The sequence below is a fragment of the Mus caroli genome, unplaced genomic scaffold (genome assembly GCF_978045245.1).
Source record: "Mus caroli unplaced genomic scaffold, Mus_caroli_1 scaffold_12, whole genome shotgun sequence".
Taxonomy (NCBI): domain Eukaryota; kingdom Metazoa; phylum Chordata; class Mammalia; order Rodentia; family Muridae; genus Mus; species Mus caroli.
In genome coordinates this window covers 33,976,141-34,047,715 of record NW_028227267.1, presented here as the reverse complement: position 1 = coordinate 34,047,715, position 71,575 = coordinate 33,976,141, and the positions used below count along the sequence as shown (strand labels likewise).

Sequence of the window (71,575 nt, the reverse complement as noted above, 5' to 3'; positions counted from 1 at the left end):
TTAACATATGAGGCATACCACAAAAAGGGAAGAAAATCGAAGTAGCTAGATATACATAGCCATCAACTGAGCTTCTAGCCAGCCTCAAGCATTTCAGCTCTTCACTTTCTCAGAAGAATTCATCTAAGAATTTAGTCCACCGACTCCCAGTGAAACCTTTGCTAAGGAGGCCATGTTTCCCCCTAGCCCTCTGCTAGTTCTGGTGACATCTAACATCAACTTCTAGGTGAAGAATCTGTTTCATCATTAGAAATGTTTTCCGCCCTGATACAACATAAGAAAGTCACTTTAAGAAGACCTCTCCTGTAGACAGGAGGACATTGACTTTGGACTTGAATATGACTCTATGATCTATGTCCACCATGAACTTCTTTGTCCAGCATACTCAGGTCTCCAGCAAAAAAAAAGGGACCTTTTCTCTTACCACAGGCCACCTTGGCATTGGGGTCTTGCTTGAGGTGAGCATCCAGCACCGCATCACTAATCTGGTCACAGATCTTATCTGGATAAGAACAAACACTGGATGTAACAAGTAACATAATTGCTAAGCATGGCAAACTTAAATGCTAAAATAGACACCGTATGAGACAGCCTATCAAACTTATCTATCAAAAATAAAAAGGATATTCTCTTACATATCAAAAATAAGAATTGTTTTGTCTAATAAATCCTTTTATAGATTTTTAATTTTTCCCTATTCTTTGACAGTTTCATATATATACATATATGCATATACGTATGTATATATGTACAATATATGTTGCTCATAACCAATCCCCATTACCCTCTCTTATTCCCCTCCATTCCTTTTGAGTTTTTTCTTTAGGTCCCCCCTCTATTTTGCTGCTTTGCTTAAGTGACCCACTGAGTTTGACTGGGGTTGCCTGCATGAGTGTCGGTGTGTTGTTATTTACTAAAGCATGAAAGACTTGCCACCAGTGGCTATACCACAGAGATAAAATGACCTTCTCTTCCTTAGCAGCCGTTAAGGGCCAATACAATAACTCCTTGGCTAGGTCTGAGGCCTCATGAGTCCCCAGAAATGAAAAGTATTTGAATTCTTAATTTCTTCTAATTCTTCCCTCATTTTGGATGGCAGGTATTACATGAACTCACAGAATCCCTTAAAAGGAAAATACATTTCAAAGCCAGCTCTTCTAAGAGTCCAAGCAACTCACAATCACATTATACTAAAGAAGTCTTTCATTTCCCAATCCTATACCCTAGTGCTAACATCCAGAAAAATTATGGCTATAGTCTAACATCCTTCATAAAATCAGTAAAATTTGGTCACTAAGTGACCAGACAAATGCCATATTGAAGGCTCTATAGATGCAAGCTAAAAGATACAAAACACAAACCCAGGTAGATGGCATCAACCATGGTTCCCTCCACAAGAGAACCCATAGGCACCATTGTTGTTCATGAGAACACTACCATAAGAAGCTCTCAGATCCTCCCTCTGTTCACTCAGCCTCCTGCAAGTCAGATGTGTGTCCTGAAAGCTGGGCTAAGATGAGACTGACAACGATTCAGCAAGAGCTGGGAAGTAATGTTCTTCTGCTGTTTACCTTAAAGGACTCACATAATCTAACATGTATATCACCAAGGTACAGTGTGCACAAATTCACTCAGCATTGCAGTTAAACACTACTAATAAATTAAGAGATAAAAGAGCCTCCTATTTAAGAAATATTGTCTTTCACTTAATGTTTAAAATGTCCAAAGAGTCTCCTTTTTAAGAGTGTTTTTTTTATGATTTCTTTTTACTTGTGTATATGTGCATGTGTAATCTGTATGGGAGAATGTAGACATGTGGGAACAGATAATCATGGGATCTAGAAGCAGATGTTGGTCCTCTGGAGCTGGAGTGGATGCTCAAACCAAACCCCAGTCTTCTGCAAAAGCAGTGAGTGCCCTTAACACTGAGCATCTGTAGATCCGTAGGCCCCTGGAGATCATCTCTGAGCATTCAGATCCTGAGTCAAGGATTAGCTATCAAACATAGATATTAAGATATTGATTAACTTGCCATTAAATGTCAACTCTCTAATTTGAAATAAATGATGGAGTTTTTCTATCTATCCTTCTGCCAGTGGTAGATGCTCATTTTAAATCTGGGAAGGTGTGAGTCCACAGCCTCTGCCAGTCATATCAGTAAAGGCCACCTGACATTCTAAAATAAGTTACATGGTGGTCAATATTGACCTGTCAGAGTGCCTATAAGCTATTCATAGGTTAACTACTGACAGACATCCAGAAATCCCATTCATGTAAAGGAATTATTATTATTATTATTATTATTATTATTATTATTATTACTATTACTATGTCCAGCTCACATAAGGTACCACTATGTTGGGAAATACAGGTAGAAGGAAAACTTAGCAAGGTCACGAAGATATATGCTTGATAATTCCTCAATCCCTAAGAGACCTTCCTCTCTCTCCTCCCTCACCCTCCCATCTGGGATTTTTGAGATTCACACAATGAAGTTTGCCTCGAGCTTGCTCTACAGTCAAGGGTAATCTTGATGTCTTAACTCCCCTGTCTCCAGCTTCCAAGTGCTGTGATTACAATTCAAATCTTTTTTTTTCCCATCTAGGGGTGAAGCCACTAAATACAAGGACTTGTACATGCTAGCAGGCAAGCTCTATCTGTACTGCTGAGCTACATCAATCCCTGGAAGAATTTCTTTCTGAGAAGTCTGCTCAGGATTTCAAAGTTTCTATCACTTCATAGGCTTAAGACAGTCATTTTATCTTTCTAGTACAGGAGAATTTTGCCATGGAATGTAAACAGGTCACCAAGCCTCCAAGGAAACCAACCAACTGGACACTTAATTTACAGTAGAAAGTGAATGGTGAATGAGACAAATTGATAGGCTATCATTAACGAAGCAAAACAGTCAGTGGGTTAGCAGATGTCTACCTGCTCTGTCCACCAAACACATTGCTGTTAGGTACAACAGGCTACATTTGAGACAACTAACCATTGAGAAGACCTCACTTCCTCTGGGCATAGTATGTTCTTCTAACATATGGGTGACTATCAGAAACAATGGAGCTGCCCAGACAAATACCAGAGATGTACCTATGATGAACAGCTGCACTATTGACATTTGGGGCCAAATAATTCTTGGTTATGGGACTCACTCATGTATTGTGGAATGTTTAGCTGCATGTCTGGTTCCTAGCCAACAGACTCCAGGAAAATCTTGCCTCCAAGCCCTATGATGTAACAATAAAAAAAATGGTCCTAGACATAACAAAATGCTTCTGAAAGAAGAGAGCCTGGATTGCCTTCAGTTGGGGACCATGCGATAAGGCACACAGGTGTAGTGAATTGAAAAACCCAAAGTCAAATTTCAAGGCATAAAGTTAATCTCTTGGAGAAAGAAGGAAGGTAGGAAAATTAGACTTGGTGACAAGTCACTTGGTGACACAACATATCACCCAGAAGGATGTGAATACGTTCTCAAATCCTCAAATCAGTGTGCCTAAATCCAGGGTTCTCCTAGAACAACGGTTATCAAACCCAGAGCTCTCCTAGATCAGTTGTTCTCAATGTGGTATTCCCATACCAGCACAAGCAGCACCTCCTAAAAGCTGTATTAAATTAGAATCCTTAAGTATCTACCTATCAAGACCTACCAAATTGGACACGATGGGAGTAAGTCCCAGCCCTTTGCTTCATCAAACCTTGTGATGTGATGCCTCTGTATTACACAGCTTGACAACCTCTGTCCTACAGTCAGAACTTGTGACTACCTACTCATGGTCCTGTCACTGACAATTGTCTCTAGCTTTCCATCACAATCCATCCCCCTTTCAAGAACCAAAACAATGTTCGAATGTTCCTCTATAGCAGTGGTTCTCAAGCTTCCTAATACTGTGACCTTTTAATACAGTTCCTCATGTTGTGGTAACCCCCAACCAAAACGTTATTTTTGATGTTACTTCATAACTGTCATTTTGCTACTGTTATGAACAATTCAAAACAGTATTTTCTGATGGTCTTAGGTGACCCCTGTGAAGGGGTTATTTGACTCCCAAGGAGTCAAGACCCACAGATTGAAAAGCACTGCTCTTTAGGAAGTTTATACAGTGTCAGAAAGCATCTCTGAGATGCTTGCCATCTGCAGCTCCGACTCAGCAGCCATTAGCGTGCAGTGCTATTCCTTTCTAACCTGTGCATGGCTCACATGCAAAACTTTTTCCTATTTGAGAACCATCCTTCTAGTCTTCAAGATGGGTGACACCTTTACAACCAGCAAAGAAAGCACACTTGTCTCTACAGCAACTGATGAACCTTGTTTTTAAGGTACCTAGTAAAAGTAACTCCTGGCACAGGCTGGGGATGGCAGGATTACCTGAGTTCAAGGCAACCTACTTACCTGGATGCCCCTCTCCTACAGATTCTGATGTGAACATGAAGGCTCCCTCTTCACTTAGAGAATGGTCACACAAGCCATCCACAGGCCCATTCATTGTGCCACAGTTTTCGACTTCACTTCTCCAAACTGAAAACTTCAACGCTGAAACTTTGCCTGTAGTTTCTTTTTCTTTTCTTTCTTTTCTTATCCTCCCCCTACAAACCCAACAGGCAGATCTTTGGCAGAATCCCGAGGAGATGACTTCTGCCTAAGTACCTATGAGCATATGAGGACAGGGTAAGGATGGGCAAAGAGGGAGATAGTGGATGGAATACAGATGTGTCACTCCCGGCTGGTCACAGCTTGCTCCCAGGTGACTCCTATATATGGAAAAGTGAAAGTGCCTGAGTAATCAAGTAAGGACAGCGGAGGAGTCCATTTCCTGGGAGGGGGGTCTTTTTACCTTGAGGAATTTCAGCCTTCAGCTCTGATGTCTTAAGTGGCAAGTCTGTGGTCTAAGAGATTAGGAAGGCTGTTTAGCCTCTTGGACCGGAAGTGCCTTTCAGACTTCCTTCAGCTCCTTAGCTGATCTCTGAGTGGATCCCAGGATACCATCCCACTCTGGAGACCTGGAGGCCTGGAGTTACTCACGGGCAGCCAGAAAGTCTCCCAGAGATTTGGTATGGGCTAAGGTTGCAACACAGTGAGGCTCTGCTGTGAAGGCTTCTCTCCACCCCCACACCTGATCTGGATTGGGCTCGCCCCCTCTACCTCCTCAGGGCAGAACAGGAGCCAAGAGAGTGCACCTGTACCCTGAACCAGCTGTACCATTACACAACAGATTCGCTTTAGTTCGAGGGAAATCTTTGCCGCCCGCATTTTTTTTTCCCCTGACACAAGAAATCTCCTAAGCTGTCAATATCTCTAAAAGACCTGCAAACACATTAACAAGCTAGATGTTTGGTAGTGGCGCGGGTGGGTGATCCAGGACACAAAGACTATTAATTTTTTAAAATGGAATTTTGAGAAACAGATTCATTATGTGCAAATTAGTATTCGGGTTTAGTATCCCCCCAACATGTGATAAACTTCCGTGAATTCAGTTTTGTCCCTCTCATAAACACCCAGTTCCTATAACTTCATCCTTTTTGCTTTGCTCAAGAAAAGGAATATGCATGATTGATAGTATCCTTAATTAGCTTGTGTCAAAAATGATAGCGTCTGTCTGCAGGTTTCCTCCTACTCTCAGATCTGCAATCTTTGAGTAATGGGAAGTTGAGATCAGACAGGAGATTAGTAAGAAACCAGTTCCTTCTAGAATACAATAAAAAGGAACCAACCAAAGCCTTGTGCCTACAGAGTGGTCTGGAGGAAGCTCGAAATAGGAGGAGGTAATGTCCAAAACAACTAACCTTAGTGGCTAAAACCTCCCCTGCAACTTATACAGGCACGTAATACACTTTTGGTTTTTTTCTGGCACAAATTCTAGTGCTCCAAACCTTGAGGTTAGTTAATCAAAACAGTCACTCTAGGAAATTAAAACTACAATAAATCGATATGGGATGCTACGAGGCTGCTTGTAACTACACAGCTATCAAAGCACTTAACAAGAAGTGAGCTAACTTGCTTAGGTACATGACTGCTAAAACATGGGATTGAAAGGGACACTGGGCTCACAGTCAGCTATTGGATGGAACACAGGGCCCCCAATGGAGGAGCTAGAGAAAGGACCCAAGGAGCTAAAGGGGTCTGCAACCCTATAGGTGGAACAACAATATGAACTAACCAGTACCCCCTCCCCCCCAGAGCTCGTGTCTCTAGCTGCATATGCATCAGAAGATGGCCTAGTCGGCCATCATTGGGAAGAGAGGCCCCCTTGGTCTTGCAAACTTTTTATGCCTCAGTGTTTGTGCTGAAAATATTTCAACATCATTGTCTCTTTGTAAATAACTTTTGGGTACATTAGTTTCAAACCTAGAGACAATACAAAATAATGTGTAATTTGAAGCATAGGCCTAGGTTACCCTAGATATTAGAACTGTAGCAACTATATTATAAATATGCTTCAAGAGCAACTTAAAGTCTAATTATCAATAATTCTTCAAGATTCCTAGATCCAGCAAGGAGACAGAAAACAAGGCACCTCTCTTTTGAATTTCAAAATGAGTAATAACATCATGGGGCAGAGGGTACCTATTAGATGTTCTTTATACAGAAATAGGGCTTTCAGAAATTGGTGCCATCAATTCAAAGTGAGGGAAAAATCCTGAGGGCAACTGATTCAGTCTAGCTCCTGCCTGAGCTCTGGACAATACGGCTTCTATATACAAGGATGCCTCATGTTTTTTTCTTAAAATAAATGATAAGAAATCACAGACTACTCTTCCGGTCAGAAAAGCACCAGGGCAGCTAGGGCGCAGGGTCGGCTGACACTCGCCACCTACCCACAACACCTGCCACAGGATCTTAAGACTTCTGGTGAGTGGAACACAGCTTCTGCTCCAATCCAATTGCGCGCGGGACCTGAGACTGCATTAGTTAGGGAAGCAGAAACCAGCCTGAGTAGGGCCACAGGCCTCATCCAGCCGGATCAGCACAGGGGTAGCTTGAGCGCAGGGTCGCCTGACACCCGCCAGCTACCCACGACCCCCGCCACAGGATTTTGAGACTGCTGGTGAGTGGAACACAGCTTCTGCTCCAATCTTTAAACAGTGACAACGATAACAACTAACCCCAGAGATTACCAGATGGCGAAAGGTAAACGTAATAATCTTACTAACAGAAACCAAGACCACTCACCATCATCAGAACCCAGCACCCCCACTTCACCCAGTCCAGGGCACCCCAACACACCGGAAAGGCTAGACACGGATCTAAAAGCATATCTCATGATGATGGTAGAGGACATCAAGAAGGACTTTAATAACTCACTTAAAGAATTACAGGAGAATATGGCTAAAGAATTACAAGTCCTTAAAGAAAAACAGGATAACACAATCAAACAGGTAGAAGTCCTTAAAGAAAAACAGGATAACACAATCAAACAGGTAGAAGTCCTTAAAGAAAAACAGGAAAACACATCCAAACAGATGATGGAAATGAACAAAACCATACTAGACCTAAAAAGGGAAGTAGACACAATAAAGAAAACCCAAAATGAGGCAACACTGGAGATAGAAACCCTAGGAAAGAAATCTGGAACCATAGATACCAGCATAGGCAACAGAATACAAGAGATGGAAGAGAGAATCTCAGGTGCAGAAGATTCCATAGAGAACATCGGCACAACAATCAAGGAAAATGTAAAATGCAAAAAGATCCTAACTCAAAACATCCAAGAAATACAGGACACAATGAGAAGACCAAACCTACGGATAATAGGAGTGGATGAGAATGAAGATTTTCAACTCAAAGGACCAGCAAACATCTTCAACAAAATTATAGAAGAAAACTTCCCAAATCTAAAGAAAGAGATGCCCATGAACATACAAGAAGCCTACAGAACTCCAAATAGACTGGACCAGAAAAGAAATACCTCCCGACACATTATAATCAGAACAACAAATGCTCTAAATAAAGATAGAATACTAAAAGCAGTAAGAGAAAAAGGCCAAGTAACATATAAAGGCAAGCCTATCAGAATTACACCAGATTTTTCACCAGAGACTATGAAAGCCAGAAGATCCTGGACGGGTGTTATACAGACACTAAAAGAACACAAATTCCAGCCCAGCCTACTATACCCAGCCAAACTCTCAATTAACATAGATGGAGAAACCAAAGTATTCCACGACAAAACCAAATTCACACATTATCTCTCCACGAATCCAGCCCTTCAAAGGATAATAACAGAAAAAAACCAATACAAGGACAGGAACCACGCCCTAGAAACAACAAGAAGGTAATCCCTCAACAAACCTAAAAGAAGACAGCCACAAGAACAGAATGCCAACTTTAACAACAAAAATAACAGGAAACAACAATTACTTTTCCTTAATATCTCTTAATATCAATGGACTCAACTCCCCGATAAAAAGACATAGACTAACAAACTGGCTACACAAACAAGACCCAACATTTTGCTGCTTACAGGAAACTCATCTCAGAGAAAAAGATAGACACTACCTCAGAATGAAAGGCTGGAAAACAATTTTCCAAGCAAATGGTATGAAGAAACAAGCTGGAGTAGCCATTCTAATATCTGATAAGATTGACTTCCAACCCAAAGTCATTAAAAAAGACAGGGAGGGACACTTTATACTCATCAAAGGTAAAATCCTCCAAGAGGAACTATCAATCCTGAATATCTATGCTCCAAATACAAAGGCAGCCACATTCATTAAAGAAACTTTAGTAAATCTCAAAGCACACATTGCACCTCATACAATAATAGTGGGAGACTTCAACACACCACTTTCACCAATGGACAGATCATGGAAACAGAAACTAAACAGGGACACAGAGAAACTAAGAGAAATTATGAATCAAATGGATCTGGCAGATATCTACAGAACATTCTATCCTAAAACAAAAGGATATACCTTCTTCTCAGCACCTCATGGCACCTTCTCCAAAATTGACCACATAATTAGTCACAAAACAGGCCTCAACAGATACAAAAATATTGAAATTGTCCCATGCATCCTATCAGATCACCATGGACTAAAGCTGATCTTCAATAACAAAATAAATAATAGAAAGCCAACCTTCACGTGGAAACTGAACAACACTCTTCTCAATGATACCTTGGTCAAGGAAGGAATAAAGAAAGAAATTAAGGACTTTTTAGAGTTCAATAAAAATGAAGCCACAACATACCCAAACTTATGGGACGCAATGAAAGCATTTCTAAGAGGAAAACTCATAGCTCTGAGTGCCTCCAAAAGGAAACTAGAGAGAGCACACATTAGCAGCTTGACAACATACCTAAAAGCACTAGAACAAAAGGAAGCAAATTCACCCAAGAGGAGTAGACGGCAGGAAATAATCAAACTCAGGGGTGAAATCAACCAAGTGGAAACAAGAAAAACTATTCAAAGAATCAACCAATCAAGGAGCTGGTTCTTTGAGAAAATCAACAAGATAGATAAACCCTTAGCCAGACTCACTAGAGGGCACAGGGAAAGCATCCTAATTAACAAAATCAGAAATGAAAAAGGAGACATAACAACAGATCCTGAAGACATCCAAAACACCATCAGATCCTTCTACCAAAGGCTATACTCAACAAAACTGGAGAACCTGGATGAAATGGAGAAGTTCCTAGACAGATACCAGGTACCAAAGTTGAATCAAGATCAGGTTAATGATCTAAACAGCCCTATATCCCCCAAAGAAATAGAAGCAGTCATTAATAGTCTCCCAACTAAAAAAAGCCCAGGACCAGATGGGTTTAGTGCAGAGTTCTATCAGAACTTCAAAGAAGATCTAATCCCAGTTCTTCACAAACTATTCCACAAAATAGAAACAGAAGGTACTCTACCCAACTCATTCTATGAAGCCACAATTACTCTGATACCTAAACCACAAAAAGACCCAACAAAGATAGAAAACTTCAGACCAATATCCCTTATGAATATTGATGCAAAAATCCTCAATAAAGTTCTTGCTAACCGAATCCAAGAACACATCAAAACAATCATCCATCCTGACCAAGTAGATTTCATCCCAGGGATGCAGGGATGGTTCAATATACGGAAATCCATCAACGTAATCCAGTATATAAACAAACTCAAAGACAAAAACCACATGGTCATCTCCTTAGATGCGGAAAAAGCATTTGACAAGATCCAACACCCATTCATGATAAAAGTCTTGGAAAGATCAGGAATTCAAGGCCCATACCTAAACATGATAAAAGCAATCTACAGCAAACCAGTAGCCAACATCAAAGTAAATGGTCAGAAGCTTGAAGTAATCCCTCTAAAATCAGGGAATAGACAAGGCTGTCCACTTTCTCCATACCTATTCAACATTGTACTTGAAGTCCTAGCCAGAGCAATTCGACAACAAAAGGAGATCAAAGGGATACAAATTGGAAAAGATGAAGTCAAAATATCACTTTTTGCAGATGATATGATAGTATATATAAGTGACCCTAAAAATTCCACCAGAGAACTCCTAAGCCTAATAAACAGCTTCGGTGAAGTAGCTGGATATAAAATTAACTCAAACAAATCAATGGCCTTTCTCTACACAAAGAATAAACAGGCTGAGAAAGAAATTAGGGAAACAACACCCTTCTCAATAGTCACAAATAATATAAAATATCTTGGCGTGACTCTAACTAAGGAAGTGAAAGATCTGTATAATAAAAACTTCAAGTCTCTGAAGAAAGAAATTATAGAAGATCTCAGAAGATGGAAAGATCTCCCATGCTCATGGATTGGCAGGATCAACATTGTAAAAATGGCTATCTTGCCAAAAGCAATCTACAGATTCAATGCAATCCCCATCAAAATTCCAAATCAATTCTTCAACGAATTAGAAAGTGCAATCTGCAAATTCATCTGGAATAACAAAAAACCTAGGATAGCAAAAACTCTTCTCAAGGATAAAAGAACCTCTGGTGGAATCACCATGCCGGACCTAAAGCTCTACTACAGAGCAATTGTGATAAAAACTGCATGATACTGGTATAGTGACAGACAAATAGACCAATGGAATAGAATTGAAGACCCAGAAATGAACCCACACACCTACGGTCACTTGATCTTCGACAAGGGAGCTAAAAACATCCAGTGGAAGAAAGACAGCATTTTCAACAAATGGTGCTGGCACAACTGGTTGTTAACATGTAGAAGAATGCGAATCGATCCATTCCTATCTCCTTGTACTAAGGTCAAGTCTAAGTGGATCAAGGAAGTTCACATAAAACCAGAGACACTGAAACTTATAGAGGAGAAAGTGGGGAAAAGCCTTGAAGATATGGGCACAGGGGAAAAATTCCTGAATAGAACAGTAATGGCTTGTGCTGTAAGATCGAGAATTGACAAGTGGGACCTCATGAAACTACAAAGCTTCTGCAAGGCTAAAGACACCATCAATAAGACAAAAAAACCACCAACAGATTGGGAAAGGATCTTCACCTATCCTAAATCAGATAAGGGACTAATATCCAATATATATAAAGAACTCAAGAAGGTGGACTCCAGAAAGTCAAATAACCCCATTAAAAAATGGGGCTCAGAACTGAACAAAGAATTCTCACCTGAGGAATACCGAATGGCAGAGAAACACCTGAAAAAAATGTTCAACATCCTTAATCATCAGGGAAATGCAAATCAAAACAACCCTGAGATTCCACCTCACACCAGTCAGAATGGCTAAGATCAAAAATTCAGGTAACAGCAGATGCTGGCGAGGACGTGGAGAAAGAGGAACACTCCTCCATTGTTGGTGGGATTGCAAGCTTGTACAACCACTCTGGAAATCAGTCTGGCGGTTCCTCAGAAAATTGGACATAGTACTACCGGAGGATCCAGCAATACCTCTCCTGGGCATATATCCAGAAGATGTCCCAACCGGTAAAAAGGACACATGCTCCACTATGTTCATAGCAGCCCTATTTATAATAGCCAGAAGCTGGAAAGAACCCAGATGTCCCTCAACAGAGGAATGGATACAGAAATTATGGTACATTTACACAATGGAGTACTACTCAGCTATTAAAAAGAATGAATTTATGAAATTCCTAGCCAAATGGATGGACCTGGAGGGCATCATCTTGAGTGAAGTAACACAATCACAAAAGAACACACACAATATGTATTCACTGATAAGTGGATATTAGCCCAAAACTTAGGATACCCAAGATATAAGATACAATTTGCTAAACGCATGAAACTCAAGAAGAATGAAGACCAAAGTGTGGACACTGTGCCCCTTCTTAGAATTGGGAACAAAACACCCAGGGAAGGAGTTACAGAAACAAAGTTCGTAGCTGTGATGAAAGGATGGACCATTTAGAGACTGCCGTATCCAGGGATCCATCCCATAATCAGCTTCTAAACGCTGACACCATTGCATACACTAGCAAGATTTTGCTGAAAGGACCCAAATATAGCTGTCTCTTGTGAGACGATGCCGGGGCCTAGCAAACACAGGAGTGGATGTTCACAGTCAGCTATTGGATGTATCACAGGGCTCCCAATGGAGAAGCTAGAGAAAGTACCCAAGGAGCTAAAGGGATCTGCAACCCTATTGTTGGAACAACATGATGTACTAACCAGAACCCCGGAGCTCTTGTCTCTAGCTGCATATGTATCGAAAGATGGCCTAGTCGGCCATCAATGGAAAGAGAGGCCTATTGGACTTGCAAACTTTATATGCCCCAATATAGGGGAATGCCAGGGCCAAAAGAATGGGAATGGGTGGGTAGGGAAGTGGGGGGCGCTATGGGGGACTTTTGGGATAGCATTGGAAATGTAATTGAGGAAAATATGTAATAAAAATATTAAAAATCAAAAAAAAATCACAGACTATTGCAGGTAGCAGTTCAGGCTTCAGGACTGGAGCCTCAGTTGTTTCTCTAAACTACTACACAGCCCAAAGCAAACCTCCATAGCTCATCAACAGGAAAAGTTATTACCTGCCTTAGAGAATTACTGTAAAAATGAGATTAGACTATTTAGGTATAATGAGTGTTTAACATACTTCTAGAAAGCAATACGAAGTTATGAACATTAGCAAATATAATTAAACAAGCTATGCATGTATGCATGGTATTCTTCTGAACAAAAAATAGCATGGTATATGTGCATATGTTTATTCACATACACATATTTGCAGTTTGCTCCTTTCCCATATCTATATGTAGCTCACTTTTCATATTTAACATACAGATAGATATTTCTTTTAGCACCTAGACAGTATCCCACAGAAGAAATGTACTGTATATTATTCAGCTGCTCATTCCCTGGTGCTTGAATATTTTTACTTTTCCATTTATTTTAATGTCACAAATATACTTCTCATAAGCATGTTTTGGTGAAATTTAAAATGGAAATAGATTTGGCTGTTTTCACCTATAAACTGAAACATTCGGAAGGCTGAGGCAAGAGGATTTGGGGTTAAAGGCCAGTTTTGGATTCATAGCAAAATGACGTTTCCAAATAAACAAAGGCAGGATTTAGCAGGGCTGAAGCAAATAAAGGTTTAGCATCCATAATAAATGTTATTAGTTATGTTAAACACCCATCTACACAAGATTTAAAATAGTAGCTTCAGTCTTCTTCTAACAGATCTTGTCAGAGGTATAATGATTCTAAGAGTCAAACCCATGAAGACATCATAGCTCTAAATTGCCAACTAAATGTAAATTGAATATTTCTTGTGCACAGGCTGTCCTGGGCTCCCTTACGCATGAACTGTCCTCATGTCCCTTCCTAACACTACTGATAACCTAAGTTCAACATAGCAAAGGCTCATGTTTGACCTCATTTCCATTTAGCAACTTCTGCTCGGAAAAACCAATTGACTGACGAGTCCGTGAAGAAACTTTTTGTTTATAGTTCTCAAAAAGACGTTTATGAGCTCCTATATAATAAGATAAGGCTGCTCTCAAATAAATACCCTAATGATGTACCTCAGAGTCTTAGAAAACAAACCAAAGTTGAAATTTAGACATGTAAATAAATAATAAGGATCAAGAAGGAAATTAATGAAATTGAGATAAAGCAAATAATACAAGTAGGCATGGTCGATGGAATAGCTAATTCTTTATAAAGTTAAATAAGACAAACAGCCAAATTAATAAAGGAAAAAGATACTCAGGTTAATACATTTAAAGACTAGAAGTGATGTTAAAACAGATAGATACCAGTGAACTCAAGAGGAGCAGTAGAAAATATTTTGGAAAGTTATGCTCCAATATATAGAACAACTAGAAGAAAGGAACAAATTCCTAGATACATAAAAACCTACTGTTCTGATTAAGCTTGATTGTGAACTCAGTAGGATGTTGAGCCACCATGAAGACAAACACCTGAATGTGTCTAAGAGAGAGTTTCTAGACTACGCTAACTGAGCTGAAGAAATTTCCCCCTAAATGTGCTAACGTTCTCAACTGGATTTTAAAGAGTGAAGCTAAAAGGGAGTTCATTTGGATGGTGGTGGTACACGCCTTTACTCCCTGCACTTGGGAGGTTGAGGCAGGCAGATCGTGGAGTGTGTTCAAGTAAACAGCCAGAAAGTATCAGAGTAGCCATCAGGAATCACACTAAAAAGAGCTCTCTGCGTTCTGCATTCTATAAGTTTAATCTTGATGTCAGAGATAAATTCATGAAGGCTATCAAGCAGACTATGTCAGTTGACGTGAAATGTTATCAGAGACAGTGGTTTGTAAACATGTTGCTGGCCACTGGGCTAGACAAGACTGCCCCTGGGGACCTTATTGACTGATGTAGTAAGATAGGAATATGGTTTGATACTTCATTGAGTATGGTAAGCAGGGGAGTAGGCAGATTCAGGGGTGACTTCCAACTTTCTGGCCTGAATAAATATGCAATAGTCCAAAAGAAACAACAGCAATAGGCACAAACACTGTGCACAGCATAGGCATGAGCTAGTGCTGATGCCCTGGGTAAGAGTGGCTACTCTTAGGAAACTTACTTGGTCTTTCTACTATGCTAAAACTGTATAATTCCCTTGTGTGGGTAACTGAACGTTGGGCCCAGTGTGAAGGATTTATTTAACAAGAATCTAAGAAGTATGAAGGAAAACACTTTCGTGGATGGAAAATGTAAAAGTAAAAAACTCTGGCAGAAAGGGAAATTTTTACAAGTCCTGTAGAGTCACGTGACTCTGTTAACTATGCAATATTCTGAAGCCTGTTGGTATCACTGAGTCAATAAAACTCACCTTGCATAAGCAAACACACTCACCAAGATAAATAGTCCTGCAGTGTCAAAACTAAAACGAGCATGGGTATGTTTGGAGTTAGCCAATAATTCCAGAGGAACAAAAACACAAAGTTGGGTGGAAATGAAAAGCAAGGTAGGATTGGCCAGTCCATCTCCCAACCAAGGTAACCACAGTGAGGGGAGGAAGAAGGAACATGATGCATGCCCAGTATGGGAGTATCGGAAATTATGAGTGCCGAGGACTCTATCCAACTAACAGAACTCTATTCTAGAATGGTTTCCAATACTTTCAAGAAGTTACGAGGCCAAATCTCTGGGCCGGTTTACAGCAATTAATATATTACGTTCTCTATTAAGGAATCAGATGTTGCCTCCCCATTCTAAACCTTTCCATTTGTAGCATTGTCCTGATGTGTTGAGAATTTGTGTAGACATCTGGAGGCATCCCTGAAGCCACTTTGAAATAAGGTCAGCATGGCCATAGCTACTTAGTGTAAAGCGGTCTTGTTTTCAAAATGGTCTCAAAAAAACCTTATTAAATTTATAGAAATTTCAAATATGCCCTAAGTCAACTCATCAAACTTCAACAACAAAAATAGGAAAACTAGGAAATACACTCTGTCCAAATGGAAAGTCTTTGCTTCCCTAGCCGATGTTGGGTCATCAGCCTAAGGTTGTATAATATCATCAACAGCTGTGGCAAAGTCACTGACCGTTCATCTTTCCCCGAAAACAACTCCTCCACTAAGCAGATCACCATTCCATCAATAAAGCAGGGATTGCAACACTCCAAAGACAGACTGTGGAGGAGAGAAAATGAGAAAGAGATCTTGATTTATTATCTTTTGTGCTTTAGACAAATCCTATAAGATGTATTTTATTTTTCTTTATATGTCTCTGTGTGTGTGTGTGTCTGTATGTATATGCCTGGGGGATGCCCATGAAGGATGCCACATTTCTTGAAGCTGAAGTTACAGATCTGAGTGCTGGGAACAAACTCTGATGGAGCAGCTTACCTGCTGAGCCATCTCTTCAGTCTCTGTCCCTCTGTCTGTCTCTGTCTCTCTTTCTCTGTCTCTGTCTCTCTCTCTCTCTCTCTCTCTCTCTGTGTCTCTGTCTCTCTCTCTGTCTCTCTCTGTGTGTCTGTGTGTGTGTGTGTGTGTGTGTGTGTGTACACATGTTGGTATGGTTGTGTATGTATGTGTGTAAATGTGAATGGAGAGCAGAGGACAGCCTGGGCTTTGTTCTATTTGTGAGATGGCTTCTCTTACTAGCCTGACTGAGGCTTGTTCATTCAGCTAACCTGGCTGATCACCGAGACCCAAGGATCCTCTAGTCTCAGCTTCCTCTGCTGGAATTTAAAAAAAAAAAAAAAGAGTTTTTCCTTCACCACCGGAGTTCAGGAGATCAAACTCAGTCCATCAGACTTCACAGCCAGCACCTTGACTGGCTGAGCCAACCTGCTGCCATCTTTTTGTTTCCACCCAAGTGTCTTATGTACCTTCAGCCCTAGACCCCTATGTAACCAAAGATGACCTGGAAATCCTGGTTCTCTTGTTTGTCTCCTAAGTGTTGGGGTTCTACCCATGGCTTCTGATTAATGATCACTTGTAACATCAGCAAAATGTCAGCAGCCCTTGGATTGGATTCAGATACTGCACTGTGGACCAGAGACGGTGTCCACCACCTACTTTCCCACCAGAGGTAGCCCTTCTATGTCTTCATCAGTGCTCTGCTCTGCTTTCAGAGTCTCCAGCTGGCCATGTCTAACTCGTTTCCTTTTCTCTCCAGTCCATGATATCTGAACTTGCACTTCTGCTTCTACATAATACAAGTACTATCGAAGCTAAACAGAATCCGGATAATATAGAGTCTTGCATCATGTTTGGATCATAGTACCTGTTTTCTTCCTTTTAAAGGCATAATCCATAATGCCAGAGGTAACTGAATTTCAAAATAAGATTGACACAAATAAATACTTAGTTGGACAGAGTGGCCACATGGGAGTTATACTGGAGCATGTGAACATGTCTTGTGACTCATAAAATCCACCCACCAACCATGCTCAGTCTCACAGACTGGAAAGTCAGTCTGTGTGCCTCCAGATGTGAATACTCCCATATTAACTTGCACTTTGGGATTCAAGAAATCTTTCCTTTCTCCCTGAAGAAAGGAAGTCTGTGGGGCATTGAGTTATGCACAGACAGGCTGGTCTTCAGTTGAGCTGAGGTCTGAACCTCAGAAGGAAGGCGTTCCCTTATGCTCCTGGAACTCTGGCTCCTGCCTAAGTTACCGCCCTCCACAGCCCCCACAAGAGAAGCATGGCTAGAAGTCACATAGGCAATGTCCTAAGCTTCTTTAGGTGGAAAGTGTGTGGCAGACCTCCCATGCCTGCCTGTCTAGAGCATAGGTGGAACTCTGGTGAGGCGTGGGTCTTTCCTTCCCAATCTTCCCCAGGGCCCCGTTTTAGTTCCCACAGAAGTCAAAGCACTGAAAATTGCAACAAGGCTGGGGGGTAGGGTTGACATACTTAAGCTGCAGCAGACAGGCTCAGCTTCAGCACCTCAAGTGCCATTTGCCACCATTCAAGTCAGGAACCAGAATCCTTTTATTCCATACAACTGCTAACAGTGCACTTGACCATACTATTTTTATTAGATATTTTATTTACATTTCAAATGTTATCCCCTTTCCTAGTCTCCCCTGAAAATCCCCTATCCCCTCCCCCTCCTCCTGATCCCCAACCCACCCACTCCCATTCCTGGTCCTGGCATTCCCCTATACTGGGGCATAAAGCCTTTGCAGGACCAAGGGCCTCTCCTCACATTGATGACCGACTAGGCCATCCTCTGCTACATATATAGCTAGAGCCACAAGTTCCACCATGTGTTTTGATTGGTGGTATAGTTCCAAGGACCTCTGGGGGGTACTGGATAGTTGATGTTCCTTCTCTGGGGCTTCAGTCCCCTTCAGCTTCCTGTGTATTTCTCTGGCTCCTTCATTGGGGACCTTGTGCTGTGATGACTGTGAGCAGGCACTAGCAGAGCCTCACAGGAGACAGCTATATCAGGCTCCTGTCAGCAGGCTCTTGTTGGCATCTGCCTAGTGTCTGGGTTTGGTGGTTGGTTATGGGGTAGATCCCCAAGTGGGGCAGTCTCTGGATGGCTGTTCCTTCAGGCTCTGCTCCAAACTTTGTCTCTGTAACTCCTTCCATTGGTATTTTTGTTCCCCATTCTAAGAAGGAACGAAGTATCCACACTTTGGTCTTCCTTCTTGAGTTTTATGTGTTTTGTAAATTGTATCTTGGGTATTCTAAGTTTCTGGGCTAATATCCATTTATCAGCTAATATCCACATATCATATGTGTTCTTTTGTGATTGGGTTACCTCACTCAGGATGATATCCTCCAGATCTATCCATTCGCCTAATAATTTCATAAATTCATTGTTTTTAATAGCTGAATTGTGTAAATGTACCACATTGTGTAAATGTACCACATTTTCTATATCCATTCTTCTGTTGAGGGACATCTTGGTTTTTTCAACTTCTGGCTATTATAAAGAAGGCTGCTATGAACATAGTGGAGCATGTGTCCTTATTCCAAGTTGGAACATCTTCTGGGTATATGCCCAGAAGAGGTATTGCTGGATCTTCTGGTAGTACTATGTCCAATTTTCTGAGGATCCACCAAACTGATTTCCAGAATGTATGTACCAGCTTGCAATCCTTTGACCATACTTTTAAATTTTAAGTTTGATTACTGGTCAGCTTGGAACAACAAAGGCAAACCTTTGACCAAGTGACCTATCCTAGAAGATTTGAAAACAGTTGATTAGTTTATGAAATGGTTAAAGACATGAATGAAATCTTTAAATAAAATAAAACCCAAAGGCTTTTTTCAAACAGCAAGCACAGTAAGGCAGGTGAAGCCAGCCTACCACCTGAGTGGTTTCCCAACATATAACCAACAAGGAAAATCAATAAGACAGAGGCAAACAAATCAATATAGTGTGCAAGCAAATATTGAACATGGGGTTCCCAGAGGAGCAAATCAGCAGTAAACACAAAACAGGCGTCATCTTATGATCAATAGAAGAAACTGCAAATGAAACCACAAAGAAACTATGAAGGGTGCTTCTAGGGTGGGGGATGGTAGAGGTAAAACATTCCCAAGTACCAGAAAGGACAACCACAATAGGGACTCCCATGCCCCGCTGAGAGGGCAGTGAGAATTCCCATGACTACTTTGGAAAGCAATGTAACTGCTCTCTAGGATCTTGAGAATGGACATAAGCTACGCCCAAGGTTTTCACAAGTTTCCCTTGTGTATTCTAGAGCACCACGTCTGCAGCTGGAAATTTAGTAGCCATACTAATTCTCAATCAGGGTGCGGTGGTAGACACAGGAGAATTGGGAGTTCAAGGCTACAAGAGACCCTTCCTAAATAAACAAAGAAAATAAAGGAAAAGCAGAAAAGAGGGTAAGTCTTTCAGCCCCAGCTCAGACGTACTGAGTGGGAGTTGGAACATCGTGATTTTTGAATCTGAAGGTCAGTAGTAGGGAGCAAGTACTGACCTAGGAAGAAGAGCTGCATGGGGTTTCTTTCTTTTTTTTTTTTTTAATTAGGTATTTTCCTCAATTACATTTCCAATGCTATCCAAAAAGTCCCCAATACACTCCTCCACCCCCAGTCCCCCACCCACCCCCACCCCTTGGCCCTGGCATTCCCCTGTACTGGGGCATATAAAGTTGGCAAGTCCAATGGGCCTCTCTTTCCAGTGATGGCCAACTAGGCCATCTTTTGATACAAATGCAGCTAGAGTCAAGAGCTCTGGGGTACTGGTTAGTTCATAATAATGTTCCACCTATGGGGTTGCAGCTCCCTTTAGCTCCTTGGGTACTTTCTCTAGCTCCTCCATTGGGGGCCCTGTGAATGAAGATTTTCAACTCAGAGGACCAGCAAATATCTTCAACAAAATTATAGAAGAAAACTTCCCAAACCTAAAGAAAGAGATGCCCATGAACATACAAGAAGCTTACAGAACTCCAAATAGACTGCATGGGGTTTCTATAGTTGAGAAAAAAAAGTCTGTAATGACGGCTTAGTATGGATGAAATGAGCCTGTCTTGGAAGCATAAAGCCAATGCATCCTAAGACTCTGAGATGCTGCTTTTGGGTGGAGATGTTGCAGGATTCAAACGAAAGCCCTTCTTTGCCTACAGCTAAAGAAGCCTGAAATATTCAAGACTGTGAACGTTCCCCATTTGTTATCTCCAGAAGAACGAATGTTTGGCAGCATTGTCTGAAGACTGGTCATTGGACTATTTTATGCCACAGGCAAGAAGAGAATTTTACAGGCTAAAGTAGCATCATATTCAAGAGTCTTTTGATCTTGTGAGTATTCAAAGTATATAGGCACCATCCACACTCATGACTGTGTTTACCACCCACTGTGACTGCATTCGTTCAACCGATGGACCAATGCGCAAGAGCTTTCTTCAAAGCATCCTGTTTACCACCAATGGTTGCTCAGGCCATTGGACATGATCAACTCTAAATGAAAGCTGCCAGAATTTTTGAATAGCATTAATGTTCTGCTGTCTGAAAGGCTCCATAAGCATGAGGAGGAGTCAGGCCAGACACATCAGTGGCATTTGGGAAAACAATTTAAAAACAGACTCAAAAGTTAGGGTTGTCTTCACACAAGAGATTTTTTTTTTTTTTTTTTTAGTGCCTTAGCAGGCAATGTGGTGGGAGTTTGAAGTAAAAAGCACCAGGTCCCACCTTTGTCTGGCAAAGTCTCTAATCTTAAAGATTTCTGAGGGGAGAGGAGGCTTGTGTTGTGAAGAAACGGGCTCAATCAACATGTTGCCTGTGCTGTGTGACAGAGAATGTGTGACTTCAGCTGTGTGAGAATTAGTCAGAAAACATCCAGAATGGGGCATTGATGAAGATCTTCACAAGCCCCTTTGGGACAGAGGCTGAAGAGCTTTCCAGTGACTACCTAGGGAACTGGATGAAGACAGAATCCACAAAGTGGGAGCAGAGGCACCAAGAAATCTCACAAGGGAACTGGCAGAGGTACAGGTACTCTCAGCAAAGGGCACCAAAGTTAGCAGAGGTGAATAGCACAGGTTTACACGATCAGACAGGCAGATACAGGATGCTCTTGATTACCACGAAGAAATATCAAAAGAAGAAACAAATGGTGTAGCCAATGCTTGGCATCTTCCCAACAGATACTGTACCTGCTAAGTCAGTAGGCATCGATGCCCTTGTGCCTTCTGCCACCTGTTCTTGAGTCTCATCAGGAAAGAGATTAAATTCATGATTATGTCATCATAGCTACTGCAAGCGATTTTAGTGAGATGGATTAAACATCCTCAAGACCACATGTACCTTCAGCTCTGTGGTTTAAGAACCTGTTCACCCACTCTCTTCACTTTCCATACAACATGCAACATACCACCCAAGTTTTAAACACTTTATTGAAACATTGGCTTTAAACGATTTTGTCTAACTATAGACTTAAAGTAAGTCTCCCCAGCATGTTTAAGTTGGGCTAGACTGAATTATAATGGTTGACAGGATGGCCATACTAAATGTGGATTTGTTGAGCTGTAAGGCAAGGAGCAGCTCGGATTGAATTGGATCATTGCGACATCTAGTGGTCATAATAAGTATTACAGCAACACAACCAGAAACAAGTACAATTTAATGAATCCTTACTATCTGGGTTCCTGGATTTTTCAAAAGTTTCTGCTTTCGCTTTTTAGTCACCGCTTCCAGGCATCTATAAATTTGTCTTTTCAATGTGTAGGTCACTTTGGGAGAGTGTGCCATGTATGCATGAGTTATGAGGTCTAGCTCCTAGCTTCCTGACAAATGTAACTATTATGTCAGTTCCAATGTTCCTGGACAGGTGCCTCCTATCCCACTCTCCAGGTAAGGGAGAGCGACAGGAAAAAGCTCTGAGCTCTTGATTTGTGTGCTGTGAACCAAACTTGGGTCCTCTGCAAGAGCAATCTGCATTCTTAGCTGTTGTTGAGCCATCTCTCCAGCTCCAACGTTTTAAAAATAATATTGGGGCTAGAGAAATGGTTCAGTGGGCAAACTGCTCACAGTGGAAACATGAGGGCCTGTGTTCAGATATATCAACACCCACCTAAAAGTCAAATGCGAATGCACGAGCCTGTAACCCCACTGGAGCTTGAGGGCTAACTGAACAGTCAGTCTAGCCAAGGGGTGAAGCCCAGGTTCATTGAAAAGAATCTGTTTCAAAAAATAAAGCCTAGAGAAAAAGAAAGATCCCAAAAGCCAACTTCTAAACTCTATGCATACATACCACCACCACCATCATCATAGTAATGTAAATTGAAGAATATAATACCAGTTAAATACCATAAATCCATAGTGATGAACATCAACTAAAAGAAAACCAAGGTAAGGGAGAAGGCTTTGTGGATCAATGTGCTTGTCCTAGGAGCCTGATAAAATGGCTGGATGTGCTGTGGTGCCTCACAGCACTCCCAGTACGGAGAGGTAGGAGGTGGAGACAGGAGAATTACCCAGAAGCTCATAAGCCAGCTAGCTTGGAATATTTAGCAAGGGGGGGGGGGACAAAAAGAGACCCTGCCTAACAATGTGGAAGAAATAATTGACTCCCCAATATTGTTCTGATCTCCACATGTGCACCATAGTGACATGAATCTGCCCTTCACACACACACACACACACAAATTAATGAAATTAATTTTTATTTTAAAAATCCAGGAAAATGTATCTACTTACTTAGGTAAAGGATATTATATACAAAAGCATATTTAAAGCAAAAGGTTTCTTTGTAGCATTTGTGGTTTTATACCCATTTATTTACTTATTTACTTATTTACTTACTTACCTTTATTTTATGTGCATTGGGTTTTTTTTGCCTGCATGTATGTCTATGTGAGAATGTCAGATCTCAAGAGTTACAGACAGCTGCGAGCTGGCACGTGGGTACTGGGATTTGAACCCTGGTCATCTAGGAAGTGCAGTAGTCAGTGTTCTTAACCGCTGAGCCATCTCTCCAAGTCCTATACCCATGTCTTTAAGAACTGAAACCTCACACCATAATCTTGAATTTAGAGGAATTCTGTAAAGGGGTTTCTCCCAAAAGCCCTAGATACATAATTAAACTTCATAAGAACCAAAAATCTGTCTAACCGAAGTGCCCTGGTGCTTGTGCCTACTGGCTGATCGAGAAAAAAAAAAATCTCCAGGTTCTCCAAGACTGTTTTCTGCTCCACTGTCTGTGTAAACACTCGTTGCAAGAATCCTACTTTCACAAACCCTGAAAAGACAGACAGAACCTGGCTACCCAACAGCACAGAGTAAAGAAAAGGAATCCACTACATTTGTTCTCCAGTGCGGATGACTGAGCCAACCTCAAGACCATACACTCCCAGAGCAATGGGGAAAATACTCCCTGCAATCCTGCCTACGTCATAGGAGTTTGCTTAAACGTTCTAAGAGGCTCCACCTGCCAGCAATCTGGAAAATGCTTTTCAGTTCAATCTCAAAAGGAGAGGCCATGTCTGAGGGCTGTGGAAACCCTTGAGACCTCGATCCTTTGTACAGCAGTAGTTTCTAGATCTTTCCTTCCAGGCAATCTTGTTCTTTGTAGAGGTGTACATTCTTTTGGCTCATCTCTTGCCTCTTTTTTGTTGCTTCAACAAATTCTGTCAGACTTCCTCAATGCATCACAAGTAACTAATTTGTATTGAGATATCTGCACTTTATTTTAAGGATACAGTTGAAGCCTGTTTATAAAGTTAGTGAGTTGATGGGAAGGGGAGTAGGGCCCAAGTTTGAAAAGAGAAAAATACATGTTAGGGCCCTTGTGATTTGAAGTTTGAAACAGGTAGAAAATATTTCTTTGCAGGTGGTTGGTCCTACAGATCTTGATCAATGTTTAAGGTAACCTGAAAGCAGAATACAAGGTAAATAAACTTTACTACAGTGAAAAGACACAAGACAAAGAAAACCAAGCTTAAACCATGTCAGTGTGACTATAAAGGTCGCTGTTTGAGTTTCAGGTGATTTTAAAGAGTACCAAAGTGTAATTATAAATGATGTTCTCAAGCAATGTCGTTTCCACACCTTTCTCAGCCTCCTTCAGAGACACTCCCTTCCCAGAGCCACCCCCTATTGGGAACAGAAGCCTTGTCCTGTTGATTATGAGCCTTGGCCTTTAAAGGTCTGGGGCTCCTAATGGTTTCTTCCTAGCTAGACTCCAGGCCTTCACACAGGCACTCTCCTCAGTGTTGTGCTTCCTCTCCTATCTCAGGTAATACACATACCCGTGCCTACTGAATGGGACTCTTCTGTATGGTTCTCCTGTCCCTACCAGAACTATACCATACATAAAGTGCATTTTGGTCATGTGTACATCTCATTATCACCTGAAATTCAACATCTCCATGGCTAAAGCTTCCCTGTGCAAAAAGCCCTACTTCCTTTTCTTATGTCCACCAATTCATCCAATGATAACACTCACAGCTCAGCTGCTCGGGGACAAAGGCTGGGTTTCCTTCTCGGCTCCCTCTCCCCCATTTCTTGAGCCAAACTTAAGTCTATTCTGGTTATATTTGTGCTGCCGCCACGCTTCAGGGAGGCGCCGAGACACCATTCTGGGGGTAGGAAAACGCAGTCTGAGATGTGGGACGCCTAACCTTGTAATCCCTGTCCCCCACCCCAGACATCGAGTCACCACAGAGTGCCACACAGAGGCTCAGGTATGAAGGAGCAGGGCTCCATTGGCCTGCAAGGAGGCCGGACCAGTGCGGGCCCACGGGCTGAAGATTGCATCTAGCCCAGGGCCCATTCTGACAGCTCCAGTTTAGCTCAGTAGCAATTGTCCTCCGCTTGGAGACAGTTGTGCGGAAGCACAGAGAGGCCTTCTACAGGAGACTTAGGAAGTGTAGCTCTGTAGGCGAAGGCCTTCTCCATGCTCCCCCTGGTGGTGGTAGATGAAAGAGACAGTCCTTGGTTCAAAACTGTTTATTGGTTGTTCCTCATGGAAAATGGATGTGTACCAATTTCTCGAGGTGAGCCAGAAATTAAATACCTTTTGCAGGGAGGAATGTCTGGGAAGGGGAGCTTATTGGCTACACCCTCATGGCCTCTAGGTACCTCATTAGCATGGAGAACTCTGTTCTGGGCCTACAGGACCAGAGATCACATTTTTCTTAGGTGGGAAGTGTGGCAAGTGTTCCAGGCAGGGAGCAGGGAGCCACCTACCATCTCAGGTGTGTACCCGAGTTTTCTAGGACTCAGACCTTACCAAGTTTCCTGGCAAGATCCATTGCCCCACACCAATGTGCACAACCTGCAACGTGATCTGGCTTTTCCACCCCCTGCCTTTAAACCCCACCCCTCTCCCAGCTCTGTGAAGCTGAGCTGCAACACTGGGCTGTTTGGCAGCTTCTTGCTGTCTCTAGTTCCAATTCTCCCTGCCTGGTCTCTTATAACCCCTTTCCAATGGCTCATGGGTTCAAAGGGAAGGAATTGTTTATTGGTTCTAGCTCCCTGTTGTCTATCACTAAGTCCTTCTAGCCCTGCTTTCTGCATAGCCCTTGAAAACAGCTTTTTCTCCTACTTCCAATAAACACTATTAAATATTGCGACTCCCGGTGGGCCCCACCCCAACCTGCAGGCCTTCTTACCCTGTACACTAACCTTGCTCCCTCCCTTAGCTCATTTAGCTCTTTCTTCCCCTTCCTCCTCCCACACTATCGTCGCCACCACACACTCTTTCTAAAGTGCAGCTCTGACTGGGTCCCCCTGCACTGCTTGCAGGTAAACATCAGAGAGAGTCCCTGAGTAGAAATTACAAGTTCTTTCAGGGTCTGCTCCTGCTATCTCCTGATCATTGCTCTTTACTCTTTCCTACCTGGGTCTTTAACCCTCTTGTGTTTTCCACCTGTAATTCTTCCCTGGAACTCCCTCTCCCCACCCCTGAGTAACAGTCCCTAACTTCTCTCCAGAATGATCCTCCCTCAGCTTGCTACCCTCATCATGTCCCACCCTCTCAGTACCCACAGAATGAAGTAACAAGATGTGCCTGTTCTAGCTTACTTGCTTGCTTTCTTTCTGTTGCTGTGACCAACACCACGGCCAAAGCAACGTGGCAGGGAGGAGGGGGAAGCATCTTGCTTATACTTTCAGGTCACAACTCATCACTGAGGGAAGCTGGGGCAAGAACTGAAGCAAAAACCATAGATGACTAGACCAGGCCAGACTGAAAGGACAGCGTCACCTCCATTTCAGGACCAGGACTGGCTTCAAAAGGAAAGACATCTATCTGTCACAGGAACTAGGTTAGAAGTCACCAGCTCCATAAAATTCCCTCATCCAAAGACAGCCTGGAGATAACCACAAGAACAGGGAAATATCTCGGGGTTGACCATCTATGCTGGGCAGCCTTGTATGGTTTAGATATCTCATCCTGTGGCTAAACGTTCATGACATAGAAATGCAGACCACAGACCACCTGGCATGAGCCAATCAGAAAACAACCCATGTAGCATCCTCATCACCCACCAATGAAACTTTAGATTACCTAACCAACTCTCTAAGATCTCACCAAATATAGAAGAACGTAGCAGCTGATCAAAATTCTACTAATGTCACCACTTTGGCCCTACCAATCACATTAGAAATTATCTAATCCTTCTGGAAAATTCCTCTAGCCCTACATGAAAAAGGGCCGGGAGCTCCTATGGACTGGCCATTTTGGTGAATGGTTGACCCCCACATGCTGGCTGCTTCTGCAGAACAAACATTCTTTGCCTTTGCATACTACCTGAGTCTGGGGTCTCCCTTCAGCCATCCTCAGACCCTAACAAGACCACTACTTGCCAACTGATTCCCTCACTTTCCTTATTTCTTATTCAGCCCAAGCCCACGGTAGCTCTCCTACATGAATTGGCATTCAAGAAAATGCCCCCACAGGCTAATCTGGTGGAAGAAATTCAAATTCACCAGACAGTGGTGGTGCATGCCTTTAATCCCAGCACTTGGGAGGCAGAGGCAGGCGGATTTCTGAGTTTGAGGCCAGCCTGGTCTACAGAGTGAGTTCCAGGACAGCCAGGGCTATACAGAGAAAGCCTGTCTCAACAGCAACAAGAAAGAGAGAGAGAGAGAGAGAGAGAGAGAGAGAGAGAGAGAGAGGAAGGGAGGGAGGGAGGGAGGAAGGAAGGAAGGAAGGAAGGAAAGAAGGAAGGAAGGAAGGAAGGAAGGAAGGAAGGAAGGAAGGAAGGAAGGAAAAAGAAAGAAATTCAAATTCAATTCCAGGTATCACAAATTGACAACTAAATGTCTTCTTGCTCCTGGCAAGACACTCCCCCTGATCTGACTCAGTTATTCATAGACCTTTCTTTCAGCCATAAACCACATGGGTATGAATAGTAGATTTCCTGGTCATTCTCCTGATAAGGACCTAGTGCTGTTCAGATCGCGTTCCTCCTCTAAGCAGAAAACTCGAGCAGGTGAAAAGCTGCCTTACTCCCCACTACGTCTGGTACAATGCCTGGCATGGACATCACAGTATGCGTGATAAATGCACATGTGCAATAATATACTATAAAAACACTTGTTCTCACTAAACTATGTATGTGTTTACAGAGTTTGTTCCAGAGAGCCAAAACGGTTCTTTCCCTATTGAATTTAAGGATTGCATATTTCACAAAATTATTTTACACACGTGTATTTCTTTTTTCTTTTTTGTGACCTTGGTAGTTTTTATCATTATTATTATTTGTTATTATTATTATTTCATTTATTTACATTCTAGTCCCTCCCACTCCCTTACACATGTATTTCTAAGAAGTTTTGATGTTTTCAAATTCCAACTGTAACATATATAGATACAGATTATTATCTACTGATTGAAACATAGACAGATATAGAGCTATACATGTAAATAGACAAGAGTTATGCCAGTGGGGCCTCCTTCACAGGCAGAACACCAGTTAAGAATTTGGTTAGAGGGGCTGGGACAGTGGCTCAGCAGTTAAGAGCCCTGGCTGTTGGAGAGGACTTGGATTTGAATCCCAGTACCTATAGAACAGCTCAGAACCTTCTCCCAGGGGATCTGGCACCCTCTTCTGGCCTCCACTGGCACTGCAGATGTATGGTACACAGACATAGAGATATACTGGCAAACGACACTTTTGGCCTTTTTAACATAAAGGAAACTATTATTTGCAAACCAATCCCATACACACTAGACATTATCAACACAAAAACCAATCTGTCCTGGGATCTTGATACTTACATCAGATAACATTGGCTCATCGAGTTCCTCCACCCGGCTCAAGTTAGGCGCCCCGTAACGATCGCTAATCTCCGCTAGGGTTTTAGCCGAGTCCATCACCAATTCCTACAGTCACAAAATTCAGTTTCTACTTTCACATGGCTTCAAAATGAGCATGCCCCTTTTCTTTCAATTTTGAAATAAAATTTCTGAATTAAGCACTTAAGACTCATCACTTTTATTTGATAGAATTCACGTCTACCACTGCCCGCTAATGGTATGAGAATTCTAGTATGAAGCACTAAAAAATATTTTTAAATCCATTTGGAATTTTAATACACATAATTTGTAAGCAATTCTATGGGCAACATAACAGGACATTGTAGCTTTAAAATATTCCAGTACAAACAGAATATCCAAATAGTATTCACTTTGAAATTTGTTTCAAGACACTGCACACCTGTGCCTTATCACCAAAATATCCATCTGGACTGTCAAGGTTTTTTTTGTTGTTGTTTTTTGTTTGTTTGTTTGTTTTGTTTTGTTTTCTTTTGCTTTTGTTTTGTTAAGGCAGGGTCTCACTATATAGCTTTAGGCATGCCTGGAAGGAATCACAACTTACCAGCCTCAGGCACTGTGATCACATATGTATGCCACCATGCCCATTCTGGTATTGACAGTGCCCTTATTAAAACTTTAGCCACTTGTGATGGTTTGTATATGCTTGACTTGGGGAGAGGCACTATTAGAAGATGTAGCCTTGTTGGAGTAGGTGTGTCACTGTGGGTGTGGGCTTTTAGACCTTCTTTCTAGCTGCCTGGAAGCCAGTATTCTGCTTTCAGATAAAGATATAGAACTCTCAGCTCCTCCTGCACCATCCCTGGCTAGATGCTGGCATATACCCACCTTGATGATAATGGACTGAACCTTGGAACTTGTAAGTCAACCCCAATTAAATATTGTCCTTATAAGAGTTGCCTTGGTCATGGTATCTGTTCACAGCAGTAAAACCCTAACCAAGACACCACTGATACAAAAAGTAAGGTTCTGTTCTAAGATATGTGTTCATGTCCCACGACACACAGTAGGTCTCCCCTCTCACCTCTGCCTGCATGGGCTCCTGCTCCTCACCCCTAGCCGTGCTCTCCATGCTCATCATGTTCTGCATAAAGTCAAGAAAACATTGAATACTGCTCATTTCCTTTCCATGTTTGGTTTTTAAGCTTTATTTTTATAAAGTGCTATGGTCTGTTTAACAGCAAAAGCAATGTTACTTTCTGAGGACTCATTAGAATACAGTACACACAAAACAATAAGTCACAGTTTAATTTCTTATTACATACTAATAGGAGATAACAAAAATTGAAATTCTTTTTAAAAAATGAGTGGACCAGAGGTAAAAGGTAAATCTCTATTGCTGAGGATACCATGCCCTTCAGACACATAGTCTTGGGCTGAAAGAGACCTGAGTACCTTTTATCCTGGGGATCAATTTTTATGATACCAGAAGGTACCATGCAAGCAAGCTTCCAAAGGAAAGAAGCAACAGCTATGATGCCTATGAACTACAATAACCAGTATTGTAGGATAACCCAAATGGTTCAGTAGTGGCACATATACCTTAGTGGTAAACAAGAGCTCTCTAATTGGACATAATAAGATCTAATCAACAAGAGGGGCATCCTGATTGGTACTGGAAACCTAGCTAACTACTCAGGCTGAGTAAATTCTTGGATCTTAAAGGAGAACCTACAACCACCATTTTACTAAACCCACATAATTCCTAGATATTCTAAATATTCATCCTTGAATCCATATATAAATGTTTGGGTTCATCTAAGGAAACTCATTAAAGTTCTCTGAGCAACAGACAGAGACTATTACAGAAAACCACATTAAATTAAATTGAAACCACATTAAAATTAAGTTAATATAAAACCTCATTAAATTAAAATGCAGAATTGAGGCGTACAGACCCAATGAATACATCTACAAAACAACTCATGCACCTAAGGCTCATAGGACATGGCAGAGAGCAAAACAATGGTAAGAACCAGAGGATCAGGGAGTTTGCTGAGACTGTCTCCTAGTGGTGTCAAAAGCTACATACGTGAAGTCTCACAGCCATGACTGCATAAACACAAACTGACCAAGGACAACAATAGCCAAAGGGAATGAGGAAAGCCCTATACAAAGAACTATAGGCAACTAAAGAATAATGAGAGTAGGAGAAATAGTCTTCCCCAGAGAAAAGCACACTAAATAGTTATCCAATGCCAAATGTCCAGCACTGAAAACATATACAAAATTACGTTATACAGAGCAGGTTCTATTTAGGAATATACATATGAACAGTGGGAAATTATTAATGTCAACCAATTAATTATTAATGGGAAATTATTAATGGGAAAAGGCAATGAATTTGAAAAAATGAGAAGTATATGGGAGGGTTTGATGGGAAATAAAGAATAGAGAAATGATGTAATTACATTATAATCTTAAAAATAGAAGGGAAATGTATAAAAAAGATACATCGTATAGAATTTTCTAAGACTTAACAAATATTATGACTTTTAAAGATGGGCTGAAACATTAAAATTGAAGCAAACATTCTAGCAGCTATGAAAAGCAACGATATTAAAATAACATCTTAGAATAAGATTTTTAAAGAGAACCTGAAGTTGGGTTTTATATAAAGGAAGAAAGGAATGCCTATTCTAAATGAATTAACCTTGCCCAAGCCACTGTGCCATACCCAAGTATAGGTCCTTAGCAACACTTATACTCACTCTGCAATGGAAGTGTTTGCCCAGCATGGGAAGCCACTTCTGAATGAGAAGGGCTTTCTTCTAAACAAGCCAACTTACTATAGCACCCTTCTTTTCTTCTCTTTGTCTTTATGACCTTCAGCAAGGTCACATGGTTAATGCCAGGATAAGGCATTTTGGCAGTTCGAAGATTACTCAATTTGTGACTGTACATATGGCCACCCTAACTATAGAGAGATATGTAGTACTATTTTGCACTGATGATTGCATTTTTTTCCTAGAAAGCTTTTATTTATTTACTTTTGACCATATTTGAGACGGCGTTTCTCTATGTAGTCCTGGTTATCCTGGAGCTTGCTATGTGAACCAGGCTGGTCTTGAACTCACAGAGATTTCTCTGCCTCACCTTGTGCTAGGATCAAGTATGGACCACTACACCTGGCTTTTCTAGGAAGTTATTACCCTGCATCCGCACAGTAGCCCACACTGTTTATATTCTTACAAGAGCACCACTCTCAACTATAAGGATGACTATTTAACAATAATCTTTCTCCCAATTGTTTTACCTAAACCAGAAAATGATTCCATTTCTCTGCAATGCTGGGAACTTCAACATGTGACTCTCTGGAACCCAATAAACTCTAAGTTCTTCATCCTTTGCCATAAACCAGAGCATCAGGAGAGAGGCTAAAATCAGCCTCAGAGTGCAGCAGGGGAGACGTTCCCGTTAGCTCTTACTCTTGCTCCCAGGGCTTCGAGGAAAGCATTCCTAACTGGCCTCTCTTTAACTCAGGAGTCCTCATACATTGGACAATGATAATTTATGTGTCCCGAACAAGGGACACAAAAGGACTCGGAGCAGTGACTAAGTGTTTCCAAGGTGGAGATGAGTATCATTAAGCCAATATGGAAAAACAGTGTACAAAATACTAAACTTGTCTTGGCTCTGGTTACACAGGCTTAATACTTGGAGGGTCCTCTGGTGTGTTCGTATATGTGTGAGCTTATGCACAGACCTCAAAAATGTTCCTGTTGCCCAAGCTAACAGACTAACAACTAGATATTAAAACTATGCAGATACTTGAATCCATTCTTCAATATCTCACCTGTTTTATTCAACTCACCACCCTATGAATTTTAAAGAAATGTTCACCATGCCTTTAATACCAGCACTCAAGAGGCAGAAACATGATTTCTGAGATCTGAGTACCAGACCAGCCTGGTCTACAGAGCAAGTTCCAGGACAGCCAGGGCTACCCAGAGAAACCCTGTCTCAAAAAATAAATAAATAAAACAAACAAACAAGAAAATGTTTCAAATGATGGGTTTTTCTCATTAATGTATTAATAAATATATCAAATACATTTGATAGAAGTTGCTTCTGATTTCAGTGTTTACTGAGGGTTCAATAAAGAGAGTTTCAGTTGGATAGGGAGGAAAGTAGCCATAGACAATCAGGAGTCTGACCTATATGGCACACATTTTCAGGATATCAGGAATTATTACCAATGAAAATAGGTATTTTTAAAAATTAACCCACTTCATTGTTTATTTTCATAAGAGACATGAAAATCAACATGAGAACAGATTTTTTTAGATATAAATGATTTTTTGATAAATGTAACATGAAGAAAAGTGATATACAGCTATCTCGTCTATCAAGTACCTTCAAATCAGCCACCATAATTAACAACAGCTGTCTCCCGATAAAACCATTAGCAGAGTCCCTCTAGAGACCTTTGGGCTCACAAAGGCACACGTGTGACTATACTCACTTCCTGAGTGATGCCTATGGTCCTGTACTACAACCACTGTCATGAAACAGGAGAGCAGACAGAAAGGCTCGGGCTTGATCCCTCTGCTGATGGGAAACGGGAGTCTGGGTTGTACATCCTACAGTCTTTCTGCTGTCATGGATGGAAGAAACAGCCTGAAGAGTCTAGAAGCTTCTAACAAGCAGACATGTAACAAAACTTCAGATTACCTTACTTGATTTTTCTTGCCCTGTCTGGAAATCTTCTGACTTCTGTTTCTCTTTTTGTTGCATTTCCAACTCCAACTGGATTGCCAACTGCTACTGGGGAGTAACAAGTGTTGAAGTCTTACAGCAGTTACAGCAGATCAATAGCTAGACGTTACCATTCCTTTTTGCTTCTTTGTCTTACACAGGTCTTACCTACACAATCCAAGCTGGACTCTAACTCAGAACAACCAGACACACCAGAAGAGGGCATCTGATCTCATTGCGGGCATTTGTGAGCCACCATGTGGTTGCTGGGATTTGAACTGGGGACCTTCGGAAGAACAGTCAGTGCTCTTACCCCGCTGAACTATCTCACCAGCCCTGCTCTAGATCTCTTAATTTTGATATATTTACATGTCTCTAATATGTAAATAAAAATGGAAAGATGCCTTAGGTATGGTACTGAAGCCTAAACATGAAATTTAGTTATGTTTTACCTTCTACCCGAAAATAATTATATACCATATTTTAATAATTTTTGAGTGAAACAAAGTTCAACAGTGTGGAATTTCTCACGTTTTGACATCATGTAAGCACTCAAAAAGTTTCATATTTAGGGACTTTTTTGGATTTTTTTTTTTCAGGTTAGAGATGTTCAACACAGAAAGCTTGGTCAACCCATTCTTCCATCCTCTACAGTATTATTTCAGGCCTTCGCCATTCTTTCCGTCCCTCTGACCTTATCACTTCGTTCTTCATGTGTGTTTATGATTGGGTCTTACTTTGTGAAGAAGATAGAGACAGTAACACACAGTCTTCTTTCAACTTGTCACCAGCTGACACACCCATTCACACTATACGGAGGCCACCCATTCTCTAGCTCTGAAGTACAATAAGAAGCACACATTTACTTGTCTCCCAGACCCACTTTCTCTTATTCCTGTGGACAGAAGGCTCTAGACTCTTTTTTTTCTATTCTTTAATGTTACTCATTGTGTTCTGTGTGTTCCTAAATCAAAATAAAACCCATTACTCTCACAAGCTCCATGAAAGCATTATGCTCACTCACCATCTCCCTCCTTACCTACTACTCTCCACCCTGTCCATTCTTCCTACCCAGAGTGTCTGGCCTTGGAATGGGCACCAACTCAGCAGTGGGGCCCTTGACTACTGTCCCTTGGCTTCACTGTCCCCTTGGCTTCCATCACAACACACTCTCTAGGTTGCCCCATTATCTCACGCTATAGCCTTTTCTAAAAAGGGCTACTAGAGAGCCATGTCTAAGTGGCCGGAGATGGTCACTGTTTCAGGATGTGGGTTGCATACACCAAGGGTGATGTTCACTTCAGCCACATCTGCCCGCTTATCTCACCTGCTGAAATAAGAGTTCTTCTGCTTTGAGTCGCTCCAGCATTTCCTGCTCCATCATGGCTAATTCTCTCTCATGCTCCAATGTAATCATTTCTCTCTGTCTCTAGCAATTGGTAAAAAAAAAAAAAAAAAAAGCAACAGCACATAATTAGAGATCCAACCATCTTTAAAAGCAGTTTTAGGTTTTAGCTGAATAAAGAACACAGAATTAAGATTATACCATAAATATAAATGAAAATCAGAAGAAGAAAAACTGTATAGATAAATATATCAACATATTTGACATATTTAAATACAACAGAAAAAGACAACAGAGAGAAGAAAATATTTAAAATCAAAACAAACTTTTAGTTTTCTCCCCTATTTTTATATATTGTAATAGAAAAACAGATTGAACATAAAAAATATAGACAAGAACTAATTGTCGTGCTCTTCTAATTTCCTGAAAGGACATCTATATTTACCATTTGCTCCATGTTCATGTTTTCCTTGTGCTTATAAAGCCAAAAGGCTAAATATTCAATTGGATCCAATGGGCGAACTTTGGCAACTTCTGTGAGGCCTTGAGTCAGGCATGTCCCCAGACACTTTTGAAGATATCTTGATTCCATTTCTAACTCCTAAATAAAACCAGCTACAGAAGTTTTTGATTAGGCACAGTTAAAAATAAAGTGAAACTGGGCACACATCTTTAATCCCAGCGCTAGAGAGACAGAGGCAGGTAGATCTCTGAATTCATGGCCAGCCTGGTTTACAGATCAAGTTCCAGGACAGCCACGGCAACACAGAGAGAAACTCTGTCTTGAAAACCCAAAACAAACAAACAAATAAGCAAACAAACCTTCACAGGACCAAGGGCCTCCCTTCCCACTGATGACAGATCAGGCCCCCTCAGCTCCTTCAGTCATAAAGGACAACACTTAATTGGGGTTGCCATACACTTTCAGAGGTTCAGTCTATTATAATCATGGTAGGAGCATGGCAGTGTCCAGGCAGACATGGCTCTGAAGAAGCTGAGAGTTCTCCACCTTGACCTGAAGGCCTCCAGGAGAAGGCTATCATCCTCCGGTAGCTACAGGGAAGCTCTCAAAGCCCACCCCCACCAGCGACACACTTCCTCCAACAAGGCCATGCCTCCTAACAATGCTACTCCCTGAACCAAGAATATTCAAACAACTACATTCCCACTCCCTGGCCCCCATAGGCTTATTCAAATACATAAGTCTATGGGGGCCATACCTAGCCATAGAATAATGCAAAATGCAATTAGTCCAACTTCAAAAATCCCCATAGTCTATCACAGTCTCATCAATGTTAAAAAATTCCAAGTTTGAAGTCTCTACTGAGATTCATGAAATCTCTTAACTGTAATTCCCTATAAAAATCAAAGTCAAAAATCAGATCACATACATGGCATATATATATATATATATATATATATATATATATATATATATATTACCGTCTATTGGACTGAGCACAGAGTCCCCAGTGAAGGAGCTAGAGAAAGGACCTAAGGAGCCGAAGGGTTTGCAGCCCCATAAAAGGAACAACAATATGAACCAACCAGTAACACCAGAGCTCCCAGGGACTAAACCACCAACCAAAGAATACACATGGTGGGTCTCATGGCTCTAGCTGCATATGTAGCAGAGGATGGCCTAGTCAGTCATCAATGGGAGGAGAGGCCCTTGGTGCTGTGAAGGCTCTATGCTCCAGTGTAGAGGAATGCCAGGTCCAGGAAGCAGGAGTGGGTGGGTTGGTGAGCAGGGGGAGTGGGGAAGGGATAGGGGGTTTTCAGAGATGAAACCAGGAAAGGGGATGACATTTGAAATGTAAATAAAATATCTAATTAAAAAATACATTACCATTCCAAAACATCACAGCAAGGAAACACTGGACCAAAGCAGAACCAAAAACCAGCTGGGCAAACTCCAAACTCCATATCTCAATGTCTGATATCCAACTCCATTAATGACTACAACAAACTTCTTTCTCCTGGAGAGGTTCAACTCCCTGTTAGCAGCTTTCCTCAGCAGGTATCCCAGGGCTCTAACATCTCTAACATCTTGGGATGTTCAAGGTAACTTCAGCTTTGCACCTTCTTGTTCCAATGACCGAGATCCACACATGATCTTCTGGGCTCCTCCAAAGGGCTGGCATCACTTCTTTCTCTAGCTCTGCTCTCTGTAGCACTCTATGCTCTGGTTGATTCCACTCCACTGCTGCTGCTGTTCTTGGTGATCACCCCATGATACTGGCATCTCCAATACACTGGGGTCTTCTGTTGCAACTAGGCTTCACCAATAGCCTCTAATAGGCTGTCTTCATGGTGCCAATCCTCAGCTTCTTTTCATGACCCCTTCAGTCCTGGGCCATCAACTGCAACTGAGGCTGAATCTTCATCAATGGCCTTCCCTGGTCTCTAATAGTACCAAGTCTCAGCTGCTCTCCATGACCCCATCATGCCTTTAAAACCAGTACCACTTGGGTGATTCTTGCACATCCCAAGTCCAGCTGCAGCACCAAGTACAACCTTGACCATCTCTGGAATGTAGCTTCTTTGTACTCTCAAAAAACACTTCCTATATTTCACTTCAGTAAAGCTGGTCTCTTCTTAATCACCACTAATTTCTTAACTCCAGCTAACCAGCATCAATTGCCCCAGTAGTCCCTTCTATTTTTCACTCTAGAGTCAGAGCCATGTGGCTGAAGCTGGCGAGTTCTGATGCTTCCTGGGGCTGGAACATGCCTCTCTTGTTCTATGATATTATCATCAGCTTTTCGTTTTCTAACTTCTTCACTGCCTAAGGTTAGCTCTCCTGGAACTTACTCTATAAACTGAACTTCAACTCAGAGATCTGCATGGCTCTGTGTCCTGAGTTCTAGGATTAAAGACATGTACCATCACACCTGGACCCAAGCTTTTCTTTATTTAGAACTTGCTGTGTAGCGGGCTGGCCTTGAACTCAGATATCTGCTTCTTCTGTCTCCTGGGATTAAAGGTATGTTCCCCAATGCCTGGATCTAAGCTTTTCATGGCCACTGTTCCTCAAGACCTGGATCCAGAGCATGTGTCATCGTACATCAAGATCCAAATCAAAAGCCTGTATCTTCCAGCCTTAAGATATGGATCACAGGTGTGCCCTCCATTTCTGGATTGTAGTTCATTCTAGATTAAAAGTCCAAATGAGAACAATAATAGGTAATAACACCTAACGTGACATAAATATTCCTTGTTCAACTGCAAACACATAAACAATGGCTATGTGGGATCTTACCCCAAGGTCACCTTTCCCTTAATCTGTTAAATATCCTTGAACACAGGAATTAGTTCCATTGCACTTCCTGGTGTCCCTTTATTACTTGAACCATACGTTTTGTGTTTCTTTTCCTTTTAGTCTTGCTATGCTTGATCAAAACAATCTTCATGAGAGTAATCCAGAGGATTGCTATGCTGGGTGTTTCTGAGACTTTCTTTGTTTGTGCAATTAATCTGAGTCTTTTCACCTGAGCCTCAGACAGACTCTTCAAACAAGGGAGAACAACAACATTTGTCACCAATAGATAAGAAAGATCTCCACAGTTCAAATCACCCTCAGTACCAATGTTCTCCATGTTCCTACTATGATGAACCATTAAGTCCCACTTAAAGCATTCCATGGCTTTCCAAATCAAAAGTTCCAAAAACCACATTCCTTCAAACAAAAACATGGTTAGGTTTATCACAGCAATATCCAATCCCTGGTATCAACTTCTGTATTAGTCTGTATTTCTATTGCTGTGAATCAACACCATGATCAAGGCAACTCTTACAAAGGCCAACATTTCATTTGGGCTGCTGTACACTTTCAGAAGTTCAGTCCATTATCATCATGTCAGGAACATGGCAGCATCCAGGCAGCCATGGCAAGGGAGGAGCTGAGAGTTCTACATCTTAATCTGAAGACCTCCAGGAGAAAACTGGCATCCTTGGGCAGCTAGGAGGAAGCTCTCAAAGCCCACTCCTACAGTGACACTCTTCTTCCCAAAGGCCACACCTCCTAACAGTGCCACTCCCTAGGCCAAGCATGTTCAAACCACTACAACTTCCCTTTAGGTTCACCTCAAGCTCTTCCCTGACATCTTATATTATGGGCTCTTATTCCTGCCATTCTACGTATCACATTCTGTACTTTCCCATCTCAATAATCCTTTCCTTCCTCTACTGTTGGAACATACCTCCTCACCTTCAAGCCACAGATCATGTCTGGATCCAGAGTTTTGTCAAGCAGTACAAGGGAGTTTCTCCTGCTTCAAGTAGCTCCTACATCCCTTGACATGCTGCCGAAGAAGTGTATAACAGTGTATGAGTATGTGTGTGCATGCTCATTTGTGTATGTGTATGTGCACGCTCGAGAAGATGTGAGTGTGTGTGTGTGTATGTGTGTGTGTGCACCACTGTCTCTCCATGGTGGCACATGAGCAAATATATGCCCACTCCCAGCTGTTTCCCTGTCTTTTCAGATATGAAGGCAGATGCATGAGTTTTGGGGGATTGACTATTTCTATTTACCTCATATAGGATATGCAGATGGACAATAACAGACCAAACAAATGATTCCACCCAAGCCCAGAATTGTGACACAATGGTATTAAAAGATCAGAATATGTTCACCATTGCAGTTCTTGACTCCTGTCTCAAAGGTGCAGACTCAAGACTGAAATGACATGAGAACATGGTATAGTCAGACTGAAACACCACTTGAATGTCCAGGTAGAGGTTCAATTACATACAATACCATGGAATCCAGAGACAATATAAGGGAATGGAGATGCTCTCTAAATAGGGAGTGGTTTCCTAGTGAGTCACAATGCAGGAGGAAAGGGTGACATAGCAATTGCTTCTGCTACCAAAGGAATATACACATGTATGTGTAAGTGTAGCCCTAGGAACTGACTGGAGCTGGCACAAATGAGCTGATTTCCAACTAGGTTGGCACTGGTGTCCTAACCACATAAAGAAAAACATTATGACAATTTATTTATAGAGATAAAATCACCATGTGGACATATCAGTGTCATTTGAAGTTCAGTTACATAAAACATGGAAGTTACTCTTTCTGCTGCTCCAAAAACATAAAACCTGAGAAAGGAACAATGGTTGTCAAGGAAGGACCTCTGATCTAGAATTTTGGCCAGGTCTTTTTGGGGTTTCTGGCAGCTGCTTAGCATTCTCAGTGGGGTTTTCATGAGGTCCCTCCGTCATTTTTGTAACATACATGTCCTGGTCATGTGAGGAAACTCATAGCCATCTCTTCTGTCCTAAGAAATGTTATTTCCCAACAAACACCAGTGTGCATCCAACTCCACAGAAAGTCCGTCCCCACAGAAACACCTGCCTCTGAACTGCAGCTGCTTTGAGCCACTGAAGGATGTCCTCTGCCAGGACCTGGGAAGAAGTGCTGGATTCGGCACTCAAAACTACAGCAGACCTAATTCAACTTGAATTTCTGAGAAACAATGAATAATTGTCTTCTAGTATATTTGTGCTGGAAAGTAACCCGTTTGTCTAAAAACAAATTTCAATCAGGCAGCCACCAACCTAGACACCTAGGTTAGTTTTCCTATTGGGTGGCTAGGGGGCGGGAGAAGGGAGGAGGAAAAGAAAGAGGAGAAACCGGAAGAGAGTAGGGAGGAGAAGGGGAACTAACCCTCTCTCGGACTCCGGGTTGAGACCTCCGCCTCCGGGTTATGACTCGCAAGGTGAAAATTTGACAACTGCTTCTGCAGAGATACTAGAGAACCAGTTCGAAGGAAAACGGCCCAGCCTCCTTGGTCCACGCAGCTGATACTAGTTCTGGCCACCTGCCAGTGAGTCGCGTCCCGTTGCCTGGCAACGAGAGCACGCTAAGGTTCCATTGCTACCCAATCAGTGGAGGCAAAGAGAAATGAAAGGGGAATTCGCGCAGTGGGAGTGGGGGTGGGAGTGGGGGTGGGGGTGGGGGTGGGGGTGGGGTGGGAGGGAGGGGTGGCGTACCCTAGACTGAGCTTGGAGTGCGCACTGTAGGGGATGGGGTACGCACGCAGATGGGAGAACCAGATTTATGGGAGAGCAAGCACTGTGGAGAAACAGTGGGATAGAGACTTGGAACTTAGCAGGCATAGGAACCCTTAGATAGGAGCCCTGTGGACCAGCAGATCTTTGAAAGTCAGGGGAGACTCCTTTGATCCCTGGGGATTAAAGCTGCAGGCTTGTTGGCTTGGTATAAGATTCCACACCTTTCAGAGCAAACTCAAACGCAAGCAACTTCAGGTTACCCAAAGACACCCTCTGCCAGGCCCTCCTATGCACTTTCCCCTGATGTGTTTGGTTAGTTTTTGTCAACGTGACACAAACCTAGATATACCTTGAAGGAGGAAATCTTAAATGAAGAACTGCCTCCATCAGACTGACTTGTGGGCATGTATGTCTGTGAAGCGTTTTCTTGATTGCTAATTATGGGCATATGCCCACTATGAGCCGCGAGTGCCCATCCCTGAGAAGGTGGGCTTGTACTGTGTAAGAAAGGTAGCTGAAGCCCAGCAGTGGTGGCGCACGCCTTTAATCCCAGCACTCCGGAGTCTGAGTTCGAGGCCAGCCTGGTCTACAGAGTGAGTTCCAGAACAACCAGGGTGACACATAGAAACCCTGTCAAGGAAGGAAGGAAGGAAAAGGAAAGGAAAGAAGGAAAAGGTAGCAGAGTCAGCCAGGGAAAGCGAGCCAGTAAGCAGCATTTCTGTCATAGTTACTGTTTCATGCTCTTGCAGTGAGTTCCTGGCTTGGCTTTCCTTGATGACGACTGACTGTAATCTGTAAACCAGATAAATCTTTTTGTCCCCCAATTCGCTATTGGTCATGGTGTTTATCAGAGCAAGAAAAAGCAAACTCTGGGGATGGCATTGCTCAGTGGTAGAGGCTTTCATAAATGCAAGAAGGGACACTGATGGATCAACAACGAATGAGCCCTCCCTCTACCCACCGACCCCCAACATCAGAGGGCTCAGACATATTTACTCAGGACTTAGTATGTGACTGTACTGGCTGGTTTTGCGAGTCAGCTTGACACAGGCTGGAGTTATCACAGGGAAAGGAGCTTCAGCTGGGGAAATGCCTCCATGAGATCCAGCTGTAAGGCATTTTCTCAATTAGTGATCAAGGGGGGAGGGCCCCTTGTGGGTGGGACCATCTCTGGGCTGGTAGACTTGGGTTCTATAAGAGAGCAGGTTGAGCAAGCCAGGGGAAGCAAGCCAGTAAAGAACATCCCTCCATGGCCTCTGCATCAGCTCCTGCTTCCTGACCTGCTTAGTTCCAGTCCTGACTTCTTTTAGTGATGAACAGCAATGTGGGAAGTATAAGCTGAAAAAACCCTTTCCTCTCCAACTTGGCCATGATGTTATGTGCAGGAATAGAAACACTGACTAAGACAGTGACAAATGCCAGAGGTAGTATCTCAGAGGGCTTGTTCATATTTAAGCCCTGTAGCAGCCACTCAATAACTCAGGCATGGAAAGATGTTCTGGGAAGGCAGCTGATGATTCTGTGCTGGGATTCTATGAGAACAGATGAGTGGCTGGGAGTTGCATTGGGGATTTTTGTCAAGTCACACATATATTGAATCTGAGATGTTGGAAGTTGCACTTCACCCAGCCCATCAACAATTCATCATCAGATCACATAGAGCAGCAAGGATGTGGAAGGCTGTTTATCCACACACTGGCACAAATTGAAGATGACTTGTCCCAATCCCTTAGCCTCCACACCTACCTCAAACGTCAGCTTTAAACACAAATGTATACAGGGCTAGACCTTCTGTAGATTCAATTTCCTTGTCTTCTGACTTCTAGAAGCTATGTTTTGAGTGTAATCTTGAGTCTCGTCCTGCTTCTTTTGTGTGTTTTGTCACTGTGTCATGCTCCATGTCTGGCCTTAATTACAGCTGTGTCTGTGTGGTGCTTTCCGTGAGACTGATCCCCATTGGCTCAGATATTTGAATGTTTGGTTGCCAGTTGCTGCAACTGTTTTGAAAAAAAATTGAATATGCCTTGTTGGAGGAGGTGTGACACTGGGGGTAGGCTTTGGGGTATCAAAAGCCCACAGCAGGTCCAGTCTGTCTGACAGTGCTCCAACTTGCAGATAAGATGTAAGCTCTTAAGAATGGCTCCAGGACCGTGCCTGCCTACCTGCTGCCATGTTCCTATTCCCATGATGGTTGTGACTCACCCTCTAAAACTGCAAAGCTTCAAATTAAATGTGTTCTTTTATAAACTGTCTTGATCACGGTATCTCTTCACATCAATAGAAAAGTAACTAAGATGTCCTGCTTGTATAATACACTCCCTATTTCAAGATCCTTAATCACAATTGTAAAGCTCCTTTTAGCAAATAAAATAACATTCACAGGTTCCAGGTTTGAGACTATGAGCACCTTTGGAAGGAAAAATGTTAATACTGGAACAAGCCTTCAAGATGGCTCCTGTGCCTACATATATTGTTAGGGTCTTCTTACTTTCTGGCATAATAAATTGTCTCTGACTGGTTATATTTCTTTGCCCCAATCCTGGAACCAAACTTTATTTTTTTTTTACAAGATCTATGATCCCTTAAATTATGAACAATATTTAATCCCCCTTTGAAGCTGGGGATGGTAGAGTACACCTTTCATCTATTACAGGGAAGAGATAGGCAGGGAAGAAACACAAGTTCAACCATACTGTGATATCTAGGCAGTTGCAGGCTAGCTTATGCATAGTGAAACTGTCTTATTAAAGTAAACAAACAAAGTGTGCTCATAGCACTCACTGCATCCAGAATGTTTGGATTTCTAGGCTCTGATATTGGTGAGGGGTAGAATATATTTATGTTTTCTGTACTAATGTCTAGTTATTCATTCTTAAGTTGAAAAACTGGAAATATGGAGGCTAGGTTCTAGGAACATACGTTGACAAAAATCTTGTTCCATAATAGCTCATGTTTCTTAAATTCTTCCTGTATGCCAGGCTCAGTGCCTTTCATGTGATTAATAGCTCAATCTGTTCTTTCCATATTATGAGGGATGTATTTTACTTCTGTTTTCCAAAGGGCACCCAGACTCTGAGACACCAAGCAACTTGCTGAAGATCACCCAGCTCTGTAAGTGGCAACAGCAGACATGGTCTGTTAGGTGCAGGTGTCTGTGCTACTGTGGCTCTGCTCTGGTTCACTGCAGCTTCTAGTGTGGCATTCTGTCTGGGAGTGCATTATCTGCCACTCTTGACACCTATTAGGAAATCTAGGATCATCAGTTCCACCTAAAGCGATGCTGTGGGATAGTGTGTCAGCAGAGGTTGACAGGCCCATCCTTTTCTTCCCTCTCTCTCCCTGTAAAGTAAATGAGCCTCTGTTGTCTATGTCATAGACTAGCTTCCAACCTCACAATAACACAGCTTGCTGTACACCCAGAGTTTCTCTCCAGGACCTTATTTTCTCTGTACTTAAGGGTAAATATGTGTGAGTTGGTTAAAATCCTTCACCACCCTTGACTAATAATGTGCCAAGTCCTCTCAAGACTGATGACCACTGGGACTCATGGTCTGACACATGCCAGCTGAAAAGGCATAGGAAAGACGCCTGCTTGACTGTAACAGCTATTGGCAAGTATAACTTGGCTGGTTCTTCTAAGAAAGGTATGTTATGATTTGGATCTTAAATGACCCCCAAAACCATGTGCTAAAGTCTTGCTTGCCAGTCTGTAGTGTTAGCTCCAAATGAAATTTCAGTTCCTCAAACTCCAAAAGGCAATCCAAGTATCCAGAAATGGACTCAACTTGAACTATAGGAGGATGTCTGGTAGTTGGTAAAAGCCAGCATGCCTCAGGAACTTGTGAAGCCAAAGCCAATTCCTCTCTACTAAAAGAATTATTTTTCCCTATCACTGGCAGGATGTGGTGCCTATTAGCATACCAAGGTGCATAGTGGCCTCCAGGCTCCCTCAGTATCTCAAGTACCTGTTTCAAAGTTCATGTTAGCATCCAAGGTCTTCTTACCTTCTCTCCTACCCTAAACTTCCTTCCATCATGGGCTTTCCTTCCCCCCACAGTTAACCTTCTCCTTATAACCCTGCTAATTTTTATATACTTTCCCTGCCTCACTGTGTCCTCCCATCCCATGCCCTGCTCCTGCTTCTCTCCTTGCCAGGTCCAATCCACTGGCCATGTTCAGTCATCTTTCTCTGTCCCCCACCCCCACCCCCTGCTCTGCTCCTGACATTTCTAGATACCTCTGGCTGTTCTCTCTCTCATATCTACAATAAGAGCTTTCCCTTAACCATTCCATGGAACAGTCATGCCGTCAGTTTGTGCATGTAGTATTGTTGGAGGCTGATGGAATCCTTAAAATTGATAGGGTCTGCGGCAGAAAGGTGCACCAGGAGGGCATGTCCTGAAAGGGAAGTGCAGAACTCCGACCGGCAGCTTTGTTCTCATATGTTGCTCCATACCCTGAGGTTTTCTCTGCTTTCCACAGGCCCAAAATCAGTGAAGCCAAGTGATATGACCCGAAACATATCAAGCCTTGGGCGAAAGTAAACCTTGCCTCTTTAGCTGATTATCTTAGCCATTCTGTAATAGCAACAAAGTTTACTAATACAGAAAATTGGCACCAAGAAGTCAGACTAACTGCTTTGATGACTTGCTCATGGGCTTCAGGAATCTTTGGAATTGGAAGCATTTGGAGAAGCAGGCCTACAATGCTATAAGCAGAACTTGATGGGCAGTTCTGGCAAGGGCTCAGAAGACCAGAGTATCAATAAGTATATAAACTGACGATGTGACTGACTGATGAATGGTTAAGAGGAGGGTTTTACTGTAGATGGAAGGGAGAGGACAGCCAGAGGCATCTAGAAAGTCCAGAACAGAGAGAGAAAGAAGCAGGCTGAACGTGGCCAGCGGACTGGATCTGGTCATGAGAAAGCAGGAGCAGAGAGATGAGAGAAGGAGAGAGGTGGAGGTAGAGAGAAACTGAGAAAAGAAGACAGAGAAAAAGAGAGAGAGATGGAGAACATGCAAGAGGGGAAGGCAGGAGACAGAGAGAGCACAAAGCTGAAAAACTGGAGTTATAAGAATGAGTAGCTAACTGTGAGCATCCACTTCTGTGTTTGCTAGGCCCCGGCATTGTCTCACAAGAGACAGCTATATCTGGGTCCTTTCAGCAAAATCTTGCTAGTGTATGCAATGGTGTCAGCGTTTGGAAGCTGATTATGGGATTGATCCCTGGATATGGCAGTCTCTAGATGGTCCATCCTTTCATCACAGCTCCAAACTTTATCTCTGTAACTCCTTCCATGGGTGTTCTGTTCCCAATTCTAAGAAGGGGCACAGTGTCCACACTTTGGTCTTCGTTCTTCTTGAGTTTCATGCGTTTAACAAATTGTATCTTATATCTTGGGTATCCTAAGTTTTTGGACTAATATCCACTTATCAGTGAGTACATATTGTGTGAGTTCCTTTGTGATTGTGTTACCTCACTCAGGATGATGCCCTCCAGGTCCATTCATTTGCCTAGGAATTTCATAAATTTATTCTTTTTAATAGCTGAGTAGTACTCCATTGTGTAAATGTACCACATTTTCTGTATCCATTCCTCTGTTGAGGGGCATCTGGGTTCTTTCCAGCTTCTGGCTATTATAAATAAGGCTGCTATGAACATAGTGAAGCATGTGTCCTTCTTACTGGTTGGAACATCTTCTGGATATATGCCCAAGAGAGGTATTGCTGGATCCTCTGGTAGTATTATGTCCAATTTTCTGAGGAACCGCCAAACTGATTTCCAGAGTGGTTGTACAAGCTTGCAATCCCACCAACAATGAAGGAGTGTTCCTCTTTCTCCACATCCTCGCCAGCATCTGCTGTCACCTGAATTTTTGAGGGCCCCAATGGAGGAGCTAGAGAAAGTACCCAAGGAGCTAAAGGGATCTGCAACCCTATAGGTGGAACAACATTATGAACTAACCAGTACCCCGGAGCTCTTGTCCTTAGCTGCATATGTATCAAAAGATGGCCTAGTCGGCCATCACTGGAAAGAGAGGCCCATTGGACTTGCAAACTTTATATGCCTCAGTACAGGGGAACACCAGGGCCAAAAAGTGGGAGTGGGTGGGTAGGGGAGTAGGGGGGGAGTGTATTGGGGACTTTTTGGATAGCATTGGAAATGTAAATGAGGAAAATACCTAATAAAAAAATTAATTAAAAAAAAAAAGAATGAGTAGCTAAGGGAGGGAAGGAAACCGATGAGCTGAGGAAGTTCAGATAGGGGAGGAGGTGAGAAGAGTAGGCTAGACTTTGATGTGTGTCCTGGGTGCTTGAGATACTGAGGGAGGCTGGAGGCAAGAAAGTCCTTTGGTATGCTAAGAGAAATCACAGGTGGCTCTCTGCCTTTTGGAATTGGGGGTGGTGGTGGGGGGAGAGTTTCCTTTGGACCTGACAATAAGAATGTGAAGACAATGTGGAGCCAATAGACAGGCTCCCCCAGGTTTCAGATAGAGAGGAGGGCTCTCCTGAAAAAAAACAAAAACAAAACAAAAAAAAAAAAAAAAAAACGGGACTAGAGGCCCTTTGTGTTGTATTCTGGCAAACTACTTGTCTGCATTTGTCCATGCCCTGAGATTTTACATGAGAGTGACTTTAAATGTAGGACTAACCTGTCAAAAGAAGTTTCTAGACAGTACAGCATTCAATCTGCTTTTTGCCGGATTTACCATGAGATATGGAAGTCAAAGGTAAGGAAGAAGGATTTGAAAAGCTTGCAGTGAAGGAGCGTTGCATTAATTATTAATGATACTCAAATCACCCTGCCAGCTGTGGAGTGAGTACCATGCAACCGCCAAAATGCTCTGGATTCTCAAATGAAGGACACCCGCACACACATGCACACACTCTTATTAAAGAGCTCAATGGATAGGCCACTCTCCAACTTCCATGTAGCTAATGCTACCCCTCCAGTACTCCTAAATCATTACTTACTAAAAATCTAGATTCCATCTTTGCTACCCAGACCGAATGGGGGTAGGAACCCCTGGGGTTGCTCTTCCCTGGCTCTTATATGGCTGGTTCTTTGTCTTCTGCAGCTCTCAAGCCTGCATCCAATTCCTTTCCTGGCAAGGCAATTCTCAATCCTTCTTCCCGTGATTCCCACCTCTGTCTCCCTGTCAAGCCATTAGCCACCCATTAGCCACTGGCAATTTTATTTACCAATTAGAACTAGCTGGAAGCAGGGACCCTCAAGAGTGTCACACACACACACACACACACACACACACACACACACACACACCAGACATGCAAATTCTCATGTAATTTAGGAACCCAATAAACATATTAAAAGCAATAAACCAAATCCACAACAGCAGAGAGGAGTCTTTACAGTCACAGCCAAGCAGGAGGTAATTGCAAAGGAAGTCAGATCCTTAGTGTGGTGGCCATACCTTTACTCTCTCCTTCATGAAGGCTTCCACTTAAAACTCAAAGGAGTGACAGGGACAGAATCCCTGCAGGCAGCTCCAGGGAGAGCAATATCTGAGACTGTGAGGGTAAATCCAAAGCTCCGGGGGATGGGGTGGGGAGGACCCAGAAAGGTAGAGATGCCAGAAATGTACACAACGGAGCTAGCCCCAGAGAGAAGCCACATGGCCTGTAGCCAGGCAGGCATAGACAAGAGTCTGCCCAGCACTTAACTGCTCTTAGAATGTTACTATACTAATAGACATGGAGCTACAGGATTTAAGGTTTGCCTTTCTGGGCTTTGGTCTTGCTGTTCTTGGACCTGTCCTTTTCCTGTTTTACTCGTTAGTAGAAAGTTTTCTCTGTGCAGCTGTCTCTAGCTCTTCTCCCTCTTTCTCCTCCTCCTCTTGTTCTCTTTGTACTATTGAGAATAAAACCTGGACCATTGTGTATGTTTGCCAAGTGTTCTACCACTGAACTACGTACCCCTGAGAATGTTTCATTCTGAAACAGCATCTTACTAAGATGCCAAAGGACTTGAAGTTGGTCTGCTACCTAGGAAGGCTTTGAGCTGTTAATCATCTTGCACTGGACTTCTAAGTAACTAGAATTTTAGATTTTCACCATCAGACTTGACCTCCATTGTTTCTTAGAAATAAGTATTAAGCCGGGCAGTGGTGGCACACACCTTTAATCCCAGCACTTGGGAGGCAGAGGCAGGCGGATTTCTGAGTTTGAGGCTAGCCTGGTCTACAAAGTGAGTTCCAGGACAGCCAGGGCTATACAGAAAAACCCTGTCTCAAAAAAAAAAAAAAAAGAAGTATTAATAATTTGCTCTTCTGATTTTATTTTTTGAGATAGTCTCACTACGTTGTTCACCTTGGCTTCAAATTCTTTTCTAATAAAATATCATTTATTCATTGAAAAATTCACACATCTAATCAATGTATTTTGATCATGTGCAGCCCAAACTACTCCTCCCACTTCTCCCATTTACCTTCAACATAACCCTCATGGCTCTTCTCTCCTCTCACTGACTAGAAACTTACTGAGTCTACTTAGCACTGCTGACTATTGGAATGTTGACTGGTTGTACTGATCTGTTCTTGTCCAGGTAACTATAGCTGCAGTGAGTTCATGCCATGTTATCCTATGAAGACAGCATTTCATAGCAGCCATTCCCACCCTCCAGCTCTTACACTCTTTCTATCCCTCTTCTATGATCTTCCTTGAACCTTGGGAAGAGGGTTGATACACACTCAGTTGACACTTACTTACTCTCAACATTTGTACCAGGTATGAGCCTGTATTAACCTCTGCCCACTGCACCGAGAAGCTTCTCCGCTGCCTCTAAGTCCTGATTCTCTTGTCCCAAGCCTCCCAAGGTCCAGGATTAGACATGGCCACCTGAACCCAATTGTTTTGACTGCTACAGAGTCAAACTGATAGAGTTTTCCCCGAGTGTCAGAGGAGACTTAGGGCTTGGCATTTTGAGCAGTGCTAGAACTATTAAAGACTTCAGTATCAGGCACAGTTGCACATGCCATAGTCCTATCACTTAGGAGACTGTGGCAAGAAGATGACAAGTTCAAGGCCAACTTGGGCCACACTACAAAAACCTGTTTCAAAAACAAAAACCCCAAGCTGGGTGGTAGTGGTGGTGGTAGCAGCAAACAAATTTACTCCCAGCACTTGGGAGGTAGAAGCAGGCAGATCTCTGAGTCTGAGGCTAGCCTAGTCTACCGAGTGAGTTCCAGGACAGTCAGAGCTAATACAAAGAACACCTGTCTCAAAAAACAAACAAACAAAACAAACAAACAAACACACAAAAAAACCCAGAAACAAAAGACAAACAAAAAATAAACCAAAACAACAACAACAGCTGCAGCAAAAGACTCCAGAGACTCTTGAAGATATTCTGAGTATATTTTTCATTGTAAGGTAAGTACTCATCTTTTGGAGCCATCGGCAGAATGTCATGATTCAGATCTTAAAGATTCCCCCAAATGGCCACATGCTAAAGGCTTGTTTGTGGATGTGGCAATACTGGGAAATGGCAGAGTCCATAAGACTCCCCAGGAGCCTAGTGGAAGGAAGTTATGTCATTGGGTCACCATGCTGGAGCTCCCACCCCTCTCTTTTTCTCTGTGTGTGTGTAGGGGTGTGTGTGAGTGGGTGGGTGTGGGTGAATGCGTGTGTATTTCATGGGAGGGGTTAAGAATGTGTGTCCCTCCCTTCTTTTTTCCTCCTTCTTTCTTTCCATTCTTTTCCTAAAGCGAGTTACTTTTACCATGCACCCTTTCTTACAATGTTTGGCCTCACTTTAAGCCAAGAATGATGGATCAAATGATCATAGAGCCAAGCCTTTTCCCTCTTCAGTTGAAGAGATCAAGCATTTTGTCACAGTAAGGATGATCTAGAAATAGTTCTTATTTTTCCTGGAACAAATCGAACTTGTTAGAATGGATCTACTTTGAAGGTTAAATTACGCTTGTATAATAGAGCATCTATCTGATTTGGTGTGTCCTAGGTTCCCAGCATGGAAACTGCCTACCTGAAGAAGTGCTTCGGAACCTGCCTGACCCAGGCGCTGGCAGAGGTGGCAAGAGTGCGGCCCAGTGACCCAATAGAGTACCTGGCTCACTGGCTTTACCATTATAGGAGTATAACTGTAGCTGAGGAAAAGGTGTGTTGTGTCCTGGGCTTGCTTAGGTAAGGTGCAGCTTGCTCAGAACAACTTGAAATCCAAGTTATAGTCCTGAGCTGGCCAGGAGAGTTTTTGGCTCATCTACCTTCTGTGGATTGCTTTGTCCCAGCTATCTCTGAAGTATGAAGGACTCAGGGGGGTAAGGAGGAAATCTAGCTTCATGGGTTGTATAATTGGGTTTGCACCTATTGGCTAGCTAATGCTTGCAATAGGAAGTTCAGTAGGCCTCATTGGCCCAGGCCTATCTCACGTAAGGAAGGGCTCCTTTCTAAGGGATGTGGCCTGATTTGTCTCTGTCATATTACCCTAGAGAAGGCAAGAGGAGCTACAGCTTAAGGAAGCACGTGACAGAAGCGCTGAGGAAGCGAAAACAACAGAAATGCTGAAAGAAGAAGGCTATCAGATTCAGCAGAAGTGTGAAAAGTGTCACCAGGTAGGAAGGAAGAATGGAAAATTCAGCTCAGCCTCTATCAGCCAGGGGTTTCAGGAAACCCTCAAGGTGCCCAGCACAGGGTAAAGCACACTGAAGCTAGCCTGAGCCTGCTTGTCCCTCATAGCCACATATCAGGCATGCCCTCTAGGATGTAATACAGACGTCAGAATCTAACTCCAAACAGTTGAAAGCAAATCCGCCTTCTTCAGATTGGCAAGCAGAACTTTAATATCCCATTGTCTTTTCTACAAACCCCTAAAAAAAAATGTGCTATTTTACACAGTACCTGGTTAGAGAATTCACTCAACTTTAATGTTGGAATTGACACCAGACAAGATGTCTTAATAATTAGTATGTCCTCAATATCCTTAGCGAGCCAAATTGGAGGACACTAAGCTTGTGTACATTTGATGCTAAGATATATGGTAGTCTAATAAACTCTCATGATCAATAGGCTTATTTGTAAGGCTTGCATGTCTTGTTGATAAATTAAAAAGAAAATACACTAAGTTTGGAAGCCTGGGCTACATGGTACATTTAAGGTCAGCCTGACAAATAAAAACCTTAAAGGAGAGCTAAAACTATCTTTCAGTGTTAGAGAGTTGGCTAGTATGTACAAGCGCTAACTACAGTCCTCTAGAATAAAAGGAGGGAAGGAAGAGGGAAAGGGAGAAGAGGAGAGGGAGATTGTCTCTGTAGCCCAGGAACTCCTTGTGCTAAGAATTACAGCCACATTCCACCACACCTATCAGAAAGTTAGTTTCATAGTACTTATGACAATCACAAGGGTCCAATCCATGTACTCCATGGTAGCTATGAATTTGGGTGAATGTATTGCAATATAGCTTTTGTATAACTCAACTGTATAGGTCTCAAACTTGAACTCTGTAGTTGAGCACGTTTTTGCAGCATCTGAAGGCTGGGTGTGCATAAGAGAGAATGTGCTTCCGGGGTCCATTCCTTGAACAACAGAGATGGAAGCAAGAGGAGGCACAGTAAGCAAAGTTCTCACTTCTTGCTGTCCATGCTGATCATTTTCCAATACTGTTTTCTGGGGAATAGAAAAAAATCAGAAGATAAGGCATGACCCCCGCTCCCCTGCACCACCTTCTTCTCTCCTGCATTACTGGAGAAAGCTTTGCTTACACCAATTACACTAACAGTGTCAACTGGCCCTCCATGTTTTCCTCAGAAGGTTTTTGCACCCTGTAGCAAGGATTAGATAAACAAACAAACAAACAAACAAACAAAACCATGCCATTCTTTTCCCAAGTGTGAGAGGAAGCCCTTGTAAAGGAAGATGAGAAATGAGAGCCAGTGGTACCCAGATTGTGTAAGCTTTTATTTTTTGAAGTGTTTATAGACAAGTTGTAGTCATGGACACGGATTCCCTTTGTCAGAAGCCTGGGACTCAATCAGGCTGATCAAATTGCTTGCCTAGTCTCCTGACCCAGGTGTGTGTTAATATCCAAATCAAGTTTGAAAAGATTAGGGAAAATGGTGAGAGGTGGAGCAAGTAACAAAAATTACAGGTCTGGTTCCTGGATGACTTGGTGTGGATTTCAAATTACTGCTTTCTATTGTTCACCTTCAAAGTTTGTGTCACTAGTACTGGAAAACGTGCTTTCAGACAGGCCTAGGATAACTTGAGTATTATTTCAGACGACTCGCTGGTTTGCCTGATACCTAATACTCACTTTCTTTCAAGATTGTTCCTTTTTTAGATGGGTGGGGTGATTTGGTTTGATTGTTTTAGGTTTGTGGCATGTTTGGTTGTTTTGGTTTTGAAATTTTTTTTTTTTTGAGACAGGTTCCTATTGTGTGACTCTGGCTTGCCTGGAACTCTCAATGTAGCCTAGGATGACCTTAAATTTATAGCAATCCTCCAGCCTCAACCTCCCGAGTGCTAGGATATCAGGCATAAGACACCATGTCAAGCTGTACCCTCTTAAAACTGTGCTTGGATCTAAGTCTTTGAGTTTCTCAGACCAGATGTTATTAGTACAAGTAGATGTATCAAAAGAGCAATAAAGACTGAGTGCCAAATGTGGTAGTAACCATACCCAAATGGAACTGCCATGAGAATGTCATGGAGGACATAGCTCAGAGTTCAGCCTATGAAGAAGTTTGCAAACATGGTCTTCAGTTGGTTTCCATTTACTAAGCAGAGGGACTCTAATCAGGCAATTCATAAGACACAAAGCATCCCTGTTATTTATATAAATCTGAACCATGCAAATGTCTTAGAAAACATTTTCTTAGACTCAACACAAGTATTTGCTGCATAGCCTCAGCGCTGTGAAGCTAGAAAGGTCTCAGAGATCATGTGGTCAGGTGTGCCATGGCATGCTGCTGTGATCTGTGGGGTTCACACTGTAGAATGGACTTCTGGGGCTTCCATACAAAGACGACGTGGAAGTAACCCATCAAGCTTCAGTTCTAAGTATTCTTACCTTAGCCAGGGACTGCAGGAACATTACTCCACACATCACTGGGCCTTTGGTTTCTTTGGTTTCTGCATGTAATGTATTTGAGTGTGCACATGTGATTCTGTGTATGGGGGACATATTTGTGTCTGGTATGTGTTTGCACATGCCCATGTGTATACATGAGTGTGCAAACCTAAGGCTGATGTCAGGAGACTCCCTCCACAGCTCTCCATCTTATTCATCCAGGCAGGATGGCTCAGTTGGACACAGAGCCTGCTGAAAGGTTTAGTCTAACTAGCTAGCTTTCTCTTGGCACTGGTGATTTACCCACAAAACCATCTCTTCAACCCTCTCATTGTTGTTCTTCTGGGCCTGCCACGCCCCAAAGACAGTGTTCACCACTGCTCCCCTCCTTCCTTCTGATCTTATGTTCTTTCTACCCTCTCTCCTGTCTTGGAGGAAGTGGTGAAGATGTTCCATTCCAGGCTGAGCATCAAAACAACCAAGCCACCTTTCCTCGGCACCTTTTTTTCAGCTTCAGGTTGAATTCTTTCTATTGATTTGCTGTCAAGATTAAGCCTTTTTTTTTTTCTCCCAGGGCCAGCATTCTATTTAGGAATTTACTTGCTAACCTTCTTTTTTACTTTTGTGTGTGAGTGGCTATGCAAATATGCCTACATGTGGAAGTTTCAGGTGCCGTTCATCTTGGGTTTTGTTTTCTAAGATTTATTTATTTTTACTTTATGTTCATGAGTATTTGTGTGCTGTGTGCATACAGGACTCACGGAGTCCAGAAAGGGTGTTGGATCCCCTGGAACTAGAATTACAAAGAGTTATGAGTGTCCTTGTGACTTCTCGGAACCAAACATAGGTCCTCTGACAGAGCAGCAAGTTCTCTTAACTACTAAACTCTCTCTCTAGCCCCCCACCCCATCTTGTTTTCTGAGGCAGGGCCTCTCACTGGCCTACAGATTAATGATTAGGCTGACTGCCCAGTGAGTCCCAGGGATCTGCCTGTCCTGGCTTTCCCAGCGCTGGGATTATAAGCACATGCCCCCATACCTGATTCTTTTGTTTTGCTTTGTTTTGTTTTGTTTTGTTTTGTTTTGTTTTGTCTTGTTGTGTTGTGTTGATTTTTGCCTCATTTTGGAGATGAAACTCAGGGCCTCCTACTTGAAGAGCAACTTCTCTGTCGGTTGAATGATCTCTCCACAATCCTCTATGATTTTCTAGACTCAGATATACTTTTCCACTCTAGAGTTCCTCTGTTTCCATGTTTTTGACTGGCCTCCTGACTTTTCACTTATTGTGTCTGTGTTTCTCCCTTACAATTTTGAAACTATTGTCTAGCTATTTTAAATCCCTGTGTGTTATTCCCATCATCCCTGACATACTGAAGTTAATGGCTCATGTTTGCCTCCTTCTTCATCTGTCTAGTAATTTCTATGTGCATGCAGTTGATGTTTTGCAAGGAGTCCGGAGTGTACTGTATTAAGTGTTACCTATGCAAGCTGTTGACTCCCTGGTACACCACTTGGATCCCAGTGAGAGTGATCTTATGGTTCTTTGGAGCAGGTTGATTTCAGCTTTGTTCTTTGTCGCAGTGTCCGGCATAAAAATAGCAGTTCTGTGTGCTTGCTATTTCTATGTTTAACATCTACAGACACCTTCTTTCCTTTGTGTTTTCTCTTTAGGAACTGCCCTCAACCTCTTTTTCCTCAGACAAGACCCCAGCCCTGCAGGAAGACACGGCACCCCTTGAGGAGAAGACTATGAGGCAGGAATCTCGACCAGGTGCCTCGAGTGTGATTTCTGAGATGCCTCAAAGGGCTATTCCCTCATAAAAAAAAAAAAATTTTTTTAAAGGCCTGTAAGGGGAGCACTCATCTCATCTAAGAGTTAGGAGGCTAAGAAAGAGGGGTCTACTGATTCTCTGGTGTGCTAGCCATAACTACCTTTAATCACGTGAAGTTTTGAATTAGCTGTTAGAGAAAGGTGAACTCAGAACAAGAATTAAAAACAATAAGTCATCAAACCAGTGAAGCCTTTTTCTCCTGACATTACAGAGTGAGAGCGCCCCTGTACTGTACTCAACTTTAGCTGTGCTTTGCAGTCAGGGCTCTGATGAGCCCTACCTGTGTCCTGAAGGCTGCCAGTGGCACTGATAACAGATGTTTTCTTCACACCATTTTAAAAATTATGTTTCCTTTTTTTGGGGGGGGGGGTGTTTTTTTGTTTTTGGTTTTGGGTTTTTTTTTTTTTTTTTTTTTTTGGTTTTTGGGGTTTTGTGGGGGTTTTTTTGGTTTTTTTTTTTTTTTTTTTTTTTCGAGACAGGGTTTCTCTGTATAGCCCTGGCTGTCCTGGAACTCACTCTGTAGACCAGGCTAGCCTCGAATTCAGAAATCCACCTGCCTCTGCCTCCCAAGTTCTGGGATTAAAGGCGTGCGCCACCACACCCAGCTCCATTTTTTATTATGATAAAACACATGACCTAAAATTTACAGTTCGGTGACCTTAACACATTCATATTGTGCAACTCTTCCTACCACCCAGCATTTAGACTATTTCTTTACCCTGTAAGGCTGAAAGTCTGTCCCATTAAATAATAACTCTCTCCCCATCCCCAGACCCTAGAAACCATCATTCTACTTTGTCTGGGTTCTTCTGACTATTCCAAGTACCTCATATAGTTGGAATCATATAGTAGTAGGGGAGGGGGAGTGTGTGTGTGTGTGTGTGTGTGTGTGTGTGTGTGTGTGTGTGTGATTTCATTTAGAAGTCTGTAGCTATCCTTGGTGTTCTAGTAGCTAGGATTTAGAGCTTTTATTTGGCACACTATGTCCTCAGGGTTCACTCATACTTAACATGGATCAGGATTTCTTTCCTTCTTAAAGCTGACCAATATTCTACCCTAATATGGAATGCATAGGATATAAGCATTTAATCGTGCAGTTTGTCACCTTGCGGATGTGAGAAATAATTAAGGAAACTGAAGGGGATTCATTTGTTCACAGGATAAAGAGACTAAAATTAAGGGTCGTCTAGGATGATTGCTGTGTTTTTCGATTGCGTCCCAGGAGTGGATGGAGGTAGTTTTTCCTCCAGTATAGGACAGAAGAAAAGAATGTGATGTGCTGAGTATATGGTACCTGTGAATGGGACAGGCATGGGAAAACCACAAAAGGGAATAGCAGCCCTGGTATACTGCTCTTCCAACCCCAAGAATAGTCAAAGACTCAAGCTGAGGCCTGGCTCCTCAGTAAGATATTAAGACTAGGAGGAAAATTTTCTATTCATCTGAATATTCAGGATCAGAGAGAGAGGAGGGAGAAGGAGAGGGAGAAGGAGAAGAAGAGGGAGGTGAGGGGACATAGGAGAGCTATATAATATAATTACATGCCAAGGATCAGGCTCAACTTGGTTGGGAGTCCTGAGAAAGGGGAGCAGGTAAAAGAATGACTCAAAGTCAATTCATGGATACAAGCTCACAGCCTTGTGTTCTGCTCAGGACAGTTCTCTCCAGAGATTTCCAGACAGCTCATCCATATAACTCAGCTCTGGCTGATCAAAGCCCAGTCTTGTATTTGCATATTAATTTGACTGTGTACCCCAGGTTCCCTCTTGATTATTTCATGAATCAGCATTTTATGACCTTAGTCACTTGATTCTTAAAAGAAGAGAGCAAGTACATTTTTTAAAACATGAACTCAGAGATCTTTCTGCCTTTGTAAGCAAACTGAATGGGATCTCACATTGACACTGACATTCCCTCCACACCTGGGCCTGCCCCAGGATGAACTTGAATTCAGGAATCTGCCTGCTTTTTGTCAGCACAAACAATAAACTTAGCTAAGTGGGGTCTTGCCCTGCAATCACCACTCCCCAAATCTTTTTATCTCCTTTCTTATCATTATCTTTCTGACAAGCTAGCTCACTGTGCAGCTGCCTCATGAAGCCCCTCATAAGATTCATATAGCATCCTTATATTTTGCATAGTTGAGTAATTATACATTTTTAAACTCATGTTTTCAGTGTTCTTTCCCACAGTCTAAAGACCTATCCTGAAGGTCACAGTGTTTGCCATTTTCTAAGGACATTAAACATACTCACACCTCCTGGATTCCTGCTGTCTCTGATTATCATAGAGTCATTAACCTTGCCAGAAAGGACATTCCCCTGAAGGAGGAACATAATGGCTCAGTAGTTAAGAACGCCGGCTGCTCTTCCGAAGGTCATGAGTTCAAATTCCAGCAACCACATGGTGGTTCACAACCATCCATAATGAGATCTGACGCCCTCTTCTGGTGCATCTGAAGACAGCTACAGTGTACTTAGACATAATAATAAATAAATCTTTTAAAAAAAAAAGTAAAATATATTAACAAGCCTTACACCAAGCAACTGTCAACACTCATAGAGACCTGTGCCCTACTGGCTCTGCCTCAGAGGTGGGAAACTTCCATCCCTTGCCTTGGCAGTTACATGTATATGTATGTGTATATGGTATGTGTGCACTTGTGTGCATGTGTGTGGGTGCATATAACACAGCAGACATGTAGATGTCAGAGGACAACTTTTAGGAGAACCACATGGGTTCTGAGGATGGAACTTGGGTCTTATGTTGCCTTGGGAAGCTAAACCATCTCACAGATCCATTCTTAGATATGCTTAAAACTTATATTAAAATGGTTCTGCTAAACATAATTTGGAATTGTATAACAGAATTCTGATCAAAGTGTGGCATATTTTTGCAAATAATTACAAATCCTGTATATACTCTACTTCAGAGTAGCCATTTCCATTAACCACTATTTGTATAACTCTTGCAAGTGATAAAAGTACTATGATATTTTCCTAGAAAAACATTAAATTTTGCTTTTTAGTTTTACCGTTAATGCTAGTGGAAGCAAAATAAAACAAAATGGTACTTCTTGGTGGTAGTGCAAAGCCAACTTTGAGTTAGAATTGTCTTATGATTATTCCTCAAGTGATTTTCAAGCTATGTATTCTTTGCTTGTGACAACTTGACACAGCAAGCTACAGTTATCTGAAAGGAAGGATCCTAAATTGAGAAAATGTCTCTATAACCTCTAACTGTAAGGCATTTTCTTAATTAGTGATTGGTGGGGAGGTCCTAGCTCATGATGGGTAGTGCCATCCCCAGCCTGGTGGTCCTGGGTTCTAAAAGAAATCAGGTTGATCAAGCCAGTAAACATTACCTCTCCATTGCCTCTGCATCAGTCTCTATACTCAGGTTCCTTTCCTGTTTAATGATCCTGTGATTCCCTGTCCTGACTTCATTCAGTGATGAACAGTGATGTGGAAATGTAAGCCAAATAAACTCTTTCCTCCCCAAGTTGCTTTGGTCATAGTGTTGCATCACAGCAATAGAAAGCCTAACTAAGACCTCTTCCATTAGTAAGCCCTCTGTGGAACTAGCATTCAAGGCCCAGCAGATATGTCCAACCATTAGGACTAAGAACCAGGCATATGTTGGGACATCCAGGAGTTAGAACAGATTTTCCATCTTAATACAGAAGACTAGGTATATTTATTTTCTCTCACTGAGCAACAAATACCACCATCTAGCAGCTTAGAACTTTACCTATGAGTTTCTTAGGTCATAGGACCAAGTAGCTTATGGAGTCTTGAAGTACAACCATAGTATCCATGGGCAACCATCTTTACTAGAGACTTGAGGTTCCTCTTTTCACACTTGTTTTTTTCTTTTTGAGATAGAATCTGATGTATCCCATGATGGAATTGAACTCACTGTACAATATACTCTTATACTCTTGCCTCTACCTCCTCACAACTTAGATTGCAGACATATAACCAATTTGTGTAGTGCTAGGGAATCAAACCTAAGGCTGCATGCATACTAAGCAAGCACCCAACCAACTGAGCTACATGCCTAGCCCAGCAATTTCACTTTTAATGAACTCAAAGTCAATTGATTATAGTTCAGTCATGGTCATGATATCGCATGTTTTTCACTAGCTCTGCACACACACACATTAAACACAGACATACACCAAGGCATAAGAACCCCAAAGCCATCTCAGAGCTCTGCACTAAATAAAAAGATTTTCAGAAAACAAAGGGTTATGACTACAAGTATAAAATAATACATGAAGAATTCAGTGACCAGAGTCAAATGAAGTACATGTACTGGAGGAGCCTTCATTGAACAATGATGATCAAAGACCCAGAGGGCTGATGTATGGATGGATAAAAAGGAGAGATTGGACCAGTGGAGAACCCTGGGAAACCACCAACAAAGAACAAACAGATATATACACTGGGGAAAACTGGGAGCTCACTCAGCGCAGGCCATTTGGGAAACAGTGACATGGAAATAAGGAGAGCCCAGTCTGACATCAGAAAAGATAAACTTCCACTGCAAACTGCAAGTCTTTCACTGAGAAATGTTCCTACCTTGTGAGCTTTTAGAATAAACACTAACTTTTCAGATCCATGCTACTTCTTATTGACCAGGTGTCCAAATTAAAAATATCACTTAACTATTTCCCAGTTAAAGTTTAAAGACCATAATTCAACCTCTTTGTTTTGTAATGTTGCCAAATACCTATCAACTAGCACATTACCCATCCTTAGACTAAAGTCTGGAGTTACTTGAAATGGCATGCAAAGACGTTTTTAAAATTTTTATTAGCATATGCTAATTATTCTAAGAATGGGTTTCATTATGACATTTTCATAATATATTTTGACTGTATTCACCTCCTATTACCCCCATTTTATCCTCCTCCAACTCCAGCTGATTCCCTTCCTCTTGCCAACTAGTTCCCTCTACTTTCTATAAAAAATATTCCACAGAGGGTTTGGGTGTGTGGGGTGAGTTGCATGTGTTTTGACAGCGTTTATCTATACAGTTCAGGCTGGCCTTGAAGTCATTGTGCAGCTCAGGCAGGGCCTCAGACTGTCTTTCCACCACAAGCTCATATAAGTGCTCCACAACTAGCTTAGCTGATGTTAATGGTTAAACATGGTAGCTTTCATGAACGAGGTAATGATATCCCTTCTCACCATTCCTTGTCAATGTCATTGCTGAAACCATAGCTAATACAACAAGACAAGACAAAACAAAGTAAAACAGATGGAGATGCTGTTATGGTTTGTATATGCTCAGTGCAGAAAGTGGCACTATTAGGAGGTGTGGCCCTGTTGGAGTAGGGGTGTCACTGTGGGTGTGGGCTTTTAGACCTTCATCCTAGCTGCCTGGAAGTCAATATTCTACTAGCAACCTTCAGATGAAGATGTAGAACTCTCACCTCCTCCCGTGCTATGTCTGCCTGGATGCTGCTACACACCCACCTTGATGATAATGGACTGAGTGTCTGAACCTATAAGCCAACTGCAATTAAATGTTGTCCTTATAAGAGTTGCCTTGGTCATGGTGTTTGTTCACAGCAGTAAAACCCTAACTAAGACAGATGTACATCTGGTACCCCAGTGCTTGAGAATCTGAGGGAGAAGGGTTATGAATTTGAAGCCAGCTTGAGTTATAAAGTGAGTTCCCAGTCAACCTGAACTACAGAGTCCTGTCCAAGAGTTCAGTTGTGTCATTCATCAGTTTGTGGTATTTATATGAAAGACTTGTTTCAAATAAAGAACAGAAACGTACAACCAATAGGAAGGATGAATTCAAATTGTTTTTCTTCCCAATTGTTGATGTAGGAACAAGAAACAAAGAGCAAAAGATTGTTGAATATGATAAGCAGTTTTTCATACAGTTGCAGGCTGCAAGGTCAACACAGACTGTCATATCCCTAAGGGTCATCAATTAACACAAAAATCAAAATTAAGACATAATACTTATGGCCAGGCTGGACAGTGGTGGCACACACCTTTAATCCCAGTACTTGGAAGAGAGAGGCAGGTGGATCTTCAAGTTTTGGACCAGTCTGTTCTACAGAGTGAGTTCCAGAACACCCAGGGCTACACAGAGAAACCCTGTCTCTAAAAAAACAAAACCCAAACCAAACCAAACAAAAAAAAAAAAAACCCATCATAATATTTAAATTAGCGCCCTTAAAAATACTTAGGTATAAGTTACATACAGAGAGAGAGAGAGGCAAAGAGAGAGAGACAGAAAGAGAGAGAGAATCTTTTGTTCTTCGTTCCTACATCAAGGATTGGGACATGCACACACACAGACATGCACACATACACACACTCCACAATCTTTATGAAAAAAAACTTAACTGCAGGGCTCCAGTGAATGAAATCAAGAGCTAAAATGAAAAAAAAAATCCGTTTCATGAATAGGAAGGTTGGTGTGAAAAATATCAGTTACTATCAATTTTATAGATTCAGTGCAATTAAGTAAAAATAGCAGCAAACAAATGCATACTGGTAAAATGGTTCTGAGGTACCTATGGAGAGATAAGAGTTCCCCCAAAGCTTACATAATCTTACACAGTGTCAATGAATCCTGTGCAAGGTCAAGTCTTACAGCAAAGCTACTACAATTAAGATGATAGAATCTTAATGAAAGAGTAGAAAAATAAATCATTGGACATAATAAAGATCCCAAAAGAAGAATAGTCAGTTGCCCACTGACAAAAAAACAAAAGCAAACTTTGAATTTGCACTCCTTCTACCTCATCTGAGTAGGTTGGATTACAGGCCTGCACCATCAGGCCCAATTTGAAATATTTTTCTTTCTGGTTCTGAGTCCTGAACTCAAGACCTTGAACATGCTAGGCAAGTGCTCTGCCAATTGAGCTAGATCCTCAGCTTTCAGAATAAAAATTTTAACAGCCAAGTATATGGATAAGAACATAGCAAAAGGAGGGGTTGGAGAGATGGCTCTGTAGATAAAAGCATCTTTTGCTCTCACAGAGGACCCAAGTTCAGTTCCTAGCATCCATATCAGGTTGTAGCCCCAGTTTCCAGAGGTCCAACAGCCTCTTCTGACTTCCACATGCACAGACTCACACACAGGCATATCCACATACACGATTAAAATTTAAGTCCTTCTAACTGAGCAGTGGTGGTGCACACCTTTAATGAAGCACTTGGGAGGTAAAAGCAGGAAGATTTCTGTGAGTTCAAAACCAACGTGGTCTACAGAGCAAGTTCCAAGACAGCCAAGGCTACACAGAGAAACCCTGTTTCAGAAAAATAAATAAATAAATAAATAAATCATCTTTTTTAAAAGAAATCGTTTTGTCTTTGCATCTTAAGCTAAGCATTTCTATTAAAGACACTTTTAAAGTCTATAAAGTAAAAAAATTACATTAAACTAGGTGTATTACTGAAGGAAGAAAGCAAACTTAATATAGCCTTTATGTAGCTGCTTGCAGTGCTTCCAGCGCTGCTTGCAGCACAGCCATGGCCTAGACCATTGCAGTCAGTGAGTACTCTCTGAAACGCCCCAAAGCAGTGGCCAGCCATGCAAATTCCACTAAAGGGAAAAGTCCTGTATAGGTGTACCAGTTTTGATCTTTTATAAAACATTTATACTGTGCATGCTCTGTGTTTAGGGATGTTTAGATATTAAAAAAAAAAAATTGATTGTACTGTGCAAATTCATAGCCTGGAGCAATAGGCTGTCCCACATAGCTTGGACAGTATTCCTTCTAGGTTTGTGAATATATATTAAGATGTTTGTACAATGATAAAATTGCCCAGCAATAGATTTCTCAAAATCTATTCATCAAGCAGCATAGGACCACTTCCACTAAAAGCCACCAAGCCTAGATCTTTCGGCTGCCTTGGTATCACCCAGCGAAATGCCAGAAACAGGGTGCTTGTTGCTTTTTTTATTCACTATTTTATTAAGTTCCATAGGACACCCTCAGCCACATGCCTTGGCAATAATTGACTGTGCTTTTATGTGTACTGGCAGGGCAGCCATACATTTTGTAACAGTCCCAGAGTTTTACTTGCCCAGGGACTGAGCACCATAAAGTAAAATGGCCAACCTCCTGCTTCCTTCCAATGGCGGGGACTTCAATGTCATTGTCAATGCCTCATCTGAAAGATGCATTCTAAGGAACAGGAGCTGGGGCAGTCTTTTCCACCTCTCTCTCTGGATGATACCACTATGTATTGCAGCTCCAGCCAGTCTTGCCTGGCTCTCACAGGTAAGCTGAGGAGACTGTATTGGTTGCCTCACTCCCTCGTTCCTGTGCTTGTCCAGCTCACCAGCCACAATGTCTACCTCTTAGGGCTGCTGCAACAGAGAAGAGAAGTGAGACCTTTTGTCCTGAGCAGGCAGGAGGTGTCCAATGACGACGGCAAGATTCCAGGTGCCCAGGAACAGATTCCATAAACAGGCTGGTGGACCACACCATGCCGAGGGACAGGAGCAGGATGCTTGCAAGAGCACAGGGGACAGCAGTGAGCACTCACCGGAACCTGAGTGTGGGATGCTTAGAGGACCTGCCCTAGAGGCTCAGGGGCACATAGGAAGGTCTGAATTTGAGAAGGCCTGCAAGACAGACTCAGTGGTGAGGGTCAGGGCTAGAATGAGTCCCATTTTTCATTTATTAGGGCCAAATTATAGATCTGAGTCCATTTATTTTCCCCAAAAATGCCTGCTTTTTAAGTGACATAGATAAAAGCCACTCCCAACGATCTATGGTCAAGAATGGAAACACTTCTGCCTCCAAGGTGGAGATAGGAGAGGCAAAACCTCTGTATCATCGTGGTTACATAGCAAGTTGGGTTCAAAGACAGCCTGGGCTATATCAGGACCTGTTGTAAAACATAAAATGATAGGAGAATGAGACAGTTTAAATCAATTAAAAGTTTGGGTATCAGAAGATGCCTATCAGCTAAGTAAGGCTGATGTGTAAAATTTCCAGGCAGTATTAAAATTCATGATCTATGTATGAAGATGGTCAGATGTTTGAGCCCTCAGTTCCTGCTACATGGCTGGATGCCTGATGAGTCACAGCACAGGCCAAAGGAAGTGAAAGAAAATTCCAGATCTCCCTGCTTTTCCGTTCAAATCTATTTGTTAAGAAAGAAGAGTTCCTCCACTGCCTTTCAACGATGGAAAATTGCCACAAAGAAACGAGAGTCCCTGTGAGAATCCCCAGAAACCAGACCCAGGAGCTCTGCTTTGGACCTCCTGGATCCAAAGAACTCTTGAGTATTGGTCAGACACACTCATTCCAAAAGAATTGCTAGGATATTTTTTCACTCATCATCTTTAAAAGGATCATCTCCACAAAAGAAATGACAGGACCCACACCTCTCACTGCCCAAACAGCTCTCAATGTAGGAAAGTTTGGCCAAAGTAGTGTAGAACACTCAAGAGTATCAGAGGGCTTGTTGGATGCAGGAAGAAATGAACAAAGATTGGAACTGAAGCCCTTAAGTGCTTGCTTTTGCCTGCTGGCCAGATACATTGAAACTATCTGCATTATCTATGCAGCATGAGGTTTTTATTACTTTTACCTAAAGATCTCTCTTTTCAGTAATGACAAACATCTTTTTTAAGGAAAAAAAAGCCTGGTTTTTCTCAATACTTTAAGAGTTTTTAAATTGTTTCATATCTGGCCAAGTTGAGATTTTTAAGAACTTCATTTTTAATTTGTAATAAAGTTTACAACTTGATTTTTTTTCAAAAAAGTCAACAAACAGCAAGAACCTGTTAATAAAGGTCTTAAATAATAATGATTTTCTTTAAAAAAAAAAAAAGAGTACCAGGGGGCTTGTGCTGTGGCTCTGTGGACAACATCTGGTCTGGATGCTCATCACTGGACAAAATAACAAACAATGTACAGTTTATAGGTAAGATTTATTAGGCAAAATCATTCCACAAAAGACACCAGAAAAGGAGCTGGCTACAGAGACAGCTTGGGGGTTAAGAGGGCATACTGATCTTTCACTGGTCCTGAGTTCAGTTCTGGGTACCGACATTGGGAAGCTCACAACTGCCTATAATTCTGACAGGCAACATCCCTGACCTCCAGAGGCACCTGCACTCACACGCACATGCTTACACAGATATATGTGCACACACACAACTTAATTTTTAAAAATCTTGTTTTAAAGACAGCTGAAAAGACTCTACACACAAAGTCCAGAAAGTGTAAATTAATGAAGAGCCGTGGGCCACCCTAGTCAGCCAAACTGTAATTATCCCAACAACAAAAGTCACGACAGAGAATGTATTCTAAGCCCCTAGTGGGCCAGGATGAAACACCTCCCGATCATTGTCTGAGGAAATGAGCTACACGGCTACAAGTAGCTTAAATTGAGACGTTGTAAGAATTATCACCATAGGAAATAAATTCTACAGATGAGCTCAGCCAATGAAATTCCTCAGGAACAATAGTGTTTTGGTTCCTGTGGGTTGCTGTGACAGAATGTCCTGAGACTGGGAAATTTATGAAAAGCAATCATTTATTGATTATAGTTGTTCTTAGTCAGGGTTTCTCTTCCTGCACAAACATCATGACCAAGAAGCAAGTTGGAGAGGAAAGGGTTTATTCAGCTTACACTTCCATACTGCTGTTCATCCCTAAGGAAGTCAGGACTGGAAATCAAGCAGGTCAGGAAGCAGGAGCTGATGCAGAGGCCATGGAGGGATGTTCTTTACTGGCTTGCTTCCCCTGGCTTGCTCAGCCTGCTCTCTTATAGAACCAAGACTACCAGCCCACAGGTGGTCCCACCCACAAGGGGCCCTTCCCCCTTGATCACTAATTGAGAAAATGCCTTACAGTTGGATCTCATGGAGGCATTTCCTCAACTGAAGCTCCTTTCTCTGTGATAACTACAGCTGTGTTAAGTTGACACAAAACTAGCCAGTACAGTTGTATAGGCTCTATGGGCTCCAAGAATAATTTTCTGGCATATTTTTGTCTAAATACATGTCATCTTCATGGATAATACCTTCTGCGTGTCCTCAAGCAGACAGAATGAATAGATTCACAGCAGAACCTCATGCCCAGATTGCCTTATGAAGGCTCTATCTCTTGGTATAGCATTGTGGATTGAGTTTCAGCATTTGAATGGAGGGGGGCGGGGTAATCAGATTATATAAATGTCCAATAAGAATAAAAAAATACATGTATATGAGTCCTCTCAAAAATCACTTATTACAAAATGAGTTAACCAAAAAGTAACCTGGGATCCTTATACAAAGAACTGAACACCCAAGTCCAAAATGCATGGTGTGTGTGTGTGTGATTTGTAAGGGTGTCTGAGGGCACATTTCCTCAAGTGATGTCAATGGCTATGTCATCAGAGCTATCCTCGGCAACTTAGTGAGACATCATCTAAAGTGTTAAAATAAAAAAAGGAAAGGAAAGAAAACCACATAAAAAATAAAGTGAAAACATATGCTAAAGGTTTGCTCTACTATAGAGTGCTTCCCAGTACACACACCCTGGGTTCCCTTCCAACTATGGAGATGAAAAGGAGAAGTCTTTACCAATAGAATTAACTAGAATAGAAGATGTTCAGATGACTTATATATAAAATAACACTCAAAGTCAAGATATTCAGAACAAAACCCTTAATGGAGAGGATTTTGAAGAGTGGTTCGCTGACTTCATGAGAAACAACAAAACTAAGGGAATCCACAAAAGGACTTTCAAAGACTATGCCTATGTTTGCATTCAAGACCATAATCAGATCCATCCCAAATGGAATATTAAAGGATTTATCATTGACATGCATGGGTAAAGCTCCCAGGTTAAGTGCAAATTTCTTAGGACCTCTCACCAAAAATAACAGTAAAATATAGGGCAGGGGCAGTGCATGTGTACATATTTATTCTATCTCCTGGAGACTGGGGGTTTTAATGCTCCATAATGATAAAACTCTGTGAGTCGGTTATATAGTGTCTTTCAGGGAAGGCAGTTTGTCTCCAGAAGAGACTAAGGAGGGCCGCGAAAGAATCGGTGAATGAAACGTCCAAGCAAGCACAAAGGTATGAAGTCTCCACAGGAACACAGCCAACCCAAATGCCTTAGGACCTGGAGCAGGTTGCACAGCCAACCCAAATACCTTAGGACCTGGAGCAGGTTGCACAGCCAACCCAAATACCTTAGGACCTGGAGCAGGTTGCCTCAAGGTTGATCAGATGCTGGGCTCAGGCGTCTGTGCCTCATCACAAAGACTTGCCTGGTGCTTCTTTCCTGCAGAAATTATGAAAGTCAGTTCCAGTATCTCAATTCATCTCTTTGCAGAAAAGCCAGAAAATCGAGTAAGTTAGTCAGGGTTTTCTAGAGGAACAGAAAGGGGATCTAATAGTATGGAGCAATGACCAACTCATGATGGAGAGGCAAAGAAATTAGTGCCTGCCCATTCCAAAAAGAGCAGCACTTCAGAGCAAGGGTGTTCTATTTCTGTTTGTTATAGCAAAAGCAAATTGGAGAAGGAAGAGTTTACTTTAACTGGGATTAACTAAAGCCCAAAACTATCTGGGCACACTTTTAAGGGATTTTTGCTTAATTAAATCATCTGAGGTGGGAAAGTGGGAAGACCCACTTCGAATCTGGGCCATACCTTCCGGGGGTAACCTATATAAAGGACTTGGAAGAAGGAAGCCCTGCTCTTTGCCTGCTTGCTCTTGCCCTCACTAGCAAGCCCATTCCTTCACTGGCATTAGAGCCTACTTGTTTGAGATTCCAGTGTATCCTGAAGACCAGTTGAATCATCCAGCTTTGTGAACAACTGGATTCTCGGACCTTCCACTCATTCATATGCAGTCATTGCTGGATTATCTAGCTACACAATCTGTGGGTTATTCTAATAAATTATATATATATATATGTATATATATATCACATATAATATATATAATTATATATGTATGTATATATATATATATATATATAGAGAGAGAGAGAGAGAGAGAGAGAGAGATTCATCCTTTAAGTTTTGTTACTCTAGGGAACCCTGATTAATACATTTATACATCAAGATATATGCACAAGGTTATTCACCAAAATAGCCTCATCTTTGGACTGAGATAATTTAAATATCTATCAGGAACTGGAATGAGGAACTGCAAAAAAATATAAAATAAAAAAACCCATATCATATGTATGGTGGTGGGAGGGAGCAGATATGGAAGGCAGTGAGAGAGAAAATGGATTGGGTTATCTTCTTGGAAACTTTATTTCATTAGGTTCAGCATTTAAATAAAGCCCTGTTGTATAACAGTTCCTTCTGAGACTGAAATATTCCATCCTGCAGAAAGATCCTTAAACTGAAAGGTAAACGACTGAAAATAGCTCTGGAAGTCCATGAAACTGAATTCACTAGGTACCTCCCTGCCAGAGTAACGATAAAAACTAAGAGTCCCTCTCAGATGAGCAGAAGCTGGGCTACAAAAGAAGACCCTCAGATAATCCAAGCTGCAAAGAAGATGCTGAGACCATACCAGCTGTCTGGAAAAAACAGAACAAAGCTGAGCTACCAGGAAGAGATTTAGACCAACTGAGCTACCTGGAAAGGACACACTCTGACCTGTTGAGCTGCCTATAGGCTGTGCAGTGTGCTCAGGGTTTCAGGCTTTTGAGCTGTCACCGTGCTGGGTAGGCTTGTGTGATACATCTGCCTTTGAGTCATTTCTGCTCCTATAAGTCATTTATGTCCCTCACCCATAGTCCTGTAAGTAACACCAGTAAAACTCATTAGTTCACCAAGTTGGACTTTGCTGGTATCTGTACTTGGGTCTGTTGTGGGTTCCCTATCTGGTGTGAGTAGATGTGCGTTGAGTGTCCTCAGAGAAAGTTTTGTCATCAAACAAGTCCTTCCTCATTTTATGGCTTTTTTCTTTCAAATACCCGAAGGAGAAGGAAAAATCAGGCTTAACTGGAGGAGGTGGCTAGGAACAGCTTCGGTTACCTCTCTTTACCACGAGGGGGCAGCATAGAACCAAGAGACGCAAGTGAGGAGGTGCTACTGGCCTGAGGACCATCTCCTGTAAACATTTCAGGTTTCATAATTAGTGGATTAAACTCCAGAATCTTGCTTTATACACCAGATTCTGATGTATAGATCTGCCCAGCATCTAGCCTTTTCTTAAAAGATCTGAACATTTCCTTAAGCAGCCTCACAGAACAAAATAAAAAGGCACAAATGAGGATTTAACCGTTAGAGAAGGGATTATATAAAAAATAATTTTGATATGGTACTTACCTTTTTAAAATATTTCATGTATATAATTAGATGAAACAGAATTCATTATTGAACTATCCCACTATGGCTATTATGTAATTGAAAGAGTGATAATGTAGTAAGTTAGTTGTCCTAACAAATCCATCGTCTAAGGGTGAGCACGTGTGTGTACATGCAGGTATGCATTCATGTGTTTATGTATACATGCTTGTAGGTATATGCATGTGCTCATATATATTTATATGTATGTGTAAAGAACTGTGAAGAAAGATGGCCCTTTGAGTGATAAGATTACTACTAAATTTGTGTTTTATTATGCTTTTCTATGTTGCTTCAAATTCTCTAACATGATTCTGAGCCCTTTATAAAACTCAAAACATATACACAAAAATTTCATTTGCAGGAAATAATTTTAAGCAAACCTTGTTAATATGCAAATGAACAACTTTGTGTCTTCATTTTCACCACTGTGGAATCCTATTTATAGTTTAGCTTTGTTGTGACTTGCATGGTGTGGTAGTTTGGACGAGAACGGTCATATATTTGAATGTTTGGTCCCAAGTTGATGGAAGTATTTAGGAAGGACTTGGATGTATGGCCTTGTTGAAGGAAGTGAGTCTCTGGGTTCAGGCTTTGCGGTTTCAGAAGCCCACACCAAGCTCACTCAGTCTCTCTCTCTCTCTCTCTCTCTCTCTCTCTCTCTCTCTCTCTCTCTCTCTCTCTGTGTGTGTGTGTCTCCTCCCTTCCTCTTTCCCTTCTTCCCTCCTTGCTTCTGTCTCAGGATTATGAATGAGCTCTCAGCTACTACCGCAGTGCCACATCTGTCTGCCTGTTCCCATGCTCCCTGCTATGATGCTCATGGTCTTACCCTCTGCACTGTAAAGCCCAAATAAATTCTTTCTTCTGTAACTTGCCTTAGTCATGTTGTCTCTCTCTTTATAACAAAAGAAAAGGCCCCAGCATCTGACAATCATGGAGTAACTTCTCTGACAGCATCCCTTTCTGTCTTACTCTCTGGCTGTTTGGATTGTGAGGGATCTGCTACTCCTGGGAACCTCTTCCTCCCCGGGGCAGGGCAAATGTATTAACATTTCACTGTGTGATTTGTTCTCTTTGGACTTTTGAACTTGCTGGTCCTTATCTGGGGTTCAGCAGGCCTTTGGGAGCTTTCTAAAGTCGTTCTACCCACAGTGTAATGGAAAAGCTAGGCTGTGGGAGGGAGATGCGATTCTCGGTCATGTTCTTCAGTTCATTTTTTATCCACTTAAACAGTGAAAGAACCCACTGAAATGCCCTCATCCTCAGCTTCTCTGACACTTAAATGAGTTATTCTGTGAAGGGCATACCTGGGTCCCCAAGAATTCACAAGCTTCTGATGATACCACAGTTCTTACCATCATTGATATTTTCCTGGACTCACGTAATTTTAAGACAGTTCTTGTAGCTGCAAGTAGTCTGTGCCCCTCCCCACCCACCCCTTCCAGTACTTTCTCTGTGGATGAGAGACCAGCTGCTTTATGTTATATAGCCACAGGGTGGCAGCAGTGCTTCATAACTTTAACTTGCCTCTGCCGCAACTAGGAATTTTTTGTTGTTGGTGGTGGGTTTTCTTTGTTTGGTTGGTTTGTTTTTGTTGTTGTTGTTTGTTTGTTTGTTTTTTGGTTTGTTTACTTAACAAAACCTACATATATTGATGGTGTACAACATAATGACTTGAAATATGTATACATTGTGGAATGGCTAAATATAGAAATAATTA

At 42.0% G+C, this 71,575-nt stretch overlaps 3 protein-coding genes across 10 annotated transcripts in view; 1 reads left to right on the top strand and 2 right to left on the bottom strand.

Annotated features, from left to right (window-relative positions):
* Window positions 1–5,070, bottom strand: part of Mat1a (methionine adenosyltransferase 1A) — a 19,151-nt gene extending 14,081 nt beyond the window's left edge. The window contains exons 1-3 of one of the 2 annotated variants that reach the window (XM_021181974.3): window positions 4,839–5,070; window positions 4,397–4,755; window positions 425–502 (exon numbers count right to left, since the gene is read on the bottom strand). In XM_021181974.3, the coding sequence (XP_021037633.1) occupies window positions 425–502; window positions 4,397–4,490 (172 nt within the window). In that variant the 5' untranslated portion in view covers window positions 4,491–4,755; window positions 4,839–5,070. The remainder of the gene's footprint in view (window positions 1–424; window positions 503–4,396; window positions 4,756–4,838) is intronic. The other variant, XM_021181975.3, reaches the window with a different exon arrangement.
* An 18,425-nt stretch (window positions 5,071–23,495) lies between these two features.
* Window positions 23,496–40,461, bottom strand: Dydc1 (DPY30 domain containing 1). 3 transcript variants are annotated; one of them, XR_015044727.1, is made up of 8 exons: window positions 40,331–40,461; window positions 35,102–35,271; window positions 34,639–34,740; window positions 33,288–33,377; window positions 29,638–29,697; window positions 28,557–28,661; window positions 24,777–24,909; window positions 23,499–24,201 (listed from the first exon to the last, which is right to left on the bottom strand). XR_015044727.1 is itself a non-coding variant. In XM_021182556.3 (7 exons), the coding sequence occupies exons 2-7, from the start codon at window positions 35,246–35,248 to the stop codon at window positions 24,172–24,174; spliced, it is 534 nt and encodes a 177-aa protein (XP_021038215.1). In that variant the 5' UTR covers window positions 35,249–35,271; window positions 40,331–40,461; the 3' UTR covers window positions 23,496–24,171. The 3 variants fall into 3 exon arrangements, 2 of the variants coding, with proteins under 2 accessions (XP_021038215.1, XP_085685053.1); XM_021182556.3 differs by lacking the exon at window positions 24,777–24,909 and having other exon boundaries at window positions 23,496–24,201; XM_085828927.1 differs by lacking the exon at window positions 24,777–24,909 and having other exon boundaries at window positions 23,496–24,201; window positions 35,102–35,257; window positions 40,331–40,451.
* Dydc2 (DPY30 domain containing 2) lies at window positions 40,297–55,739 on the top strand. 5 transcript variants are annotated; one of them, XM_085828929.1, is made up of 6 exons: window positions 40,299–40,382; window positions 43,738–43,788; window positions 49,246–50,072; window positions 50,662–50,817; window positions 51,149–51,271; window positions 55,395–55,739. In XM_085828929.1, exons 4-6 carry the CDS (start codon window positions 50,671–50,673, stop codon window positions 55,542–55,544), a joined length of 420 nt encoding a protein of 139 aa, XP_085685055.1. In that variant the 5' UTR covers window positions 40,299–40,382; window positions 43,738–43,788; window positions 49,246–50,072; window positions 50,662–50,670; the 3' UTR covers window positions 55,545–55,739. The 5 variants fall into 5 exon arrangements, with proteins under 5 accessions (XP_029325055.1, XP_085685055.1, XP_029325054.1 ...); XM_085828928.1 differs by having other exon boundaries at window positions 40,358–40,490; XM_029469195.2 differs by lacking the exon at window positions 49,246–50,072 and having other exon boundaries at window positions 40,297–40,382.
* The last annotated feature ends 15,836 nt before the right edge of the window (window positions 55,740–71,575 follow it).

Excerpts from the sequence above, each read along its gene's own strand:
- Dydc1 (XM_021182556.3), bottom strand. The coding sequence starts at position 35,248 with ATGGAATCAAGATATCTTCAAAAGTGTCTGGGGACATGCCTGACTCAA. Across the intron at positions 34,741-35,101 it reads ACATGAACATGGAGCAAATG|AGACAGAGAGAAATGATTAC; the intron begins GTAAATATAGAT and ends ACCAATTGCTAG. Across the intron at positions 28,662-29,637 it reads AGGAGCCCATGCAGGCAGAG|GAATTGGTGATGGACTCGGC; the intron begins GTGAGAGGGGAG and ends TTGTGACTGTAG.
- Dydc2 (XM_029469195.2), top strand. The coding sequence starts at position 50,671 with ATGGAAACTGCCTACCTGAAGAAGTGCTTCGGAACCTGCCTGACCCAG. Across the intron at positions 50,818-51,148 it reads TAACTGTAGCTGAGGAAAAG|AGAAGGCAAGAGGAGCTACA; the intron begins GTGTGTTGTGTC and ends ATATTACCCTAG. Across the intron at positions 51,272-55,394 it reads AGTGTGAAAAGTGTCACCAG|GAACTGCCCTCAACCTCTTT; the intron begins GTAGGAAGGAAG and ends TTTTCTCTTTAG.